The sequence below is a fragment of the Pleurodeles waltl genome, chromosome 3_1, assembly GCF_031143425.1.
Source record: "Pleurodeles waltl isolate 20211129_DDA chromosome 3_1, aPleWal1.hap1.20221129, whole genome shotgun sequence".
NCBI lineage: Eukaryota > Metazoa > Chordata > Amphibia > Caudata > Salamandridae > Pleurodeles > Pleurodeles waltl.
The window spans coordinates 187,237,561-187,309,649 of record NC_090440.1 but is presented as its reverse complement, the minus strand read 5'-3'; the positions used below and the strand labels follow the sequence as shown (position 1 = coordinate 187,309,649).

Sequence of the window (72,089 nt, the reverse complement as noted above, 5' to 3'; positions counted from 1 at the left end):
TTACAGGCCCGCTACTGGTGGCCTGGTCTTTATAAAGAGACGAAGCAGTATGTCCTTTGTTGTGACATCTGTCAACAAATAAAAGTTTCCACGGCTAGACGCCCGCAGCAGACGCCCCTTCTAATATCAAATAAACCATTACAGTGTGTGTACTTGGATCATTGTGGTCCGCTGACACTAGATAGTGCATACAAATATATTCTGGTAGCTGTAGATTCGTGCTCCAGATTTGTGTGGGTGTGGCCACAGCGCTCGGCTGACGCTCGAACTGTTATTAAAGATTTGTGCATCTTTGTCGATACATATGCAGTTGTGGCTTTCCATTCGGACCAGGGCCCTGCTTTTGCCTCTAAGGCATTCAGGGACACCATGGCTTCGTTAGGGGTCCATCTCCAGGTCTCATCTCCATTTCATCCCGAGGGAAAGTCTGTTGTGTAGCGTTTAAATCACGATTTAAAGCAATCCTTAATGGCCAGAGTTATAGGTAAGGGTCGTAGTTGGCTAACCCACCTGTATGGAGTACAGAGAGCACTGAATAACTTGCCTAGAAGGTCCTTGGGGGGTCGTACTTCATATGAGTGCCTGTTTGGAACACAAATGTTTTTTCCAGGTCTAGATGGTCCTGGTGTGGAGGCGGCAGAAACACCGTTTGACATAAATGATCGTGTCACTGTTTTGCAGGATTTACAACAATTCCGTGAAGATAACTCTTCTGCCAGTGCTGCCTCCACAGGAATTAAGGATGAGCCAGTAACACCTACTGGTTGGATTCCCAGAGTTGGGTATCTTGTGCGTGAAAAGGTCGCAGTGAAAAAATGATTTGGCCCTTCGTATCGAGCGCCAGTCCCTGTACTGGGGATCCACAGCACAAGAACCGTGATTTTGCCGCCGTTGCCAGGTGCCAAAGAAAATCGCTTTGTATCCATCGACAATGTCAAGTTACAACATGTGGCCGAATCTGCACAGCAGACCAAGAGTAACGCCCAGTAGTTCCGGAATCCCTCTCACTACTGGGGAAGATGTTCCGCTGCAGGTGATATGCACCGACGCTGTTTCCTCTCCGAGCTTGGGGAGGGTGGAGGCTGATCTTACGATTGTTCCACTGACGGCAAATAATTTGGAATCTTTTGATCAAGTTGCTGTGACTACTGATGTTGCTGAAGGTGTTATCTACAGTGTACCACGGTGAGAAACACGAACTGCTCCTTTGTTTACGGTGGCACCTTTTGCGAGAACTGCCTCCGGCTGCTTTAATAACAATAATGATAACATGTCGGACTCTTCGTCCTCTTTGGCACCAGTCGTGGGACCACGTAAGCTGATGTATTGGCTTAAAGATAGCTATTTTGTTTTTCCTTGGAACTATCTGTGGCTTTTCATGACTGTGATGGCTTTTTTCCTGTGGCTAGGGTTTGTTGTTACGTTTTTTCTGGTAATACATGGTAATTTTCTTCCTGAACGGTCTGAGATTGAACAGGTGGAGAAGGTGTTGAAGCCACATTTTTCATCACATATGGTTCGAAGAGACTTGTCCTTTGTGAACATTTCTGCTGTACCTATTCCGGATGGGATTGTGTGGGACAGAGTAATGTTTGATATATATGGTCCCACTGAAATAATTCAAATACTGTATGTTCTAAAATTATCAATGAATGATATAGTTATACCGGGCATTGTATCTGATGATTGGGATGTGAAGACAGTTGATTCTATGTTGACAGAATTGCAGTATTATACTGTCTATGAAAATGAAGATGCTTACCAGTTTAGAGATAATTATGGTGATATGTTTTGTTATAATTATTATGGACACCACTTTATTCATAAAGTCAGTAGCCCCAAATCGATTTTTGAGTATATGCAATGGGAACATTGCCCGACTCCTCCACAGGGGAGTTCTAATATTTATTCAGACAAATTTGCATATTTTTCTGGGCATCATCAACAAAGTGCTAGGTCATATTATTTTAAAGTTACTCTGCATGCTAATAAGCAAATGTTGTTGACTGATACTAAATTACTGTATTCAAATTTGTTTGTTTCCCAACTCTCTGTTGAAGGGTATGAATACTGGTCCAAAACTGTTGATTTGAAAAGTGTTTGGGGAACAAAAAATTGGCAAACGCAGGGTAGGAAAACATTGTTTAGGGCATGTATCATTCCTGTCCAGATGATTTTCTTAAATGACACTGTACAACAGACTAGCTGTTTGGGCTTAGCAACCATTAGAGAATTGAATATGCCTGGCATACCTTTCCCTTCTAAATTGAAAAATTGGCAGCAATATATTAATGCCACGTTTAGTGAGCTTACAGACTGGGTCCAGAATGGTACGCTTAACACTTCATTGACACTTCCAGGTGGGTGGTTATTGTGGCCCATAGACACTAATAGGTGTCATCAACGTTTTGTCACCTCCTCTGTGGGTTTCAGGACCAGTAGGGCAGACCCTCGCTACATATCTCCGGAACATGCTGATATCATTACTACATATAGTGTGGGGAAACTTTGTCAACAATGGTTAAAGTCATCCACGATAGATGCAGTTAAGACACATCTCACGTTGCTGTCTAATTATACTGAATTGCAAGATTTTTTGTCAGGTCCAAGAGTGCCCCGAAGGAAACGTTTTTTGTATGAGGTGTACAATGAGATATGGAAACTTTCACAACAGGAGGCAGTGGCCCGGTTGAGGCAGATAGATCAGGAAAATTTGAAACCAGCATTGTCTGTTGTGGATAATGGAATACATACCCTGTCCGACCGTGTATATACGATTGACAACATTGTTTCCTCTGCTATAGACATTATTAGATCAGATATGTCTTCTTTATATCATGGACAGAGTTAGACGCGGTCCATTATGCAGTTGGGTTGGACACTTCAGACATTGAAGGCGGGTCGCGTTCCGTGGCAGCACATCAGAGCCAGGGAAATATTTTTTTCCTTTAATTTGACACGTCAACAACAGCTGATGGTGAAAAAGGAGGCGACATATGTTATGTTGTCTATTGAAAAGTTGGAGAAGTTGCCTTTTACTGTGGCTGAGATTCCGTCAGCTGAATGGTTGATATACAGGGTTATTAATTTGCCTATTTCCACTCTGCAATTCACTTCTTGTTTGAAGCATATTCCGGTGGACAGATATGAGAAATTGGGAGACAGTTACATACATGAGGTGTGGGAGCTTCCATTTCTATACAGATGTCTTAATAGTATGAAGGAGGTTTTTCTTAGCGGCAGCGAATGCGAAACTTCTGTCAGCCATTCGATGGTTTGTAAGCAGCTGTCCTTGCATGGGGCGTTTAATGCCTCGGTTGCGAATTTGGCTTGCTATCTAAAGGGAGTTCCAGTCCCTGTGATTACAAACACATTCCAGGTGCTTTCAAACTGCAGCTACGTCCTTCTTAACAGTGAAGACTGTTGTGGCATGCGTGGCAGAATAGTTTACGTGGTTGTGGTCGTGGTCACCAAGGCCGTTACGTGCTGCGGAAATGTGTTGTTTCCCCCCACTAAATTAAGGGAGGTAGCAGACATGTAGCCTCACATTGCTACTTCCAAGGTGAATTTCGACAAGTTGAGTCGACTAAAGGCTCTATTGTTTCAAAAGCATGTGGCCCTTACATCTGCATGCAAGACCTACGCACTTCAGGTGGCGAGGTCATCAGCCGAAATACAGTCCTTTTTAAATACTAACTTCCCGAGCCACTTTGGTGAACTCGTGGGACGTATATTTAATGCGTCCAGCACTGCTGGAATTGCACATTTTTTCAAAGCCGTTGGTGCTGGTTTTGCTCATGCCTTCTCTTCCATTTTCGGTTTGATACCTTTGGCTATTCATTCGATTTTCGGAAGCATTTTTGGAGGAATACCGATAACTTTGGCTTTATTGGCTGGTGTTTTGCTGTTGCTGTTGTTCTTCGGCAATGGCTGTCCCGCCGCAACAAGATCCAATGTGGGCGCTCCCGTCGGCGCAGCTGTGTCGTGAGCGCATGATGCAGCATTTTGGAGCAACACTCCTGGGTCATTCCGACCAGGTTTGGATTGTGTGCAACCCGTGTTTCGGTGCCTTTGGTGCTCGTTTGAACATGCAATGGCTCTCTGTCTCTCACTGCAGCGCCCCACAGTGGTTAATGCTCATCTGTTGATGTTTCCGATTAGGGCTCATTCCCAGGCATGTGCCCTGCGGCTGCGTTTGTTTTGGAGGCAGTTTATGAGATTCCCTTCCTGGAGGAAGATGGTATTGTCTCGTTCATAGGCCCTACACGGGATGCTGCCTTGGATGGTTCTGGGGCTTTGGAACACACCTGCTCCATGATATTGTTTGGCGTGGATTTTCCGGTGTTGACATGGTGTGTGGTGGGTACCTATGGTACTTACACCTTATAACAGGTCCAGGTATCCCCTCTGAGTGAAGTGTAGGCAGTGTCCAGAAGCTAGGCTCTCTAGAGGTAGCTGTGTATGGGCAGCCAAGGCTTATCTAGGAGACATGCAAAGCTCATGCAATACCACTGTAGTCACACATGACTTACACACACGCAAGAAAACACTCAGTTGTACAAACAAACAGTTACTTTACTTTTGGACCAAATCACCACCACAATACTAGCTGGGTAACCCACTCTTAGTAGGTAAGTAATACACTAAATATATACACTTGTAATGAGAAACAGGCATAGAAAAGATTAGAAAACAGTGCAAATAGCAATAACCAATAATGACTAGGTGGAGCACAAACCATGTACTAAAAAATGGAATGCGAACAAGGTACCCCCACTTAGGTAAGTAAAATGTGTAGAGGGGAGCTAGGAGTACTAGAAAACCACAGAGGTAAGTAACACAGTACCCCCCAGCGACCAGGAATGCAGGAGTAAAACACTGGATTTTCCCCCAAACCACCCAAAAGGAGGCAAAGAAGAAAAAGAAGACATCCAGACAAGCCTGCAAGAAAACCAGTGGTAACTTCCTGAGGAAAGAAGACCTGTGGAGAGAGGGGACCAAGTCCAAGGGTCACAGTTGAGTCCAGGAGGAGTAGGAGCTATTACCCACCCAGCTGTGGACGCAGGAGTTGGTCGACAGTGATGAAGAACAGGTCAGCACTGCAGCCCTGAAGCCGAAGAAGAGTTCCTGATGGATGCAGAGGAAGCCCCACGCTGTAAGGAAGATTGCAGATGGGTGTTGGTGCAGGAATTCCACCAACAAGCCTTGGCAAAGGCAAACTCACGGTTACTGGAAAAGAGGTTCTGACGGGGACCATCAAGGCCCAGGAGGACTCAACCCAGCAAGGGGAGTCACAGGGGACCCTCAGCGTTGCAGAGAGTCCACAGGAGCAGAGGCAGCACCCACAGGAATCCCACAGCACGGGGACACAGGACTCGCAGAAGAAACCCACGCAGCACTACGAAAGAGGATCCCGCGTCGCAGGAGAACCGCGCAGGAGGCTGTGCTTTGCAGGATGGAGTGCTGGGGGCTGGAGCTACATGTTGCCTGAAGCATTGTCAGCTGCAAGAGATGCGGTGCACAGGGGTACTGTCCTGCGTGGGAAGGCAAAGTCTTACCTCCACCAAAGTTGGACAGCTGGCAGAGAGGACCAGGAGGACTACTCCAGACCACCACCTGTGATGCAGGATCCAGGCAGCTCAGCCGAAAAGGAGATCCACGCAGCCAATGGTTGCTTGTTGTAGGTGCCTGCAATTGCAGGGAAGTGACTCCTTCACTCCAAGGGAGATTCCTTCTTCTTCTTGTGCATGCTTAAGATTTGCAGTCTTCTGAGGATGCACGGCGAGGGAAATGTTGCAAAGCTGGCAGCAGCCCTAGGAACAATGTTGCTGAAGAGTCCTTTCTTCTTGGAAGCAGCTTGTCGGGTCCTGGAGGTTCCAGTCACAGTTCCGGAAGCAGAGATTGCAGAGGAGTCCTGCTGGAATCTTGCAAGCCGAATCTGAGGACCGACCCAAGAGAGAGACCCTAAATAACCCTGAAAGGGGGATTGGTCACCTAACCAGGTAAGCACCTATCATGAGGGGGCTGTGACATCACCTGCCTTGCCTAGCCACTCAGACGCTCCCAGAGTTCCCTGCCAACTTTGGAAACAAGATGGCAGAACCGGGTATCCTCTGGAGGAGCTCTGGGCACCACCCCTGGGGTGGTGCTGGACAGGAGAGTGGTCACTCCCCTTTCCATTGTCCAGTTTCGCACCAGAGCAGGAACTGGGAGTCCCTGAACCGGTGTGGACTGGTTTATGCATGGAGGGCACCAAATGTGCCCTTCAAAGCAAATCAGTGACTTGGGGAGGCTACCCCTCCCAAGCCAGTCACACCTATTTCCAAAGGAAAGGGTGTTACCTCCCTCTCCCAAAGGAAATCCTTTGTTCTGCCTTCCTGGGCTTGATCAGATCAAGCAGCAGGAGGGCAGAAACCTGTCTGAGAGGTGGCAGGAGCTGGGCTGACCAGAAATCCCTGTAAGGCTAGTGGTAGCAATCCTGGGGGTCCTCTAAGAAGCCCCCAGAGTGCATGGATTCATACTTCCAATACGTGCAACAGTATTGGGTATGGTTCTGACATGTTTGATACCAAACATGCCCAGGTTTGGAATTACCATTATGTAGCTGGACATAGGTAGTGACCTATGTCCTGTACACGTATAAAATGACGTCCCCACACTCACAAAGTCCAGGAAAATGGATCTGGAGTTTGTGGAGGCACCTCTGCTAGTACAGGGGTGCCTTCACACACAGGTACCTGCACCCTGCCCTCTGGGCTGAGAGGGCCTACCATAGGGGTGACACATAGGGGGTCATTTTAACTCTGGCGGGCGGCAGAGGCCGCCCGCCAGAGTTCCCCCGACAGAACACCGCTCCGCAGTCTAAAGACCGCTGCAGTGATTATGTGTTTCCCGCTGGGCTGGCGGGCGACCGCCAGAAGGCCGCCCGCCAGCCCAGCGGGAAACCCCTTCCCACGAGGAAGCCGGCTCCGAATGGAGCCGGCGGAGTGGGAAGGTGCGACGGGTGCACTTGCACCCGTCGCGAATTTCAGTGTCTGCTAGGCAGACACTGAAATTCTTTGTGGGGCCCTCTTATGGGGGCCCCTGCAGTGCCCATGCCATTGGCATGGGCACTGCAGGGGCCCCCAGGGGCCCCACAACACCCCATACCGCCATCCTGTTCCTGGCGGGCGAACCGCCAGGAACAGGATGGCGGTATGGGGTGTCAGAATCCCCATGGCGGTGCAGCAAGCTGCGCCACCATGGAGGATTCCTTAGGGCAGCGGAAAACCGGCGGGAGACCGCCGGTTTTCCTGTTCTGACCGCGGCCAAACCGCTGCGGTCAGAATGCCCTGCGGGGCACCGCCAGCCTGTTGGCGGTGCTCCTGCCGACCCTGGCCCCGGAGGTCCTTGACCGCCGGGGTCAGAATCACCCCCATAGTGACCTGTAGTGAAAACGGGTGCATGTACCCGTTTCACGCAGGCTGCCCTGGCAGGCCTGCAGAACCCTTTGCATAAGCTCCCTATGGGTGGCAGAATAACTGCTGCAGCCCTTAGGGATCCCCTGAAACCCCAATGCCCTGAGTACCTAGGTACCATATACTAGGGACTTACACGGGGAACCAGTATGCCAATTGTGGTAAGAAAAAGGTATAATTTAGAGGAGAGATCAAAGCTACTGGGGTCCTGGTTAGCAGGAACCCAGTAAACACAGTCAAACATACTGATAACAAGCAGAAAATGGGGGTAACCATGGCGAGAAAGAGGGTACTTTTCTACACCGCTTCAGCAGATTATAGTCTGGTCCTGAATTTCTTGTCCTCTTTGGCGTCTTTGGGTTTGGCCTGCAGATCGATAAATAACCGTAGCCTCCGGTCCTGACATAGAATAAAACATTTTCTAGCATTCACGTCAATAATTTTTCAATTCTATTAAGAACTCTGAGGTAAGGATTATCCCGCCCGCACATTGATTCAGGTTTTTATATCTATGATATTTACCATCATTGTTTGTTTCATGTTCATGTCCTAATAAAGCTATATTTTGCTTCTCTCCTCTGATGTTGTCTAAAGCTTATGATATGAACTATGTGTTGGTAACAGATTTTATGGCTGGGACTTGTTTGCTTCCTCAGGCAACAAGGCCAAATGAACCAATTCTTGGAGTGAATGGGGACGTCCAGGTGCTCTTTCCTGTTTCAAGTCTATCAAGCTTCTGCTGTTCATGGAAGCTGTGATGTCCGTGTAGAGGCCTTATGCTGGAATTGCAGTTCTTGGGACTTGCAAGTTCTTTTGTTGATGGCTATTTCACTCTTGTGGGGATGGTGGTTAACTTTGTTGACTTTATGCAAAGAAGAGGAGGTGTGAGTGTGTTTAACTGAATATATAGGACATTGGCTCTGTAGTTGGTCACATGATGTATTGATTCAAGGGATTTGTAGTGTTTGTTTTCTCTTGTTTTTAATTGGCTTCTGAGTAAATGAGATATTTCCTAGCTATCCTGAAGGAAAGTTTCAATTCTAATAATCATGAGGCGATGCAAGGATTATGCAGTCCTTTTTGCACTTTTTTTATATACAGCAAGTACAAAGTTCAAACAAAAAACATCGTAAAATATTACAACTCCCATGAGGCCAACAACATAGTCATAAAAACCATTAAACAATCATAACAGTATCCGAATGTCCATATAAATGTCCGTCGGGTCCAGTCCTTCCTCTTCTTCATTGTAGGAAGTTAAGTTCAAGCAGCCTCAATCCGTTTTTGAATCGCCTCCTAAAACATAAGAAAAATATTAATCCTCTAGCCTCAAACCAAATGAGTCCACACAAATCAGTATTGCATCCATATTTGCCATGAACCAATGCTCATGAGTAATACAATTGTCATGAAAACAATTGATAACTGGATAGAATAATTTCCATATCAACATCTTAAGAGTCAATATATATACACCATAAATATGGAAAAAAATACATATAATACCTGTGAGTTACTGAGCTCCAGTATACTTGTATGCCATTAGCATAACCAATCCACTACCCGGAGATCGGGGGGAAAATCTGTCAAATTATAGGGAGGGATAATCCCCACCTCCATTGCCTTAATAGAATTGAAACTTTCCTTCCCGATAACTAGGAAATTTCTCATTCTATGTCAGGACCGGAAGTGAGGATTATGCAGGTTCAAAGCTTACTTACCACCAGGGATGCTGCCTCATGTATAGGCTTGAAATATAATTTCTTATAGGTAGATTCTGTTGACCAGTCAGCTGCATTCATAATATCTTCCACCTACCTGAATGGCTACCACCTACCTGCTTGGCTTTATAAGCCATCGCTCCTCTGGTAGAATGAGTAGAATGAGCACCAAAAAGATGGATATTGATGCCCGCTTCCATCATGATCCATCAAGCCCACCTGGCAATAATCGGTGAAGCAATTGCCCTGTGTGGTTTCTTAATAGTGATCAACAACTGTCTCTCTCCTGGATGTCTTATCTCATCAGTCATTTCCTCATACACTTTAAGGCATCTCACCACACAAAGCTTAGGATGAGAATCAAAACTAGGGTATGATACTGACCAGGTATTTGTCTTGGTCTGTCTGGGAATTGTAAATGTAACTTCTTCAGGGGTAAAAACCCTTGCCGTAATGTCCACGGCCCGGACATCTGAAGCCCTTTTGCAAGAAGTAAGTCACAACAACATGGCCAGCTTTGCTGAAATCTCTTTCCTATCAAGGAATTGATTATCCTGCCAGTCTGAAAGAAGATTAAGTACCCTATTAATATCCCATAACCCTGAATACCAGGGTTCCGGAGGTCTAGATGATCTGACCCCTTTCACAAGCTTACTCACCCAGGGATGCTCACCTACTGGTGAATTAGTAATGGGCAGGTGCCCTGCTGAAATGGCTGAACGGAAGGAATTGATTGTGTTATACGCCAATTCAGAATTGTAAAGTTCCACCAAGAAATTGATTTTGAGAGGAACGAGCGCCCCCATGGGATCCACGTTCCTCGCCATACACCAGCAGGCCCATCGGTTCCAGGCTGATTAATATCCCTTAATCGTGCCCCATGCCCAACACTGTCTGATGAGGTTGCCAGCCTCCTCTGAAAGCTTGATGTATTGCCATCATCTCCTGAAATCCTCCATGTCATGAGGTTGAGATGTCCCTGTGACACCAATGGATGTGGGAGACCTGCCGGATCCCGAAGGATCCCCAACGAGGCGTGTAACTTCAATGGTTCCATCCAGGAAAGTTCCAGCTGAGTAGGGAACCACGCTTGTGACTTCCAAATCGGGGTGACTAGTACTAGAGAAGCTCTCTGTCTCTGGACCTGAACTGCCACCCTGGGGATCAGAAGGAAGGGAGGGAAAGCATATCCCTGTCCTTATGTCCAGTCCTGCAGGAAGGCGTCCACTGCTTCCGCTCCCAGATCCGGCTTTCAACTGAAGTACCTGAGGAGCTGAGTGTTCAGTCTGGACGCAAATAGATCCATGCTGCAGGGTCCCCATCGATCCATTAGAGACTGGAAAATTGAAGGATCCAATTGTCAGTCGCTGGAATCCTTGAGGTAGCGGTAATTCCAACCCTCCACCATGTTCTGTGATCCTGGGAGATATTCCGTGGGAGGAAAGCCCAGGAAGCTCGCCTGAATCGACGAGGATAGGAGCCCCACTATCCTGGCTACCTGTCGAAGGGATATCTTACTCCCTCCTGATCACCCTTGAAAGTTCCTTTTTGATCTTGAAGATCTTGTTCTCTGGGAACTTCAAGGCAACTAATACCGTGTCTATTAGGAATCACAGGAAGACCGTGGATTGGGACGGGAGAAGCATTGACTTCTCTTTGTTGATAATGAACCCAAGAACCTGCAGTAATGCAATAATCATGTTCATGTAGTTCAGCAATTGTGTACTCGACTGGTCCATCAAGAGGATATCATCGAGATGAACTACAAACCTGATGCCCTGAGTCCTTAGAATCTCCACGACTGGTCTCAGCAGCTTCGTGAAGCACCACGATGCTGACGACAGGCCGAATGGCAGGCATTGGAACTTGTACACTTGGGCCTATCACTGAAACAGCAAAAAACAGTGATGTGGTGGGAAGATACAAACTGTTAGGTATGCATCCTTGAGGTCCAATCGGACCAGCCATTCTCTGTGAATTAACATATCCCTGAGGAGATGGATACCCTCCATCTTGAAGTGACGGTAGACTATCCACTTGTTAAACTCTTTGAGATTTATCACAGGCTGGAAATCCTTGTCCTTCTTTTCAACCAAAAAATATTGCTCAAGAAACCTGTTGGATGAATGAATGTTTGTACAATGGCCCCTTTGCAAAGGAGTTGCTGTATCTCTGTCTCTATCAGTCGGAAGCCTGCAAATTGAATTGAATGGGGTGAGGTAGCACATGCTGGGTCGGGGAACCATAAAACTCTATGTGGAAACCTCTGACTGTCTCCAGTACCCAATGATCGGATGTAACCTGCTCCCAATTCTTTGCAAATAGTTTCAGTCTCCCTCTTAGATTTGGAAAGGAAAAAAGGGGATTGCTTACCACTTCCTCCTCCTGAAGCGACGATGCCGCCTCTTGCAGATCGGAAGGGTCTGTCCTTATTGGTACATCTACTGGGGAAGAAGGCTCCCGTCTGCTATCATTCCAACCATTGTTGCGGCGGGCCTGAACTCTGGAGGGACCTGACTGGAAAGAGCGGCCCCTGCCTATTCCGGCCCCATGGAAAACCTTTGTAGGGAAGATCTTTTTCATGGACGATTGCGCCTTGTCCAATGCTGAGAAGGTCACCACAAATGTCCCGAGCTCCTTTACAAAAGAGTCTCCGAAAAGATTGCCTTGTGCAACCGCACTCGCTTCAGAATTCGATAATTCCCCCAGTTTGGGATCTATCTTTATTAGTAAGGATCTACGCCTCTCTGCAGAGATGGCGCAATTAACATTACCAAGCAGGCAAACTGCCTGTTGTGCCCAGCCTGCGACAATGTCCGTTTGCATGGGAACCGCAGATTGCCTGGAGGCTTCTGTCAATTCAATAATTTTTGTGATTGGACCCAGGAAGTCCAGGAGTTTATCCTGGGCAAGCTCGCCAAGAGTGATCCATCCCCTTCTTAGGGTCTTGTCAATGGAGGGGGCTAGCTGCCTTATCCTCCAGAGCAGGTTTGGGACACTCCTCCTTTTCTAAGGAAGGCGAATTGCTTTGGCAACATAAGTCGCCACATTGGGGTCTGGTACCCATTCAGAAGACCTGGGATGATAAATGTCCTTGGGGTCAAACATGTCGGAATCCTCTGGCCCTTCCTCCTCGAAACTTGAGGTTGTCGTCGATGGGTGCCAAGATTTGCCCAAATCGCGATCCTCCTCCGATGACCCCTCTTCATCTGAGTCACCCCCCAGATCAGGGAGATCCCTGGAAGGGATCCATATCCAAGGCGGCTGTGCTGCCACACTCTCTGGGTATCACATCCTCCCGGCAGGGTGAGTTTTTTAGCATTTGCGCACTCTTATGGAAGGCCTCTCTACGTTTGCCAAAGCCTTCCAGGTGCTTCACATCACACTTCATTGGCCTCGCGGAGGAAGAATTGGTATAGGTACTGGGGCCGACTCTAAGTCCCCAGAATACCCGGGGAATTAGACACCTGGTCCATCAGTTTGTCAACCCTATCCTGCAGGGGTGCGAGATCCTTCGCAATAGCTTGCAAGAGGAGTCTGTCAACCCCTGTTGGTAGGTGATTTTGGGAGGGCCATATCTCCTCAGCTGCCAGGAAAGGGGCATATGCATGGTCCTCAAATGATTCCAAGGAAACAAGACCACCAAGAGGAGCAGGTTAGAGCCAGGTATAATTATTCCCAAAAGGAATGTAGAAATGGGGTGGGAGCATTAATTCTCACCCTGGAATTGTCAAAGGGCAGCCCCCTCGCTGTGCTCCAAGATTAATGTCTTCTATTCCCCAAAAAAGGATTTTTGTGTGCTTTAATATACACTATTGCCCCCTACAGGGATAATAAGGTCAGCAGGCCAAGCCTGTTCTTACCACAATCGCATTGTCAGTGAGGTTTGGGACGGCTAGACTGATCTAGGACCCCACTTGCACCGGCAATCGAAGGAAACACGCTAGAATAAGCATTACCAATGTGATCTCCAAGTGCCAAACCAAGCGCGATGACGATGCGAAAGTGTGCCCTTAGCAGCACTGTGTATCGCAGAGTGCGAGTGTGCCGAAGCCTACCGCGTGTTTACAGTCACCCTGCAAGGAGAGAATAGAAGGTCAGCAAGCACAAAGGAAGCAAAGCGATAAGCGTTGAGCGATAAGCACAAGGCAACCCCGATCTCAAAGAAAGTTAAGGAAGTGAGAACTTAACTGACGGTCAGCAGTAAAGAAAGAGGAAGGACTGCTCCTGCTGGACATTTATATGGACGTTTGGACGTGGACATGATTGGTTCACTGGTTTCTATGACCACGTTTGGGCATCATGGAAGTTGGAGTATTAGTAATGTTTTTTCTGTGTTAAACTTTGAATTTGCTGTAATTAATAAAAGTGAAGAAAGGACTGCATAATCCTTGCCTCCTGTCCTGACATAGAATTCTTAACACCAATGCTAGAATTTTTTTTTTATTGGTGGTAATGGAGCAGAGTAAAACATTTTCTAGCATTCGCAACAAAGAATTTTCAATTCTATTAAGAACACGGAGGCGAGGTTTATGATTTTCTTTCTATGCTTTAATATTTTGGCAGCCAATAGTAAAAGTAAACAAACAGTCACAAGATAACCATAGAGATGGGCCCTATAAATACTCTTGCCCACATAACACTTCCTCTTTTTTGCAATCCAAAGCAATAACATTCAACAAAACCTTTCAATTAGAGTCATATTCAACACAGGAACGAAAAATAATTTCCCTAGGGACCTGAAGATGCAAACCGTAAGAACTGTCCTGCAACTGATCCTGTTGAAACAATTCAAGTGGCAAGCACTCCAGTGGTGTCCATACATCCTGGAAGTATCCTAGATCACTTATCTTCTAGTCCTAAAAGGAATGAGAAAAAACAATTTCAAATTATTCACAGTCTATCCACAGTGAAACGCCACAATGCACAATAATATACTTCTGCACAAGGGAGGTAACAGTTAATAGCATCAAAATGTATGAGCATCACAAAATAACAGTGCAATATCAATCATAATAAACAAACAGATATGCTGTCCTGTGTAACTGATTAGGTGGGATAATCCTCGCCTCCGTGTCCTTAATAGTATTGAACATTCTTTGTTGTGAATGCTAAAACAAAATGTATTCTATGCCATGACCAGAGGCTCTCATTATGCTAGTTTAAAGCTGATTACAATTGAGACCACATCTAGTATTGGTTTATAGTAAAAACTCTTAAACGTAGACTCAAAGGACCAAATCTGCCGCCTTAAAAATGTCCTCTAAATTAGATCCTAAAGCAAATGATTTGGAAGCCACAGTTACCCTTGCAGAATGCGCTCCAAAAATTGGAGTATCAATATCTGCTTCATTAAGAAGCCATTTCACCCTTCTAACCAATGTAGCTGTGGTCACTGGGCGAAACGGTCTCTGCAATGCAATCAATAATTGACCCTGCTTATCAGATCGAATTTCTGCTGTACTGGCCTCATCGGCTTTCAAACACTGAACAACACATAACGTAGAATTATCTGTAAAAGCTGGAGATTACACCATTCTGGAATTGCTCTTAGTCCTCCTAGATATTAGAAAAGAAAATTGCCTACCTGCTAAGTCCAAAGCCTTAAAATCAGAAACTCTCTTGCAAGAGATAAGACAGAGCAACATGGTCAATTCGGCTGACAACTGTTTCCGCAATAGATATTTATTACCTGGCCAAGAATCCAAGGACTATGTTGACATCCCATAAACAAGAGGAGGATACCCCTCAGCAACTTGCAAACAATGAGCAATTGACCTACAGAAGTTCCCTCTATAAAGGAATGACCGGCTGAAATGGCTGATCGGAAGTTGTTCCGAGACCGGTAAGCCATTCTGTCCGCCGCTAATGAGGAAAGAAAATTCACAATCAAATGGCAATCTGCTCTAAAGGGATCCGCACTCTGTGAATTACACCAATCACACCAACGTCTCCATGCAGAGGCGTATCTCTTATGAGTACCTGTTGACCAAGCGAGACTAATGAACTGCTGAGTGTCTTTTGAAAGGCCTGGGATATTCCATCTTTCCCCGAAACCAGCCAGGCCACTAGAGAGAGTTGACCTGTCCGTATCAAAGGTTGGGGAAGACCCCACGGGTCAAATAAAAGGTTCTAAAGCCATGGAAGCAGACCCGGGGGCACACGCAAGCTCCAACACGTCTGGGAACCAAGGTTGGGCCCTCCACAGAGGGGTCGCAAATGATTTCCGCTTTCTGACGTCTCAAGTGAGCTATTGATCTGGGAATCATCGCAAATGGCAGAAATGCATAGTTCCGAGAGGGGCTCCAAACCTGGAAAAAAGCATCCGTCGCCAGAGCCTCTGGGTCTGGACGCCAACTGAAAAACACTGGATGTTGACAGTTCAAGCGAAAGGCGAAGAGGTCTACAGTGCATGGACCCCATCTGTGAATCAGCGCGCGGAAGGCTCGTGGGTAAAGCCTCCAATCGCTGAAGTCTCAGAAGTGACGAGAGTGCCAGTCGGCTATCACATTGCTCTGACCTGGAAAATATTCTGCTGTCACAGAAATGTGATTCTGCAGACAAAAGTGCCAAAAATCCTTGGCTATTTCCAAGAGCATCTTGGACCTGGTCCCTCCCAGCTTGTTCACATAACGTACCGCTGAGATGTTGTCCATGCGGAGTCAAATGCAGCAATTCGCTTTCCCTGACGAGAAACTCAGAATTGCAAACGATCCTGCAAATAGTTCCAGTCAGTTGATGTGGAGATCTAGTTCCTTCAAGGACCATCGACCTCCTGTGGAGATCTAACTGCAATGGGCTCCCCAGCCCCATTGGCTGGCATCTGCCTCTATAATCATCTCTGGGGCTGCACCAAAAATGCCTCTGCCATTCCAAGCCTCCATGTGATCCAGCCACCAGGAGATCTCCAACTTGGCCTCCTTCAACAGGGAGATCCCTGGGAATAAGAAAGACTCCTGTTCAGATGCTGAATTTTTAGGCGTTGAAGGGCCCGATAATGAAGGGGTCCCGGGAATATCGCCTGAATAGAGGATGCTAGAAGGCCTACTACCGAGGCAATGGACCTCAAGGAAGTGTTTGTTGAAGACAACACTGACCCCAATCCTTTCTTGATATTTCACGCCTTGTGTGAAGGAAGCCTCAGCTGGGAAGAGAGGGAGTCTGTCTGAAACCAAAGAAATTCTCGGTTCTGGGTCGGGTCAGGACTGATTTCTGGTCATTGACAATAAAACCCAGGTCCTGGAGGAGGACAATAGTTCACTCTAGATGAGCTAGAGTTGTCTGCGGGCACTGGGACATTATGATAATGTCGCCCATGAAAATGATTAGACAAACCCCTCTGAACCTCAGATACTCTACTCTTCGTGATGCACCAAGGTTCGGAAGAAAGACCGAAGGGAAGGACTTTGAACTCGTAACACACGTCGTCCCATAGAAACTGAAGGAAACGACCTTGAAGGGGAAAAATGGGGATGGTTAAATAAGCATCCTTCAAGTCCAGGCGTACCATCCAGTCTCTTTCTTGGAGAATGTCCCTTAAAAGATGGATACGTTCCATCTTGAAATGACGATAGCATATCCAATAACTGAAATTGTTGTAGATTGAGAACCAATCTGGATCCTCCTCCTTTCTTTTCGACTAGGAAAAAGGAACTGAGAAAACCTCTCAGGTGAATAAATGACTGCTGAATGGCCTCTTTCTCTAAAAGAGGCAGAATTTCTGCATTTATGAATCTTTGTTCGAGTTGGGAAAAATACATTGTGTGGGGGCAAAAGGTCTGGACTGGCGACTTGTTAAATTCCAGTTTGAAACCCTGTATGTCTCTAGAACCCATGGGGCCTGTGAAGTTTTGTGCCAGTTGTGAATAAACAATTGTGTTCTTCCCCCCGAGAAACCTCTGATAAATGTAAAATCCTTACCTGTGGAACTAGCCTGTTGGAGGGAGTTCTGGTTGCCTCTAACTTGCCCTTTCCTGAAGCGGGCTCTATTATAGCAGGTTACGGAAGGATAGAAGGTGGCGGATTGTTCCTGATAGCCACCTCTGCCTCTGTAATAGTATTCTCTCTTCGTGCCTTGTTGATATCGGCGGGCGAACGCCCACCCCCTGAAGCATCTGGCCTTGTTTAAAAGTGGGCAAAGAACTTTTTTGATCGAGCCTTGTGCTTTGTCCAGATTAGAATACATCACTACAAACTTAGAAAGTTCCTTCAAAAAGGGATCACCAAAAAGATGGCCTTGTACTGAAGGGCCAGGCTCCGAGGAGGCTAAATCCGCTAACTTCAGATCCAATTTAATCAAAATAGATCTACAGCGTTCGCTAGAGATAGCACAGTTCACATTGCCCAGCTGGCATATGGCATGCTGGACCCACCCCACCAAAATTTTCATATCAATAGGTACCTGAGACTTCTTGGAGTGGAAAGCCATCTCCAAAATCTTTGTTAGTGGCCCTGACATGTCCAGTAATTTGTCCTGGCATGCTTTCCATGCCCGGTCTAAACCCTTCTTAGGGTCCTTGGAGAATTTTTTAAGGTATGTACCAATGGCGGTGTCCAGCTCCAGGGTGTCTGTGACCTTATCCAGCAGGTACGGACTGGGACATTCAGACCATAGTCGAGCACGTACATCCTTATCAAAGTCTTGGCAGATATGGGAAGTGACGTAATCTGCAACTTCTGATGGGGAAACCAGGAAGTAGATCTGGGATATCCCTCAGGTTCCAAAGTCAGAACCTTGGGCTGCTTACGTAGTTCTGCCTGTCGCAATTTTTTCTTCTGGTTTGCCAGATTCTAGGTTTACCTCATGATCCGAATTCTGAGAATTCCCAATGTCATCACGGGGGTAGAGGGTACACTATAAGCGTGGGTGGAGGACAGAGACACTGCCAGCCTCTCAAAAGCTTCTGTGTGAGGCCCCTTGGGCTGAAGAGCCTTCTTACCCATATCTTGTGGTGGGTAATGGCTTTCACTAACACTACAGGATAGGACATTACCAGTGTAAATGCCCCAAAGAGGGTAATCACCAGTATGAAAAAACTGCCCTCACCCACAAATTGTGGCATGCTTCATCATCGGGCTACTGCTAACACACTCCTTCATAATCCCAAATCAGAGTGGAGCAGAAAGGGCGGGGAAACATAAAGGCACACAACACACAAACAACATGAAAAACGGGGACCAAGGAAAAACAACAGAATCATAAAACTGTCTCAGAACGGTCACTATCTAAATTTTATTACAGTGCTGCCTGGGCAGGATTAAAAATTCACCACTGGTGGTGATCTCAGGGTATAATTACCTGTTCACCCCAGTTTCTGTAATAAGTCAACATGTTTCAGCCATTCTTTGACTGCCCCTTGGGGTCACTCAGCCTTCATCAGGACCTACGTACTGCCCCGGGAGCCCACTGGAGCCAGAAAAGGCACTGCGAGTCGTCAGAGGCAAAATGCGAGATAATGTGCGCCTCTCAGACGAACTGAGGTGTATGGGCACCTGCAAAGTGAATGCATGCGTCGCTCAAGCTCAAAGCAATAAAAAGGGGATGATGCGATCGATGATCGCGTCGTCCTGGCTCCCTAATCCCTCTTCATACGCTAAAGCGTAGCAGGCAAAGCGCCACGCTATCGAGGGGTCAAACCGCCTCAAAAGGAACAGAATATCACTCGTAACCGAGGCGGGCCAGAAATGAGTAACACGCTACAATAAACAATCACAATAACAAGTAAAAAGGAGAATGCACTTAACTAGCTGCGGAGCAACAGAGAAAGAGGAAGTGTTATGTGGGCAAGAATGTTTATAGGGCCCATGTCTATGGTTATCATGTCACTGTTTGTTTACTTTAACTATTGGCTGCTAAAATATTAAAGCATAGAAAGAGAAGCATAATCAGAGCCTACAGTCCTGACATAGAATCTCATGGGATATGTAGTTCATGTTGTACTTAGAAATGTTTTCATTGGCTCCTGTTTTTGATTAGCTAAGAGAGAGAAGCATAATATAAGCCTTCGGCCCTGACATAGAATTAAACCGTTCCAAGGGGCGTGGCTACCTAAGATGGCTGCCTGACTGTGGAGCTGCGTGCCACCTCAGATTTTTTTCCCGAATTTTGCCAATTAGATGGTTCGCCCCAAGACATGAACATTGGATGGAATGATACCTGCAATTACTTTTATTGTTTTTAAATTGCGTTCAAGGTATTTCTGACCTTAAAAATCGCAGTTTTGTTGCCTGAGTGACTCCTGACGCCATTTTCTTTTCCTTACTGCGTTGCTTTTATTTTTCTGTCACTACATGAATGCCTTTTTCATTATTTAGCACTCTGACATTCATGGTCCTTCATTATTTCTTTATGTTTTTTACGTTTATAATGGATATTTAAAGGATGGATACTTATTTCTCAGATTTTTCTTGAATTTACACTATGCATTTTTGAATGAATGATTATTTTGATGTGAACTTTGGGCTTTTCTCTTAGAACTGAGTTGGGGGTCTTGTTGGTTTGTTTTTTACGTCATTTGCTTCAGATTTTTCTTCAATATTTGACATTTATGGGAAAAAGCAAAAAACTGTTTCAACATACTAATGCTCCCTCGAATTTTGCCTTGGGTTTGGATCACCCTTATATGATTCCTTTGATGGAGGCTTCAATTTCTCCTGCTGACATGACTCAAGCGAATTCTTCTCATCCAACGACTTCTAAGCTTCTACCCTCGAAGTCGTCTTTGGCAAATAAAAGACATAAACATGATCCCCCGTCCCCCCTGAAGTCTACATCTATGGTTTCTCTTGACAATATACTGGAGGAAATCAGGGCCTTACGACCATTTATTGTGGAAACTAATGCTCAAATTCAAAATTTGGACGATAAATGGTCCTCTATGGAGTCTAGGATGAGTTTGGTGGAACAAAATGTCATCTCTTTGCAGGAATCTTCTTCTCAAATTGCATCTCTAGAGAAAGATGTCTCAGAGTTGAAGAAACATGCTGAAGATCTTGAGAATAGAAATAGATGCAATAATTAACGTTTGTATGGTCTTCCAGAGAACATTGAAGGTGGAGATCCAGTTTCTTTCTTCACTTTTTTTCTACCAAAACTGTTGGATCTACCTTCAACTCCTACTTTGAATATTCAGCGAGCCCATTGGTTGGGCCCCCGATTCACTTCTTCCTCAGCCCCGACAAAACCTTGGGGTGTGATCATTATATTTTTGAAGTTCATGGATCTTTTACAAGTTTTAAATGCTGGCAAAATGAAAAAGCAACTTATTTGGTCTGGAGCTAAACTGTTTTTGACCCAAGATGTGTCTTCTGCCACTACTAAACGTAGAAAAGGAATTTCTTGATCTTTATCCTGCATTGCGGTCTTTAGGTGTAAGATATGGTTTGTTTCAACCTTGCACTTTCAAAGTTACTTTCCAAAATAACACATCCTCTTTTGAAGATCCTGCAGATCTCAGAAAATGTATTCATTCTCATTCAACAGACTTGATGGACATTGCGGCGCCTCAACTTCAAGATGATGTGATTGTTGATTCTAATTGTCTTTATTCTTGATCCATATGTTTTAGATTAATAGGTATTAATGTTTATTACTGATTCAACCATATTTCTTTATTCTCTTTACAGAACATCGTGGTCTCCCATGTCTTCGTGCCCCGTATGCTCCCATGTGAAGTTTCGATGTGGCCCGTTCTTCGTATTGGTCGTGCTGTCTCCTGTGTGTTACCACTCCCCATTTCCTTCTTGTTTCCTATAAGGTACGTTATTCAGTCGACGTTGACATGTACTGTCTCATTGTATTCGATTCCCTTTTCTTCCCTTCTTCTCTTGTCTTTTTCGTATTTTTTGTATTCTTCTCTTTTTCTTTTCCTCTTTTCCTATTCCTGAAAGTTTTTTTGTCTTAATTTACAATTTTTGCATTTTTGAAGGTCGTGTAGTTTTATCTTTATTCCCTGTCGGTTACATTCAGAGTAATATCCTGGAATGTGAAAGGATTTGTTAATCCTGTGAAAAACAGTGAATCTTATCTCACCTTGCCTCTTATAATCTAGATTTAGTTATTTTGCAAGAGACTCATCTTACAGAAAAGGAGGCATTAAAACGTAAGCAAAATTTGGTGGGATCAGTTTTTGTTTCTCCCACCTCTACTAAGAAAAAAGAAGTAGTTGTTCTATGTCACAAAAAGTTGAATTGTATTGTCCTGTCTCAAGAAAATGATTCTGAAGGTAGATGGTTGTGTGTAAAATTACTTTTAAATGATATTCTGTTAACTGTTCTCAATGTATATGGCCCAACTCAACCAGATCTTTTGTTCTGGCCTAATATGGCTAAGAAATGTCTTCAACATAAAGATGAGTTTTTTATTTTAGGTGTTGATTGTAATCAGATTAAGGACCCTTTTATGGACCGAAGGTCTCAAATTTTTTATCTTCCAAATAAATCTCATAAGCAATTCTGCTCCACCATTTCCCAGAATTCTTTAGCTGATGCGTGGAGATTATTTAATCCCACTGTTCAAGAGTATTCATTTTATGCCCCCCCCCCCCAACATGGTTCTATTTCTCGCCTAGATTATATTTTCCTTAGCAACTCACTAACACAGAACCTTATCTCCACTTCTATTGAACATATAGTCATATCTGACCATGCCCCTGTTGTTGCCGATTTAGATCTGTTCGATCACATCCCAAGTCTCCTAGATGGAGATTCAATAATTCTCTTTTGTTGGATCCAAACTTTTCCTCTTCTTTTTCTCTCTTTCACTAATGAGTTATTTGTATTTAATGCCACTTCTGACATGTCTCCCCAATGGATTTGGGACTCTTTTAAAGCCTCAGCTCGTGGTTTTATCATAGATTTTATCTCAAAGAAAAATATTTTATTTGCTCACCAGCAGAAACTCTTATTATCTAATATTAAACGTTTGAAACATAAATGTTATTCCTCAGCTTCAGATTCTTTGTTACATGAACTAGCTCAGGCCAAATTAGCTTTTAATAAAAAAATCAACTGATCAAGCTTCCTCTGTATTTTTACTTAGTATTGCCCATTATTATGGTGGTCGTAATAGATCAGGAAAACGTTTAGTCAATTATTTAAAAATACGTAAGGAGCGCTCTTTTGTTTAATCTATTCAATCATCAGATGGGAGACTTTTATTTAAGAGGGTGACATTTTAACTGAATTTACAAAATTCTACAAAAATGTATATACTTCAGAACATCCCATTCATTCTACTTCTATTGATTCCTATATTAACTCTGTTTCTCCTCCTTCCCAGCCTTTATTGAATTTTGATCTTCTTGAAGCTGATTTATCAATTACAGAATTACTCAAAGCCCTTAAATTTATGAAAAAAGGGAAGACACCTGGCCCAGATGGGTTTACTGTAGAATTTTATCTACATTTTTCCAATCTTTTGATGCCTAAACTTTTACAACTCTTTCAATTATTTTTCCTTACTGGCAAGGCTGGTGGTACTTTTCAAGAAGCTACCATCTGCCTAGTACGTAAAGATAGACGACATCCCACACAATGTAAGAACTATCGCCCTATATCTCTTGTTAATGTCGATTATACATTTTTTGACAAATTACTAGCCTTTCGTATTGAATCCTTTTTGCCCAAATTAATTGGTACAGAACAATGTGGTTTTGTTTAAGGTAGATTAACTTCAGATAATTCTCTTTTTTTTATGTATTAAATAAAGCACGTTCATTCTCTTGCAGCTATTTCTATAGATGCTGAAAAAGCCTTCGACAGGGTAAGCTGGTCTTTTTTACTCAAAGTTTTGAAATGGTATGGCTTTGGACTCAAAATTATGGGGGTTATTCTAACTTTGGAGGAGGTGTTAATCCGTCCCAAAAGTGACGGAAAAGTGACGGATTTACCACCAGCCGTATTACGAGTCCATTATATCCTATGGAACTCGTAATACGGCTGGTGGTATATCCGTCACTTTACCGTCACTTTTGGGACGGATTAACACTCCTCCAAAGTTAGAATAACCCCCTATATCTCTTATTTCCTTGCTTTACACAGATCCTCAGGCTGCAGTATTAAGTAACGGTCGTGTATCTCACTATTTTTCCTTGCAATGAGGGGTTCGTCAAGGGTGTCCTTTATCGCCTTTTTTATTTGTGTTAGCCCTTGAACCTGTCCTCTCTCATATCCATGAAAAAGCCTCTATATCAGGTTTTTAGCATGGTGATAAACATTTAAAAATATCTGCTTATGCAGATGATATTCTTCTTTTTTATTTCTAAACCTGATATTTCTATACCTGCTTTACTTAAAGAACTTTAAAGTTTTTCGTCTGTCTCAGCTTATAAAATTAATTCAGAGAAGGCCGAAATGATGCCCCTTACAAATGTTTGTACTAAGCATTCCTTTGACTCCACTGGATTTCATTGGAATAATTCTAAAATTAAATATTTGGGCATTTGGTTTACTAACATCGTTGTAGAATCTGTTGAAGTAAATTTGAAGGATTGTATCAATAGAACTGACAAACTATTGTACTCCTGGAATCCTCTTTATTTATTGTGGTGGGGTCGTATGGATTCCATTAAAATGATGATTATTCCCATTGTTTTATACATTTTATCTGAACTCCAGTTCATATGCCAGATATTTACTTTTAAAAAATGTACTCCCTTCTCTCCAAATTCCTCTGGAATAAGAAGAAATCTTGAATTTCTCGTTTACTTCTTAAGAAAGCTAAGGATAATGGAGGGGTAAACTTTCCAGATTTTCTGACTTATCATGAAGCTTTTTGTTTGAGGTCACCTCGGATCCAGCGCGATCCCGGAAGAGAAATGCTTTTGCATTTCTCTTCTTACTGGGAGGTGGGGCGGGAGAGACAAGAAAGGAAAGACCTTTCCTTGCTTGTCTCTCACAGCATTTCTGCTGCCCAATCGCAATGCGATCGGGCAGCAGAAATGCCCACTAGACACCGGGTATTTTTTGGGGGGGAAATTTCAATAAGGGGAGCAAATGATTTTTAGGCCATTTCTGCCCCCCCCCGTGGGCAGATCGGCCTAATATAACCCAGGCAGAAAACCATTAGACATCACGGATACATTTTTTTTTTTTTTTTTTTATGTGTGGGGGGTGACCCCTTAAGCAAGGGTCACTCCTGGGGGGCCAAATTATTTTTAGGCCATTTCTGCCCCCCAGGGGTAGATCTGCCTAATATAATTAGGCTGAAACCACTAGACACCAGGGATTATTTATTTGTATTCATACTTGCGTATAAGGGGCGCGGACCCTTGGGCAAGGGCCTCTCCCCAGGGGGCCAAATTATTTTTAGGCCATTTCTGCCCCCAGGGGGGATAAAAACCACTAGACACCAGGGAATATTTTTTTTTATTCATATTTGCGCACAGGGGAGTGGCTCCTTGGGCAAGGGCCGCTCCCCAGGGGAGCAAATGATTTTTAGGCCATTTCTGCCCCCCCGGGGGCAGATCGGCCTAATATAACCCAGGCAGAAAACCATTAGACACCAGGGATACATTTTTTTTGTTTATTTTTATTTTTTTATGTGTGGGGGTGACCCCTTAAGCAAGGGTCACTCCTGGGGGGGCAAATTATTTTTAGGCCATTTCTGCCCCCCGGGGGTAGATCTGCCTAATATAATTAGGCTGAAACCACTAGACACCAGGGATTATTTATTTTTATTCATACTTGCGTATAAGGGGCGCGGCCCCTTGGGCAAGGGCCTCTCCCCAGGGGGCCAAATTATTTTTAGGTCATTTCTGCCCCCAGGGGGGATAAAAACCACTAGACACCAGGGAATATTTATTTTTATTCATATTTGCACACAGGGGAGTGGCTCCTTGGGCAAGGGCTCTCCCCAGGGGGGGAAATGATTTTTAGGCCATTTCTAGCCTAATATAATTAGGCCGATCTGCCCCCGGGGGGGCAGAAAACCACTAGACACCAGGGATAATTTTTTTTATTTTATTTTTACTTTTTATGTGTGGGGAGCGACCCCTTAGGCAAGGGTCGCTCCCATGGGGCCAAATTATTATTAGGCCATTTCTGGCCCCTCCTGGGGGTAGATCGGCCTAATATAATTATGCCGATCTGCCCCCAGGGGGGACAGAAACCACTAGACACCAGGAATTATCATATTATTCATACTTGCGCATAAGGAGAGCAGCTTCTTGGGCAAGGGTCGCTCCCCAGGGGGCCAAATTATTTTTAGGCCAATCTGCCCCCAAGGGGGGAAGAAACCTCTAGACACCATGGGTTGGTGTGTGTGTGTTTTGTTTGGGGGGGCAGCCCCTTGGGCAAGGGTCGCTCCCCATGGGGGAGCATTTCTGTTGGCCATAACTGCCCCCACCCCTTTGGGGGGCAGATTGGCCTATTTTTGGAAGGCCCACTTGGGGGCAGAAAGCCCACCAGAGACCAGGGAAGATTTTCTTTTCTAAATAAGAGGTTGGGGTATGGCCATCCCGCATCCCAAATAAATGGGGCCAAAGCTGTTCTGCCCGCCAGTGGGCAGATTGGGCAATTACCCCCAATCCACACCCCGGGGGGACAGAAAGTCTACTAGATGCCAGGGAATAAAAAAAAATAAAAAAATAGTGGGGTGGTGGCTACTAACCATTATGGGCCTGGTTATGCCCCTACCCGAACTGAAGGGGCTAACAGTCTTTCAGCTCTCCCCCGCACACTAAAACATCTTATCCCATGGCAAGCAAGAGGACATTTGATTATTTTTAGTTTTTGTTTTACATTTGGGCCATGAGAGCTTGGTAACTCTCAAAATCGTCCCACTTGGAATGGTGAGGGCTGCACTTTTTTTTACTTTGGGACGCTGCCATGTAGAAAAATCCACAAGACCTAGACACATCTGGAAACTAAACATCTGGTTGATTCCAGGGTGGTGTGCTTCACATGCGCCCGCACCATTTCCTTACCCACAATGCCCTGCAAACCTGCAACTTTGCTGGAAATCACACATTTTTCCCACATTTTTGTGATGGAACCTTCCGGAATCTGCAGGAATCCACAAAATTCCTACCACCCAGCATTGTCTCATCTATACCGATACAAATTCTGCTGCACTTGTCCGCCTAAATATGTATTTTTTTCAAACTGCCCCTTTGGACCCACTTTGGTTCCTCCGCAATTTCGACATGTTTTTGTCTCTTCCCTGTCGCAAGCACTTAGCCCACCTACACGAGTGAGGTATCATTTTTACCAGGAGACTGAGGGGAACGTTGGGTGGTAGGAAATTTGTCCCGGTGCGGTGATCCCACACAGAAATGTGGGAAAAAATAGTTTTTTTAGCTAAATTTGAGGTTTGCTGAGGACTCTGGGTAAGAAAACATTGGAGGATCCACGCAAGTCACACCTCTAGATGGCTGCTGAGCCCAGGACCAAAAATGCAGGTGCCTCCCCCGCAAAAACAGGTAGTTTTGTATTTGATCATTTTTATGTGTCCAGATAGTGTTTTGGGGCATTTCGTGTTGCGGGCGCTAGGCCTACCCGCACAAGTGAGGTACCATTTTTATCTGAAGACTTAGGGGAACGCTGGGTGGAAGGAAATTTGTGGCTCCTTTCAGACTCCAGAACTTTCTGTCACCAAAATGAGAGGAAAAATTATTTTTTTGGCCAAATTTTGAGGTTTGCAAAGGATTCTGGGTAACAGAACCTGGTCAGAGCCCCACAAGTTACCCCATCTTGGATTCCCCTAGGTGTCTAGTTTTCAAAAATGTGCAGGTTTGGTAGGTTTCCCTAGGTGCCGGCTGAGCTAGAGGCCAAAATCCACCGGTAGGTACTTTGCAAAAAACACCTGTTTTCTTTGGGAAAATTTGATGTGTCCATGTTGTGTTTTGGGGCATTTCCTGTCGCCGGCACTAGGCCTACCCACACAAGTGAGGTATCATTTTTATCTGGGAAACTTGGGGAAACGCTGGGTGGAAGGAAATTTGTGGCTCCTCTCAGATTCCAGAACTTTCTATCAACGAAAAGTGAGGAGAAAGTGTTTTTTAGCCAAATTTTTAGGTTTGCAAAGGATTCTGGGTAACAAAACCTGGTGAGAGCCCCACAAGTCACTCGATCTTGGATTTTCCCTAGGTGTCTAGTTTTCAAAACTGAACAGGTTTGCTAGGTTTCCCTAGGTGCCGGCTGAGCTAGAGGCCAAAATCCACAGCTAGGCACTTTGCAAAAAACAGCTCTGTTTTCTTTGGGAAAATGTGATGTGTCCACGTTGTGTTTTGGGGCATCTCCTGCTGCTGGCGCTAGGCCTACCCACTCAAGTGAGGTACTATTTTTATCGGGAGACTTGGGGGAACGCTGGGTGGAAGGAACTTTGTGGCTCCTCTCAGATTCCAGAACTTTCTGTCACCAAAATGAGGGGAAAAGGGTATTTGTATTGCCAAATTTTGAGATTTGCAAAGGATTCTGGGTAACAGAACCTGATCAGAGCCCCACAAGTCATCCCATTTAGGATTCCCCTAGGTATCTAGTTTTCAAAAATGCGCAGGTTTGCTAGGTTTCCCTAGGTGCCGGCTGAGCTAGCAGCCAAAATCTACAGCTAGGCGCTTTGCAAAAAACACATCAGATTTCAATGTAAAAATGTGATGTGTCCATGTTGCGTATCCTGTCGCGAGCATCAGGCCTACCCACGCAAGTGAGGTACCATTTTTAATTGGAAGACTTGGGAGAACACAGAATAGCAAAACAAGTGTTATTGCCCCTTGTCTTTCTCTTCATTTGTTCCTTCCAAATGTAAGACAGTGTGTAAAAAAGACGTGTAATTGAGAAATGCCCTATAAATCACATGCTAATATGGGCACCCCGGAATTCAGAGATGTGCAAATAACCACTGCTTCTCAACACCTTATCTTGTGCCCAGTTTGGAAATACAAAGGTTTTCTTGATACCTATTTTTCACTCTTTATATTTCAGCAAATGAATTGCTGTATACCCGGTATAGAATGAAAACCCACTGCAAGGTGCAGCTCATTTATTGGCTCTGGGTGCCTAGGGTTCTTGATGAACCTACAAGCCCTATATATCCCCACAACCAGAAGAGTCCAGCAGACGTAACGGTATATTGCTTTCAAAAATCTGACATCGCAGGAAAAAGTTAGAGTAAAACATTGAGTAAAATGGCTGTTTTTTTCACCTCAATTTCAATATTTTTTTATTTTAGCTGTTATTTTCTGTAGGAAACCTTTGTAGGATCTATACAAATGACCCCTTGTTGAATTCAGAATTTTGCCTACTTTTCAGAAGTGTTTGCTTTCTGGGATCCAGCATTGGTTTCACACCCATTTCTGTCACTGAGTGGAAGGAGGCTAAAAGCACAAAAAATAGTAAAAATGGAGTATGTCCCAGTAAAATGCCAAAATTGTGTTGAAAAAATTGGGTTTTCTGATTCAAGTCTGCCTGTTTCAGTAAGCTGGGAAGATGGTGATTTTAGCAACGCAAACCCTTTGTTCATGCCATTTTCAGGGGGAAAAAACACAAGCCTTCTTCTGCAGCCCATGTTTTTAAAAAAAACGAAATTTTCGCTGTATTTTGGCTAATTTTCTGGTCTCCTTCAGGGGAACCCACAACATCTGGGTACCTCTAGAATCCCTAGGATGTTGGAAAAAAAGGACGCAAATTTGGTGTAGGTAGCTTATGTGACCAAAAAGTTATGAGGGCCTAAGCGCGATCTGCCCCAAATAGCCAAAAAAAGGCTTGGCACCTAAGAGGGAAAAGGCCTGGCACCGAAGGGGTTATATAGAATTAAACCGTTCTTTCACGATACCTAAGAAGTTTTTCGTTTTCTGTCCATACTAAAAGGGCACCTAATGACCTTACAGTACTAGTCCTTTGGCTCTCTTGAAAAATATCCTCCTTCCCCTTGAGTATACTCCTGGGTAGTCCTTCTTCCACTTTTATGTACTGGAGTGCAGGGACGTTCGCAGCGCGATGACGAAACTGGACGCAAAACGTCCTTTCGCCCTCTAGCACAGCGCGCTGCCCTTTCTGTGTCTCTGTCATTGCAGCCGGCGTGAACGTCTCCACTTCCGGTTAGCGTGTGGTGCAACCGCTGAGCAGGAACGTGCGTGGGACATCTTTGAGGCGCGTGCCTGTGTATTGTGACCTCGGAGCCAGACACCATTTGCCTTCCGTCCGTACACAGCCATGCTCGCAGCCTCCCTGGTCCGCCGCTGCGCTTCGAGCGGGGCAGTACGGGGCCTGTTCCGGGGTCGCCTGCTGGCTCAGCCGAGTTTAACCCCAGGTAAGAGCCGGTGCCTCATATGCCCTTGAACGTTATGGCATTGGAGGACACCCTGCGGCCTACCCTTTGGAAGAGTGGGTACCTCTAAGACGAGTTCTTAGGGAGGAATCGGAGAGTCCAATGTGTTAGCGGAATCCCGTGTGTTTCTTTAATTAAGTGGTGAGCTGGGGACATTAGGGTGACAGCAGGATGTTTGATGGTGATGTTCATCATTGAGGTCTACAAGTTGTGAGCTATTGCAGGCGATGCAGGTGGATGCCTACAGTAGTATCACTTCAGGTGGAGGTCCTTAGGTGCTTATGATCCTCTGCGGTCTTCATGCGCAATACTTGTTGGAGAGGCATTGAAGTCCTGCTAGCGCGGGATGGAAACTCACTGTTTGCTGGGCAGTAGGTTAGTGGGTGTCCGTTGTCTGGTGAGGGATCACAGGTGTGGGATGAGTACATCTGGTATGAATGTTAGTCTGTTGGGTCACTGTTACGGTGTTGAACGTTGCTTGGAAGCAGGGTGGCGATGACGGTGAGTAGGTCATTGGGGGTGTTGTTGAAAGTGGTGAATTTGTTCTTGGGGGTAGGTTAGTCGGGCGTGTTTGGGGGCGTCGGTGCTCGTGGCGTGTTGGCCCTGGTTCATTATGGTCAAGGGAAGGGTAAATGAGGGACCTTTGTCCCAGGTGCATCACTGAAGGTCTGGGCTCTTTCCCTCCCTGGGGTAGTCGGAGGGAGGGGGGTGTCTTTGTAGAAGGATTGGCGAAGGTGGGTCTTTTAGAGATCCGGTACTTATGGTGGTTGAAGGGGCCAGTGGGTGTTACCTCTGCTCGGTGGGTCAACGAACAATGTTTGTCACTGAGCAGAGCAACTACTGGGGTTCTAGCGCGGATCAGCAGTTCCTTGCTATAAGGTGTAAATACCTTGGATGTAGGTCAGCGAGATCCAGGTATGGTGTCACTGCTCGGCGCTAGTGCGGATCATAGGGTCGCACTTACGGGTCCCTAGATCTTTGGTGTGTTTGCACCTTAGTATAATCGTAGGTAGAATGGGTGTCGATTACAGCATACTTTAGCTATATGGTAATAAATTATAAACAGTTATGTTGCTTCAGCTTTTTTAAAGTGGCATAGGAATTGTTTAGATAACTCATGGGGGGTCGGAGGGCGGTTGGATGTGCCTAGCTTTGGCTTAAGCACTCATACAATTTTTTTAAGGTAGTAAGAATGAATGGGAGCAGTAAACGCCCACGCCCATTGTAGCTATGTTCATTGATCTAATCGCACTAAGTATATTATGACCGTATCAGGTGGTATTTGAAAGTCTTCCTTGTGAAACAGGAAGACCGAGGCACAGTGAGCAGTCAGCAGACCCGGAAGGAAGGTGACATTGAACATAGAGCACACACTTCAAAGGCAAATAGAGAAGAAGTTCACTTATGACCAGGCCTCTGCTTCTCTTCGACAAAATGGTAGATGTGATGTTTATGTTGCGTCGAATAAGATTGCTGGACCAAGAAAATGTATCACACTCTGATGTTTTGTATAGCATTGCACCTAAGCACTACGCAATATCTACACGCCAGAGTTGTGCTCTAGAGTTGCAGTTTCTATACTTTGTACTACAAATGCAGATATTTTGCTACCATATAAAACAACTTTGCCAGTGTGGGCTGTTTACTGCTCTAGACGAAGTATACCATTTTACAAACGACCCTGCACTCAGTCCCAGCATCTTTAGCCAACCTGAAAAATTAACATTACCTACCAGCCAGTAATAAATAGCAGAGTGGTAGTCAATCGCTACTTGCATTAAATTGGCCATACACCTTTTATTGTCAATAATTTAAGTTCAAAGTGGCTTGCCGTATGCAAGGGCCTGAAAATGTAGATCATTTGCATTATTTGTGCAGGTATTTTTTTTTTTTTTCCTTCCCTTTTTTGTTATATTTTTTCTTAATGCTGGTAATGAATATTTAGTTAATTTATGGTTTGCGATTCAGACCTTAGTTAGGGATTACTCCCAGGTACAGAGTAGACGCAAACTTTTGTTATTAACATTTGGAAAATGTACACCTGCTACTTTGAAGTTAACTTGCATAATTTTTTTTTTTGACTAGTCATTTTTTTAGCGTGCTGGCGGTGCCTAATGTCCTGAAGAATTACACTTTTTTTTTTCTCCATTTGCTGACTTTTATTTAATGCAGTGTGCTGGTAAGAATCACTCTTCTCTTCAATGAGAAAAGAGTGCAAGACCCATTTAATGCAGATTTTGCCGACTAGATTATTTAGCAATCGGCTGTGAGCCCACAACAAATCACAAATAGTTATGCTGCTCATCTAGAAACGCATGGCGGGTTTGTCTTTTAAGGCTTTTTTTGTACATTCAGTGCCTAGCCTTTTTTTTTTTTTTTTGGGCTACATGGTTGTTAGAGAAGCCATGGCAATTATTGTTATTATATACATGTTTTTAGCAGATTGGTCTTTTTCCTTTATGAATATTTTGCTCATGCTTTTCACACAGCAATTGCCTAAGTGAAATAGATTGAATTTTCACCTATTTGGTTTTCCAGCCCATTTGTCGTTAAGTTGCTTTTGTAGTGACTTCGCATGTTACCAATCACTCATATATTGCATTCCACACGAAATGAATTGGCTATGTTCTTGCAGGTGAACAGGACAAGTGGTGTACTGTGGCATACACAGTATTTTGAAACTGAATGTTAACAAGCAATCCGATAGGCCATCAATTACCCATCATTTCGTTATTGATACTCAGTATCCGCAAATAACCTGTCCTCATGCTGTCAGTTTGGCTTGTGAGCTTGTAAGTGCACTCAGTTAACTGAATGTTTTCTGGCTCTATATTCTAAGCTGAACCTTGGTCGGGCGTTATATAACACTAAACTAGACTTCGTTTTTTCTGGAAATAAGAATAATAGTACACAGTTCACTCAATCGAAAGGTGCTTCTATCTAGACTAGCAATCTTAATGTGAAGAGCTTGACACAGGTCAAATAAGATGCATGAAGTTGACAAGCACGAGCAGAGGAGGTAAATGTATCCAGCTGCTTTGATGGCTGTATGAGCCATGCGCTATATATGGAACATATTTCTTTTGGCAGAAGTAGCCAATGAAGTCTGGCCAGATGCAGATAAATGTGTTCACTTTTTATGCCTGGGTAGTAGCAGACGTTGAGCAAAGACTAATGTAAAAACCTGCAGTGTTGGCCACTTGAATCGGTGGATTAAGCTCTAGGTGGCTTTCCAGATGGATGGCGGGCTGCAAAAAACGCAATATAGTCACATGTAAATTTTAGTGCATTGTCTGTTATCAAGTGTACAACCAATATCAGTCAAGATTGGAATGTGCTCTCACCATTGGCAGTGGTACGATATGTATGGGGAGGTCTATTGCCATGTATGTTCTGGTGATAGTGGCAAGAGGAGCCACACATACGTAGAAGAGTTGGGCTTTTAGATTGGCCTGGGCACTTAACAAGAAAGAAGTTTTGACGTGCAAAGATGAGCACCATTGAGTTGGGTAACAATAAACATCTGTTATCTTTCTATAGTGTCAGTAGCCCTCTGGGGTGAACTGTACACATATCAGCTGATCTAAATCCAGGCAGTCAAGTGTCAAGAGCATCAGAATTCCATTTGAAACAGGATACATGTGTGTATGTGTGCTGAAGGGCAAAGAGGTAGTAGTTTGTGTGTGTGTGTTTTTTTTGTTTTTTGTTGTATTTTTGAAATTCATACATTTTATTTCAAAGAGCGATGTTGAGAGATTGCCTCTTCCATATGCCCCACTCTCCATCCCCAGCAAGTTTTGTGGAATTAGAACATCAGCTTGCCATAGCTGAGTAGCACGAGTTGTGAGAAAGTCACAGAGGAACCCTCTATTTATGCAATGGTGTATTGTGGGCTCACTGGATATGAGTTGGATTATGTTGATGGTGTGCACATTTATGAAACTACATTAAATGATGCACATTATATTAACCCCTTCGCTGCCAGGCCTTTTCCCCCTCCTGTGCCAGGCCTTTTTTTTTGGCTATTTGGGGCAGTTCGCGCTTAGCCCATCATAACTTTTTGTCCACATAAGCTAGCCAAGCCAATTTTGCGTCCTTTTTCCCCAACATCCTAGGGATTCTAGAGGTACCCAGACCTTGTGGGTTACCCTGAAGGAGGCCAAGAAATTAGCCAAAATACAGTGAAAATTTGTTTAAAAAAAAAAAACTGGAAAACGTGGCTGCAGAAGAAGGCTTGTGGTTTTTTCCCCCTGAAAATGGCATCAGCAAAGGGTTTGCGGTGCGAAGATCACCAGCTTTCAGGAACAGGCAGACTTGAATCAGAAAATCCAATTTTTCAACGCAAATTTGGCATTTTACTGGGACATACCCCATTTTTTGTGCTTTTACCCTCCTCCAGTCATTGACAGAAATGGGCGTGAAACCAATGCTGGATCCCAGAAACCTGAACATTTCCGAAAAGGAGACAAGATTCTGAATTCAGCAAGGGTTAATTTGTGTAGATCCTACAAGGGTTTCCTACAGAAAATAACAACTGAAAAAAAAAAATATATTGAGGTGAAAACAAACAGCAATTTTTCTCTACATTTTACTCTGTAACTTTTTCCTGCAATGTCAGATTTTTGAAAGCAATATACCGTTACGTCTGCTGCACTCTTCTGGTTGCGGGGATATATAGGGCTTGTAGGTTTGTCAAGAACCCTAGGTACCCAGAGCCAATAAATGATCTGCACCCTGCAGTAAGTTTTCATTCCAGGTATACAGCAATTCATTTGCTGAAATATAAAGAGTTAAAAATAGCTATCAAGAAAACCATTGTATTTCCAAAATGGGCACAAGATAAGGTGTTGAGGAGCAGTGGTTATCTGCACATTTCTGAATTCCGGGGTGCCCATACTAGCATGTGAATTACAGGGCATTTCTCAAATAGACATCTTTTTTTACACACTCTCTTATATTTGGAAGGAAAAAATGTAGAGAAAGACAAGGGGCAATAACACTTGTTTTGCTATTCTATGTTCCCCCAAGTCTCCCTATTAAAAATTATACCTCACTTGTGTGGGTAGGCCTAGCGCCCGCGACAGTCAATGCCCCAAAACACAACGTGGACACATCCCTTTTTTTGACAGAAAACAGAGGTGTTTTTTGCAAAGTGCCTACCTGGAGATTTTGGCCTCTAGTTCAGCCGGCATCTAGGGAAACCTACCAAATCTGTGCATTTATGAAAACTAGAGACCTAGGGGAATCCAAGATGGGGTGACTTGTGGGGTTCTGACCAGGTTCTGTTACCCAGAATCCTTTGAAAACCTCAATTTGGCTTAAAAAAAAAACACATTTTCCTCACATTTTGGTGACAGAAAGTTCTGGAATCTGAGAGGAGCCACAAATTTCCTCCCACCCAGCGTCCCCCCACGTCTCCCGGTAAAAATGATACCTCACTTGTGTGGGTGGGCCAGGTGCCTGCAACAGAATAAGGCCAAAAGAGATAGAGGGGATAGCACAGCGAGTTGATAAGGACATATTCTTCTTTTACACATCTTTAGGCTGACTCTGCCTCTGCTTTGGGGACCCACACAAGTGAGGTGTCATTTTACTTGCGATACTGAGGAGAACGCTGGGGAGTAGTAATTTTGTGCTGGAGCGGTGATCGTACAAACGAAAGTCAGGAAAATATGCTTTTTTAAGCAAATTTTGAGGTTTGCAGAGGAGTTTGGGTAAGAAAATGTTGGGGGATCCACGCAAGCCACACCTCCCTGGACTCCTTGGTGTGTCTAGTTTTAAAAAATGTCTGGGTTTGGTAGATTTCCCTAGATGAAGGCCACACCCAGGACCAAAAACATAGGTGCCCCTTCCCCCTCAAACACAGGTAGTTTTGTAATATATCGTTTTGATGTGTCCACATACGTCTGATGTGCCCAACACTAAAATTGTGGAAAGAAACGCCCTTAGACTATGTGAAAAAGACCCCTCACCCACCAACCAAGTTGGTGGCATGCTTCATCATCGGGGTCCCACCTGACACACCTAGCGTGTCTCAAGTGTGCTGCGACGCCTGATTACAGCGGAGCAGGTTTTGTCATTTGTACCACACATACTGGTTGGATTTGGCACGAGGGTGAGTGATGGTTCAGTAGATCAAATTTTATTAACAAGAGATTTCACAAAAATGAAATGCACTGGTAATAACTGAAAGGCCAGAAAACGGAACCAATGACTAACAGCTTGTGAGCTGTAAAGCTACGGCAAGGCACCGACCGCTTTACAGTCCAGTCGCACACCTTTCATACATGACATGCACAAGACCGTTCACGCTGCCAGCCACGGGCCCAGCACATTACAACACTCGCATCAACATCACCAGTCAACGGCCTATCAATTTCATAAGCCCACATGCCTGATACAGCAATCACACCAGCTGATGAGTGTGTGGACTGGCGCAAGCGCCACCCCGCCCATACTGCCAGCCAAGCGCCACCCCACCCATACCGCCAGCCAAGCGCCACCCCACGCACACTGCCATCACTTTCTTTTTGTTTATAAACAACAAAGAAACCACTAACTACTTATAAAATAAGTACAAAACTACAAACACAAAAGCTCTAACTAAATACATGACGGTAATGCCAACCGTGAAACCGAACATATGAAAATATAAAATAGGCAGTTTAAGCTCACAGTATTTCCCCAAAGTTTTTCCTTGTGTGGTAACTTCTAAAACAGCTGGGCACACACAGCCCAGGCTTTGAAGGGCATTCGGGGCAGTACATCCGGATTGATCTCCGGGCACATACTCAACATTTCTTTGTGGGCAAGTCTTTTTTGGGAGTGGGAGGAATGCGATCTGGAAAGTGGCGATCTTTCAATCTAGCCACATCCTCCACCACTTCTACTCTAGGAACTGTTGCCCGTTCCACCACAATAAGGCTCTCTATCACTGACTCCTGAAATTTAACAAATGTCATCCTTGACTCAGGTGAACAATAAAAGCATTAAAAGTTGCCAAATTAAATAAATGTAGGGCCAACATTTTATACCACACGTAAGACTTATGAAGAGCAGTGTAAGGTTCCAACCTCTGATCTACTCTATCAACACCACCCATGTGCCTGTTGTAGTCCAAAATGCATGCATGTTTGCGCACTTCCGCAACCTGACCCCAAACAGTCACAGAGGAAGTACTCTCATCATGGATGGTAGATAGCATGTACACATCCCTCCTGTCTGAAAATTTCTGAGCTAGCAGCTCATTATTCCACAAGGCACTGCACTGTCCCCTCAAGTTTTTTACAGACCAGCTCCCTTGGATAGCCTTTTCGGTTAGAACGGATTGTGCCATAAGCAACAGTGTTCACTCTAAACAAGTCCTTGAACAACTGCACTCCAGTGTAGAAATTATCTACGTACAAATGGTGACCTTTGTTAAACAGTCGTCTACCCCCAGTTCCCGGGTGCAGGACGAGGTGATCTCATCCAAGGCACCTGGGAACCGGTGCCTTGGACGAGATCACTTCGTCCAAGGCACCGTAGGGGTTAAAGGTCCTTGGCAACTTCCTCAGGGGAGAGGTCGTCAACATTAAGTTAAGATCCTGCAAAAACATGCACTTAATGGGCTGTCCGTAATGAATTTGTAGTAGGATGAAATTAGTTGTAGAGCATATATGAAAAGTTAAAGAAATTAGAAAAGCTCCTGCTAATTGTTGTTCTTGATACAGCAGAGTTGATCCTTTTGAGCTAAGGCAGCATTTTTAATGGAACTTGTCAGTTTTTAATTTTTACCATCAGTACAGGTAAATTACCAATTTTGTTTTAATTGAGCTATGAAAGATTGATTCACTTGCTTGAAATACATTTCCTCTATGGTAGTAAGAATGTGTGCTTACATTTTTTTTATTTTATATATATATATATATATAATTTTTTTTCCCAGGTGGTTCCACGTGTATTTGAGGGAATTGTTTGCTGACAAGCAGTAAAAATCTGTTAATTCAGTACAGTATTAATATCCTTATGCAGAAACGTCTGTAATTACACTTCTGCAAAAGGTGATAGATTTTGTTTTTGGCGGACTAAGCCATCATCCATCTATCGTTAGTAAAGTGTGCGAATCACGGGGGTATGAAGAGAATCCGGTCTCCTTTTAAAAATGTTGCAATCTGGATAATTGCAAATGAAATCCAAATTCACCTGATTTTTGTTTTTCTTTCTATCTTCCACAGCTGCAGGAGCTGCTCGCTGTTATTCCCATGCAAAACATGAATCAGATGAAGAGTTTGATGCTCGGTGGGTTACATACTTCAACAAACCAGACATCGATGCTTGGGAGCTTCGAAAAGGTAATCATGTGAGGCAGACTTGTACCATCTGGGTCTTAATTCTGAATATAGTGTAGGGCAATAAATCTGATTTAAAAAAAAAAAAAAAAAAAAAAAAAAAAGCTTGTATTGTCCCTGTAGGAGCTTTGCCATGCATCTAGAGAAAATAAGATGGATGTCTGTTCCATGAGCACTGGGCATGTCCTAGATGTTCATGTCCTGAGAACAGGTGAAACTCTGCAGCAGCAGTTTATTCATTTACAAATAAATGCGCTGTTTTTGTAATAAATCCGGCCCTCCCAGATGTATTACAAAAATAGAGTGCTTGTGTGTCACATTTAAGGTAAATGTTTGTGATAATCATAGTACCCATGTACTTTTTTCAGACTACTGTGTATACTTGTGCTGCACCACATTCCAAAGGGGGAAAAAAACTAAACAGGGGTGTGGAATTCCTATAGCCAGACACCCAAGACATATTGTTTGGGGTCAAGAACAACAAGTTGTCATGTTTATTTTGTCCTTGGGACAAGTAGGCCCAACCCCCTGCAACCCAAACCCCTTTGGCTGCCAGTTTACAGGAAACGGAACTGTCTGCAGTTGAGGTAATATTTGTGTCCATATGTTGTTGTTCAAACTTGTATTAATGCAAAGCCTTTATTATTAGTGTGAGCGCTCTAAATTAACGTTGTATGATCAAACCGCACTACTGACAGTGGTTTAAGTAAAAAAAAAAAAACGTTTTTGCATACATTTGAAAAGCTTACAATATGAGGCTATGTACAAGGTTTCCAGAATGCTCTCTGATTAGATGCAAATGTTTGCAGAAGCTTGTTAGCAAGATTGATGATTCTTTGCTTTCAAAAGTAAATGTTCAGAAAAAACATGCCATTAGGAAATGAGCATTTGCAATGCAATAGGTCTTGCATTTGCCTTAGTTAGTACTATAGGCATTGTAAATTCAGACCTGGACTTTTCTTGCCACATAAATTGGTCAGCCCTGCTTCATAATTTCTTTGTGGCCCTGCGTATATCTAAAGCGCTTCATTTACATTCTTCCTGTGCAGCAAAAAATGAAACTGCTGCAATTTAGCATCTTAATTTAATCTGCCATGTTTATTCAAATAGAATACTACTTTCACCACCCCACCAATGGAGTTGTTGGTTGACTAACATAGTTCCCCCAAAAAGACACAAAACAGCCACAGAGGAGTAACAGGAAATAAACTAAAAGGGTCACCCAAACATATCAAGAGTGAAATAGTCATAGTGTAATAAGGATGTTAATTTGACCAGAATCGTGGTCATAATTGCAATAAGGAGAGATTAAAAAAACATATACAATTATCATATAAACTCAATAAATACCTTTTTTCAGAAATACATTTTTTGCTTTGGGCTGTAATTCCAAATTAAGCACTGCAAGGTAACGAGGTTAAAAGTGGCTGTACATATATTAAAAATGCCCGAGATGGCTTTAGACTAACGCTGCCTTAGTATTCACATTGAACTGCAGCAACCGCACGTTCCAAAGGGAAAATTTAGGTACCAGCGTATGATTTATTTGTAAATAATTGCTGCTGCCACATATGACCACAGAGTAAGGTGTTTTTTTTTTTTTTTTTTTTTTTTTTAACGCGTCTCATTGGAAGAAAGTATATAATTGTCCATTGTGTAACAATCGTATGTAATGTGGACTACATAGTAATAAAAAGTAAATTTAAATTGTAGGAAATATATAGGCAAATATTATATGAATATTCATAATGAAAATTCAGTCTAACCATTTTCAACAGGATTATGGGAAATATGAAAATAAACATGCACTTGGGCAAAGCCAACATTGGTTGTCAGTCTTTTGGTTTTGTCAATGCGTGTCTTGTTATGACATGGCGTTTGTAACATTTTATTGTTGTGGGAGCCTGCCAGGCCCTCACCATTGTAACAAACCGTGGCAAAAAAGCACAAAAAGGTTTTTGGGTTCAAAAAGCACACATTGCCACAGTAGTTGAACAAAACTTTGTGTGCCAATATGCTCCTTGGAAGAGCAGACTTCAATCGCTCACAGTAAAGCCAGCCCATAGATAGAGAAATATAATTTTAATAAAAACATCATGTCTTGGTTAACGGCAGACCTAATTAGGGGCCCTATTAAAGAAAGTCGCAAAAGTGCACCCATGGTATTTATCTTCGCATTAGCGGCTTTCAGAAATTCACAAGAACTTACAGAAGTAGACTAGGAAATTGCCCTACTATAACATGTTTGTGAACTGTATTTTAGCACAGGCAAGTAGGCATGTGTAGATTTGCTCATGCGAAAATTTATTGAGCGTTCACAAGTTCACTTTCCCTCCAACCACTTTTTTACCATGTCCAGAAGAACTTCTACTTCAGCTCTTCTCAGGAGTAAATTTCCATCCTCTCAGTATGGGAAGAGATTACAGAAGAGCTGAGGAAAATCCTTAAGCATGCAAGTTAGTAGGTTTGCACAGACTCAAAGGCATTCCGGCCCCGGAACTATTGTTTACTGCTTCCTCCAGCCCCAGTATGCAGATCTGCAGAAAGGTGGCAAAATAAGGAAATTGCTCATATTTAAGCCCTGCTGTGGTATTAGCCCAGGCATAATCAGAGAGGCTGTTATCAGAGCTATGAGACAGCTGCCATAATTTGTTGACACACTACACAGCAAAAAGGCTGTTTTTTTGTTTTCTTTTTACAGGACAGGTAGGTTTAGGAATCAACTTGTCCCATGGATAAGTAGATATTTATTAAATTCCACACCTCTGTATAAGTAGGATTCTATTTTTGTTGTGTCTGAGCATACTTTGTCCGAGAAATATCAGGGCAGCTCTTATCTCCTTAGCAGCCTCACATGCAGTGTCAATTTGTTTATTCACCATTAGTTAAATCTGTCAGCTTTTTATGTAGGAAATGATGGTACCCATTTGTAACCCGACCCTCTGTATTATATTGACACTAGCACTAAGATGGTGATCTCACAGATATTGTTAAAAAAAGTTGGTATAGCACAAACAAAGCCATTGTAAAACCATTGTATCACGTTTGGAAATTCATGCATATGCTCAATTTTTATTATAGTATGCAGAGGCCTAGGCAATCTAAGACGGTGGTTGCAGAATAATGTTCTTGTCTCTTTTTTGCATAGAGCTGTATTCAACCTAATATGAGAGTAATCTGTAGCAGTTCTTTTCATGGACCTCTGGGAGCTTGCAAAGCCTACCCACGGGGTCTGCGACTGTTTAGAAAAATAGCAAGTTAATCGTGTATTTATGCATAAAAAAACAAAAGGCACAATTAAACATTTGAAAATACTCGAACGTTAAATAATTTAAAATTGGAGACTAAAAATTAAATTGGTAGCCACAGCCTGACTCTTGGGAGCAGCATCAATAGATCAATCAAAATCTAATATGGACGGTTGATGGCCACAATTGAAGCACGAGGGCAAAAAGAACCTACTTTACAAGGCAACAAATAAAATGCTCAGTCTATCATGTTCCTTTACGTTTTAGAAATAAAACTAGATTTATAAACAACCCGACCTTCCAATTAAAATTTCGATTTTTGTTAGTGGATTAAATATTTCATAATTTGTGGGTTTCCTTGAAGTAAATTCATTGCTGTATTTGTTTTGAGGTTAAAATAGTAGAAATTGCGTAGGTCGGGTGCCACTGTCTTCCAGTAGTGATTCAGGGGAAGGGGAACTATCAGAGAAAGGTTAAGAACTGTTGAACCAAAAGGCCTTACATCTTGCGGAAGGCAAATAAGATCCTGGGCTTTGAAAGCTGACAGAGAAAATGTCAGCATGGGACAGTGACCTGTTGAGAGAAGTGGGAAGGCTACCGGGTTTTACAAAGTGGGTCCATATTGGGATTGACTTCCTAGGGGACGTCTAGAGAGATGGGTTGTACGCCCCTTTTGAGACCTTACATGCTGAATATGTGATGGCAGAGACGTAACACTATTGACACCTACAGTTTGGACATGCTTTGAGGCAACATTTCGCATCAGGAGAGCAACTGCCTGAGTCCTTGCCCCTAGAAGATTGTGTCCTGCTAGACCATATGCCGCAGAAGGCAATCTCCCTTGCATACAAAAAGCTAATGAACAACTCCCCAGATCCATTGGGTGTGTTGAGAGAGGCCTGGGAGGGGGCTCTTAGGCTAATTGAAGATGAATGAGTAGAGGCAGTACAGAGCCCCTGGGAAGTGACGATTCGTACTAGATTGTGCCTCGTCCAGTTGTGAATACTGCATAGGTCATACTACTCCAAACACCTTCTGTTTCACCTGGGAAGATGTGCATCCGATCAGTGTGCTTGGGGATGGGGTAGGTGGGGACATTCTACCATATACTTTGGGAATGTCCTTCTATCTAGCAATATTGGCATGAGGTGACGCAAATAATGGCATGTGTTCGTCCTCACTCTCACCTTGAAAGCACGTTGGCTCCTACTTCATATAACTGGTGAGAAGGGGTGGTCAAGACACAAAAAAAATTGGCTTAGTCTAACAGGGGAGTGGCTAAACGAAATATAGCAAGAACTTGGGGGCTGACAGACCCCCTCAAGTAGAGGAATGGGAAGCTGACCTAGAGTGATGCAAGCAAGCCGAGCAGGTGTTATACTAAAGCAGGGAATGTCCCAAAAAATTGAAGAAAGTTTGGGCAATTTGCTGAAATACAGGGGTGGGAGCTAAAGGGCAAATTGACACCGCCATTGAGCATGGGATTAGAATTTAGAAGCTGCGCCGTGTATATATGTAATACTGTGTTCTCTTCTGTTGTATCGCTTAAGTTTGAGCCTACATTGCTGTTGATACTGTGGCTGAGATGACGTTCTTGAAGTTGCACTGAGCAGGTGATCGATTAAAAAGACTAAATATACAAAGCTGTTGTCCTAGAGAAGAGCATCGGTCATAAGAGCAGTACCCTGAGACATTTGGTGGCAGCTGGCAGGGGCCTTCTTTTTTGATAACTCATTGCAAGTCTAGGCCCTTGCAATTTCATCATTGATTAAAGCAAATATTCTGGGAAACTTGAGATACAGGTGCTCTACTACACATGCTGCAAAATTCATTATTGGAAGTGTTTGGTCATCCTACTGAAGGAATGGACAGTTGAAAGGTTTGTGTGTGACGGGTTGAGGTAAAGTTAAGTACTAACACGTGGTACTGTTTTTTTAAGTGGAATTTCATTTTTAAATACTGTACATTTCATTTTTTTCTGTGACTTGAGAAGAGTATGAGACAGGAGGGCTGTATAGGGAAGATAAGAAAACTTAAGAGTAGATGGGATAGAAGAGCTTTCCTGATGCTTAAACTTTATTTTGTGGAGTTAATATATAAGCTGGTTGCAGGCCCAGGAGTCCGTGACCACCCTCATAGCGTTTGATACAGCGGCAGAGAATAGAAGCAGTAAGAACCTAGATTTCTGCCAATGTGAAACCAGCAAATGTTCTTACAGCCTGGATTTCTCAAAGTAGGATACTTTGTCTGCGTGACAAAAAACGTTTTATTTATATTCAGTGTTTGGATCCCCGTTTGATAAGCAACCAGTATGGGTGAGTTCTGGCTTATGAGACATAATCAAATTTTTCTGGCTAGGTTAGTTTTCGTACAGTGAAGTTCTAACTGCTATGTAATTTTGCAGTTCTGATTTCGGGTAGGTTAAGGTGCAGGATATTGTAGTAGTCCATCTTCAACATGACACCAGTCGATTCTCCGTGAGCGTGAACTACTTGAAACTATGAGGACAGAATGTTTCATAGGAGCTATGAGCAGACGAAATTGCATTGAACTAAGGTTTGAAAGTGAGCTTCAAAGATTTGAATTTTCAGCATGTAGGGAAGCCTCTCCTAAGGGATATGGCCAGATGCGTCTCTATCTGCCCAAATAGTTTCCCCCTATCAAGTGGGCAGACTTCAATCTTACTGAGTGGAAGTGGGATAACGCAAGATGGGGAGTGTTCGGAAGTGAGTAGTTTATTTTTGATAACAGCAGATTTTTAAAAATGACATAATAACTGAGTGTTTTATTTGAGCATAATTCTTGAAATGGAGGAAGTAGTAATTAGAGCTTCAAGAGGATCTGTACAGTCTGAAATATATCATATGGGATGTCTGGCGATCCTTAGGCTTAATTACACAAATAAAGAATAGCATCATAGTCCAGATACGTGTTTTCCCTTTACCCTTTAGGTGTCTGAAAAACAGCTGTTTATTTTAATTTGTTGTTCTTTTTAATTGGTTTACTTCTTTACACCGTGTAGATTTTTACTGGAAAGCCTTTAACACCTGTTGATGTACTTCGTTGTAATTGGCGATAGCATCATTAACTTTATCAGACTTTGAGGCAGTGTCCAGCAGGAGCTTAACGGATGCAAAGGTTCTAGCTAGATTGGTTTTCTCCTTACTCCCTCACTCATCCAGGGTAAAAGGTTAAGTAGTTGTCTGTCCTCAACTAATAACATGTACTAGTAAATGACACTAAGAGGCGTGTTTATACTTTCTTTGCGCTGAATTAGCCATTGTTTCACGCTAATTCAGCGCAAACTTAACTCCATATTTATATTTTGATGCTAGACCTGTCTAGCATCAAAATATTGGAGTTAGTCACTTTTTAGATGTGTGAAACCACCTTGCGTCAGTGAGATGCAAGGTAGGCGTTTTCCATCCAAAAATTGACTCAAAGCACCTTATTTATCCTCCAGTGCTAAAATGGTGCATGGGAGGGAGGCGGGCCTAACTAATCTCGCTAACCCTGCTTAGCACCATTATTTAATGCTGGGGGCAGGACTGGAAAGAGCCCACAGGTGCCTAGTCCAAGCCACAGGAACACCTCCACCCACACCAGAGGATGGGCTGGTGAGGGGGGGTCCCATCCCAGGTAAGTATAGGTAAGTATTTAAAACAAAATTTAAAGTGCCATTGGGAACCCTGAAACGGCCCCCCCTACATGGCACTGGATGCAGTGGCCATGCCCAGGGGACCCTTGTCCCTGGTGCTGGCGATTGGGGTGGTGGGCACGACTCCTGTCTTTTATAAGACAGGGCTCATGTGGTATGGATGGCTTTGCTTCAGGAAATGACGCTAGGCTGGTTAAAGGCTTTTAAAAAAAATCTAACCGGCTTAGTGTAATTTTTTGGTGCAAAACCACCTCTCAACTCGTCCCACCCCCCAACCGCACCTCTTGTTGCGCAGTTTTGCAACAAAAAGTGTAAATATGGGCCACCTTCTTTTTGTGCCTAGAGATCGTGTAAGATGTAGCATTTAATATGGGTAGGTCACACAAAGTTTCATCTATTGGCTTCTAACGTGACCTCTGACTTTAGAAATGGCTTCTCAGGTGGACTTGCTGCTGCTTTGACCATATTGTGCTCGGCTTCCCCACCCCACTTACGTTTGGTGTTATTGCTGAGGGAGTTTGGTAGATTGAATGAGCAGAATTAAGAAATACGTGCCATCTTCGGCTGTTTTATTGATGTATACATTTTTGTCCTCAGATTAATCTTGCTACATCCTTGAAGTGTTTGGTTTAGGGTCATTGTTTCAGGTCACATGTTAGATCTAGCTCCTTTTTTTTTTTTTTTTTTTTTTTTTTTTTTTTTTAACCAAGCCTCTATGATGTGCAAATATTCTTTGAGCTCAGAGGTGTACATTTATGGACCAATTCATTATGCCTGGGATTTAACTAAGTATACCTTCACACTCAAAGCTGTTTTTGCGAGTTTGAAGGGACGAAAAATCTTCCAAGTCCAGTCTGAGATCGGGTATGGTGGATCTACGTTGAGTAAGAGTATCCATCAAAACTGGCTCATTTGGTCAGCAAATCAAGAGTTCTTTGTCATTCCTTGGGTGGGAAGGCAGTTTGAATCTGAAGAGATGGCTATCTATCCAAAGCCTATTTCACTAGGGCCCTTTACCAGGAAAGCAAGTGATGTACACTTTGTCTTTCTTTTTCAACATTTCTCAACTGCATTGCAACATGTCCGTTCAGAGACAGAAACTGCAGCTTTCTGGCTTTGTCATCGCAAAAAAAAAAAAAACTACATCTTGGAGTTTCAAAATAGCCTGCAAGTTATGAAAAAGAGCACACCTACCTTTAAACACTTGTATGCAGAAGGACAAACGAAGGTCAGTTTAGTGTAGTCAATGCACACCGCAATAAGGTCCTTTATTTTTTTTTTTTTTTTATTATTATTTTTTTTTTATTTTTTTTTTTTTTAAACCACTCCTGATCTGATTGCTTTTAATAATGACTTTTTGAACGTGGACTGGTGGGATTCACTGGTTTACTCCAGATGAAAATGACTAGGAGAGATGTGAAGATTGGGATATGGCAATCTGTGTTTTTGGAGTGTCTGGTGCAGTTGAGGATCTTTTGAAAACACCATTCAAGAAGTTTTGCAAGTGGAAAGAATGCGTTTTTTTACCTTTAATTAAAAAAAAAAAAAAAATTGCTTGGTGGGTTAACTAAAGCAGCTTCGACATCAGCTTTCTGAGGATTTAAGCCCTTCTCCCTGGGTTATTGTGCATACCTATTTGGGGGGAGGGGGAATATTAGTTTGTTTTGTAATGGTGACATTAGAGTTAGTCGCTGTAGATAAGGTAGTATTCAGATACCGTGCTTCATGGCAGGTTTGAAAAGGCTATCCTCTATAACGCTTCCTTGTATATTATTTTGAACCCCTTTAGCACAGACTGTTTGGTTTAATGGCTATATCGCCTCTAAACAACGAAGTGGTGTTCATAGACTAGCAAAAATCACCAGATACCTATGTCCGTGGGCTGGAAGCTGAACTGCTGCCTGGTTGGCTTCTTTCTGTTTTCTGATTGGAGTGCCAGTTAGTCATTGTGCCATACTTAGCTGTTTTGGAGCTTGTAAGCTGCCTTAAAACAACCTCACTATGTTTTGTGAAGCTAAACAAGCGCTTTGTGCGACGTAAGATTTTTTTTAACTGATGCTAAATGTATTGTTTTTTTTCATGTTTTCACAAAGATATGAAATAAATGTTGCATTGACATCAGAATTGCTTTATGGTTGGAGAGTTTTTTGGGGGGTCGGGGGGATTCTTCCTTTCAATTAGTGTTCTTAGATCCCAAGCATGTACCAGATGTTCATTGTTGAGAATAAAGCAGTAGTTTATAGATGAGTCATTTGTCCGTATCCCTACCTGAAAACGGAGCACGGCTCATCAAAAATTAGTGATTTGCATGAAATTCGTCAGAAAGAGGGCTTTTCTGATTGCAAAATCTTATTACTTTGTGTTTTTCAAACTTCTGCACTTAAATGTTGATCAGGCAGACTTTATCTATCCATAGGTATGAACACCTTAATAGGTTATGACCTTGTTCCAGAACCAAAAATCATTGATGCAGCATTAAGGGCGTGCCGACGGTTAAACGACTTGGCTAGTGCAATTCGCATCTTAGAAGCTGTAAAGGTGAGTTTTGCCATAAAATGTGAAATTCATTGGGATTCCTTCGTAGTCTGTCATAGAGCATAATAACATGAAGTATTAATAGTTCCAGCGTAACGTTCAGTGGCATCCTGCAGCATCAAAACCTTCCCAGAATCCCTGTACACTTTTGTGGCTAACAGTGTATAGATTCGGCTGGATAAGTGGAGTGTGTGTGTGTGTGTGTGTGTGTGTGTGTGTGTATATATTCACCTGTTATAGTTGGTTATCTCGTAACTATACCTCGTGCCCTCGCCGTGCAGTTTTTTTTCTCCCAATTTTTACTGCAGGTATTACATTGATATTATCAATGATGTTATCAAATGTCTGCCGTAATTTGTGGGGTAATTAGCAGTGCATGGCAATGGTGCAAGTTATGGTTACCTTAGGGCACAAGTTGTAGTTACTCAAGATACCGCCTAACTGTCACTGGTGAATTTCTATTGTTTTGTATATTTATTATAACTATAACGTCCCTGGAACTTTTTTTTTTTTTTTAATTTAAAGTAATTTTCATTACTATATACTAATCCAACCGCTTTTGGCCGTGCACAGCAGAGGCTGGCCATAAGTCCTGGCCTGTGGCCAGGCCCTGAGGCCTACCCCTTATAACCACCCAAGTACACACTGCGCACAGCCTTTGGCACCCACACAAAAATGCCCATTGAAAATAAATCTTTAAAGTCCCCAAGTGCTTCAGATGTACACCTTGCAGCAGAGCTGACCTTTGTTCAGAGAGTGCACTCGCCTAAACTAATTTTGGTGCCCCTCCTAATCTTTAATTGTCTATGCATTTAACGTTTATGGGGAATATGAAGAAATGGGAGGGGGCAAAGATTGAGTGTCAAAGAGAAAAACAAGTGTGCCAGCAGCTTTCAGAAGTGCTTCAGCGCACTTTTCTTGGCTTTTAAGTCCAACTACTGGAAGGGAGCCTCAGCGCACCTCTGGAAGTCAGTGCCCTGGGCGTGGGCCCTGCTCGCACATGGTAAAGGCTGGCCTTGCCTCTCACTCACTTGGCATGTATGAAGGAGACTGTACATTCTCCTCTAAGTAAATGAGCACTCCATATTGTTAGAAATGATATTAGTGAAGAAGAGGAAATGGTCAGACTAATGGAAACAAGGTTCCTTCCCTGTAACGATGCTATTCCAGCATGACTGTTCCAAATTTACCTACTGAGCATTATCCAGCCTTCTAGTGGTTGTACTTGGGGGGGGGGGGAGGGGGGGGGAAGGGAAGGGTAAGTGTTTTCTGGGAGTTGACAAGTCGCTTAGTACAGCTCATGGGAATATTGCTGTAAAGCCTGCAAAGTTCCTTACTAGATGCAGCATCCAGTTGCATCCCTAATAATGCTTGTTTAAGCTCATACGCATAAGTGTGTAATGTAGAGATAGTTATTAAGTAGGTTTGCAGCAGTTCCGTTACTTAATCTGATTTGGAATTTCTGCTAGTCTGAGGGTTCCTCACCTCTTGTAGGCACCCAATTGTGCATATAGCTTAATTATTTGGTGAAATATTGAATAGAAAATTCTAGCATTGGGTTGAGAGAGCGGAATCTGAACTAGCCGTGGGCTTAATGGTTTAATGCATCTGTCAGAAATTTAGGTGGATAGCAGATTGACGACTTGGATATGAGCACATTGTATTTACTTTTCAGATTGGAAATTCTTCAAATAGGGGTTCATATCTATGAAGCTGGAAAATGTAAATGGGCTCCTTCGAGTGTGTCTTCTAGCGAAGATATGAGGGAAACAACTGTACAGTTTTGATGTTTTGCCACAATTTGAAGGGTACAAGAAGTAAATGGCATATTTCACTATTCAGAGCGGGCTCTCTGATGCACTCAATGTAGGTCTTTCCACTAAATTTGCAATAGCAAAATAAATGTACTCTGCCTGTAATACATGTTCATGTCTTGACTTGAAGTACAAACAAATGGTAAATATATGCTTCCTGAAGGGCTTAGTTTTCACAAAGCAATGGGGAGGATAATAATGTCTTCATGTTTTGCCCTCAGAGACATACTCTAAATAAATCGGTGGCCAATAATTCACACTTACTATGCACGATTAAATAAAACTGGTTCAATGATTGTATTTATTCTGTTATACGGAAAATATACAGTATGTTTTTATGTATAAAATGGTAGTCCATTTACATATTATAATGTATTTTTCAACTTCATTTTTGTTGTTTGAGCTTGTTTTAAGAATCACATGGTGTGCAAACTGGTGGTCCCCCAGATTCGTGAAGGCAGTAGTAGAAAACCAGCTTTATAATACAGTTTGCCCCAATTCTTGCCTCGCTTGAACCTCCGGATGGTAATGTTTGACTAGTGTGGCTGGTGATAATGGTGCAGCATTAACTACTGCATGCATTGTTTCAACCTGCGTGCAGTAGTGAACTGTTGACCATGGATTATGAGATGTGACCCAAGCCACTTTTTTTTTTTTTTTTTTCTGCATTTAAATAAAGTCTTTTTCTTTTTGTGTGTTATGAGATTATAATGTGTAAGTGCTGGTGTAGTCTGGCCAGCATAGGTTCAGTTATGGTGAGTGTCTTATGGGGCACAGTTGACATTTATAATGAGCGAGACTAGGAAGAAGTGCATGACAAGATCCAAAGCCAGTAGAGCCACTGAGCATTGCTCTTTGATGGTGGCAGGTGGTAGTTGAAGGCACAGTTGGGACATTTCTTGTTGGTGGCAAACCAAAGTATCTGGTGAAGATAAATGTGAACATTTTCTGAACGTGGTTTGAGCTACCACTCAGGAAAGCCAAAAAAAACCACAAGAGTGCCCTTTGTGTTAGGTTGCAAGTGTAGGGCTATTGATTAATCCTCATTATTAATTGCCAGATTTCTTATGCACATAACCTTGAAAAGGTCGTGTTCATCCTTGTCAGCTGGGTGAAAACATTGTGGTGGTATCCATTTGGAACTGCACCACTTTGCCTCTTGAGTGCATCTACAGAGTCCTCAAAACCAGACCAGTCATTTACAGTAGAAGGAGACCAGTGTGTTGTGAGGAATATGGTTTGGGGGTGGATACAGTGCCATCTTGCTATCTGTCCATGCCATGCCCCCGCTCCACAGGTGAAGCTCCATTTTGTTAGTCACTGTGGGCACAGGTGTGTGCTACAAGCCTGTTGCGCACTGTGATACATTTAGGAACTCCTAATGCCCATGATCAGTAACTCGTAAGCCACTCCTGAAGTGGTCTAATGGGTTTGAGCATGGAGCAACAGATGAATGAGTCATTCCAAACAATGTCATTACAGTCCTTGCTGCCTAACTCTGATGACTGGTGAAGGGGAATAGTGTTTTGAAACACCAGAAGTGTCTTCACCTGTCAGTTTCCCCCACACTGTAAATATCCACCCATAAAAATATCTGTTGGTGTTGCAGGATCAGTGAACTACTATTGATGATGGAGATTGTAAAGGCCAACGGGCGCAGTAGTTTAATGACTGTTTGTGCTACTCTGGCATTGCTTACGTAAGTGCAGAAATAAGTGTCTTTCAGTACATGCTTTTCCAGGAAGTTTCTGGAGCATAGGTATGGCATCTTTAAATGGTGTCCTTTTGAACCTTTAATGTGTATACAAGCTAATTTTTAACTGGTACAAATATAGAATTACTTTCTGGAATGAAAGTACGAAACCTTCCCCTATGCTGTAAAGGAACCTTCTCAGTTGGCCTGTTTTGCAGGAGTCCTTCCACTACCACCTCCAGGAAGTTAGTGGATGGGATATGCTGACTGTCAACAGTGCATGCAGTAAACCTTCTGAAGCATCCGTTGATCTAAGGTTCTCCACTTTGGAGTAGGGTTTAGAGAGGAAGTAACTTCTCTTACTAGTGGGGCCTAACCCTTTCATCTGTGTTCACCTCTACAGAAAATTCCCCACAAGCTAACGAATAAGGTGACAATAGGCAAGAAAACACTTGTCCTGTCTGATAGGTGAGTCTATAATGGGGCGTTTACCAAAGTACTTTCATGTCCTTTATCATGTCTGCAATTTTAAGGAGCTATACAGCATCTTGTAAGTCTTTGACTAGGAGTGCTGCTTGTGAAATAGCATCTAAATGAAGTTAATGCGGGCCTCTGATGGACCCCAGAAATGCACAGTTTGCTGTAATGCATCTGCAAAACGAGAAAATAAAGGCTCAGTGATGTGTGGCTGCGTCATTTCATAGGCCAGCGCTTCTGTCACTGTGCAAGTGCATGCATGCATCCTCATACATGCCCACCCCTGCAAAATGACAATAGCAAGTTGGAGTATCCCACCACCAATTCCCATGAAATTGAACACTTTTTAAGGCAGAGGGGTAGTTTGCTCCCTGGATCTTAAAAAAATGAAAATAAAAAATGAATATGGTAAAGTGCTGCAGTGGTAACTGAGGAGGAGGGAGAGGTGTTCCTTAAAAGTAAGCCCTGGAGGCATGCTAGTCAATCAATAAAAAGAATGGTAAAGAACTCATGCTTCAGGGGACGCTAAACAAGGAAGAGGAGGATAAGCCAGCAAATATTGAGCAAACAAAACAAATGGTTGATAAAGCTAATCAGTGGTGAGCAATTGGATTTCTGTAAGCCCACGAAGTTATTGCAGTAATTGAAATGAGAACTGTAGGAGAGAGAGCAATGAAAACTGAAACAGCGTGCATTTGTTCTCACTGCGTCTTTAAATTACAGAACACATAGCGCTGGTATTCTGTATAGGTCCTTAAAGAGATATGCAGCGCGGAGACTGTTATTTTGCCACAGGTTTCTTCATTTTGAGGAGTTTTTAAAGTCTCTCACAGAGTGGAAAATGTGCGCTGACGCACTTAAACCATACTAAACCCAAGTGTTTGGGTTCCGCTGTTTGTCCCAGATTGTTTTGAAACATTAGAAGGCAGAAAGGTCAGGGTGAAGGAGGGTGTCAGTAGGCCTAATGTAATGTTAACTGCAATTAAACCGGGAATACCAATCAAAAATATAATGCTGACTAATGACAAACATTTTCTGTTTGTTTTGTTCCGGATTCTCCTCCCAGTCTATTGTTCTTGCATCATTTTGTAAATTAAAAATATTTTTTATTAAGTCTGATAATCTAGAAAAGCCTGTATACTCGTTTACACAGCCAAATGTGTTGTCATTTATGGTTAATCAATATGAAAATTTTGCGTGTCCCCTGAGGACTGATCGACTGCCCTTCCCACACAGGAAATTGATCCCTCCTGAAAGGACATAAGAATATGCTTACTTAACACACTCACCCCTTGAGAACAGGGACAGAGCGGACAAGCTGGCTGAATCATTCTTTAATCCATCCCAGTTTCTAGAGGGAGTGTAAGCATCAATGACGTTCAGGTCCTTTTTTTTTTTCTTTTTTTTTTTTCCTTAATGTTCTTTTGAATCTAATTCTTATCTGTTTTCTCTCCTGAACAGGATAAAGCTGGACCTCATAAGGAAATATACCCTTATGTTATCCAAGAGCTTAGACCAACTTTAGATGAGCTGGGAGTTGCCACTCCAGAGGAACTTGGCTTGGATAAAGCATGAACATTGTAAGGATTGGCTTAAATTATTAATATTTATAATTGGTGCTACAAAAAGCTGTTTTAACTCTTATTTGTGTTGTTAGAAACAAAGTACTAGATTAATTGATTCTTATACTTTTTATTTTTTGGGGGGGGAAACTACAAAAGTCAATTTTTTTTTTTAAATCCAAAGAATTGAGACATTCATAGTTTAACATTTATATTTATCTTGGTAAATAACACCCATTTCATTACAAGCATTTTTATCTCATTGCTGCATCAGAATCTTTAGTTTAATTTAATGTAGCTTTTAATGAGTCTTTTGCCGAATGGTGATGTCCGTCTTGGGATACTATAACCTTTATTTATTTTAATCTAATCAGGAGGCACAACAGACGTCTGGCTCTCTAATGTGTTGCAGCAACTAATTGGTTAAAACAAACTCAATTTGCTTGCTTTTCTAATGAAGTGTCTGAGTTGAACAAGAGTTGATTCGAAAACATGATTTCACTATTTCAAACCCACTGCTATGATAGGCCCTGGTTTTGATCTGTACCCCAACAGGATCTGATGTGCTTGTGCTGAAAATGCGTTTGGTAGCAGCAAAATGATCCTGAGAACTGTTGAAAAGTATTGACATGGCATTTTCTTAACCAATATGTTTTGCATATGTGGCTGTAGATACACATGCCTTTCATATTTCTGCCATCTAGTGTTGGTTCCGGAAGGTTGAAAGTTGCTTTTCTTCGAAAAGTATTTTGAGTCACCGAGGTATAGTGGCTCCTCCTCTTGTTGGTAATGAACTTGGGCATTGGCTCCATTGTTAGATTGTTTTCTTCCGTTGTAGTTTCTGATGTGTTTTCACAGAGCTCTGGGTCGAGGCCGTCTTTTTGGACTCCTTTGCCTTCGGGATACCTCCCACACTGCCGGTATTTGTTTGGAACGCATATATTCCATTCCTTGCGTTTTGGTCTAAGAAGAAACCAACTGTCGGACTGATGCATTCCGATAGAGGAATCCCTCAAACCCTCACTTCCCCCAGGCCGCCACTTTCTCGATTACACCAATTAGAAAATTAACTCTTGATGGATCGGACACTCTTCTGTTTCTGTCTTTCCTAAGTGCCACGCAAAGTTCCTGTGAACTTACCAGCACTCGGTCTGAAACCTCTTTGTCCCTGGACCATAAAGAAAAGGACTGCGAGGCTTGTCAGTCTTTTCGATACAAGAAAACTTTACAGGATCGAAGGGCCCACCACTGTGGGATGCAGCAACAGGAGATTGAAGAGAGACTGGACATTTTTGGGGGAAATGATGTTGAGTCACAGACAGAACCAGTCGCCCCAGCACAGAATACTAGCACCTGCCACAGCACTGACCGTTTCGACTTCAAAACAAATGCCTCTGTACTGAAAAAATCTCAGATTTCAGTCTTTCGAGCTGAGCACCTCCATAGAGCCCATCCTCTTTAAAATGAAGCAAAATCTCAACACCAAGCAGACACAACTTTGTATACAACCACAGACTGGCCGTGTCTTTGTCAAAGCTGTTATTTCTACACCTTCAAAAAAACAGCTTAAGTTTGGTGAAGCTATTGATGTCCCCCTTCTTCCAAACTTAAGAGAATGGATAAAGGCTTTGCTGATATACACACTCCACCTCCTCATTCACCGGTTGCCACTCGCCATCTCCCCAACTCTTTTGCAGGGGACTACACTCCCTTTCTCACATGACATTCACTTGGCCACATTATGGTGTAGATCCCTACATTGACTGATCCAGATGTTTACCCTGCCAGACAATCTCCCCCAGATAATACTACCTCCTTTCAGGAGCTTATTGGTAGGACGGCTGGTTACCACCAAGTGCCCTTAGATAAGGAGCCCATTGAGGATGATTTCCTCTTTGAAACCTTCTCCACCCCTCACTGGGCAACACAGTACCTTCAATGCTAAATGATGAAGCACTCGGAAGAGGTTTTAAAGATCCTGCTAGGGCACGCATCATTACACAGTATGTAGCAAAGAAATACAAAGCTTTACCCCTGGACCCCATTTTTACTAGAGGTCCGATTTCCCCCAGCTTATTTGGTGGTTTTCAGTGCTAGGAAAATGGCAAACTCTCATGCTGCTACTGATGCTCTGCCTTCTGAAAAGGAGAGCAAGCTTATTAATGCCCCCGGAAAGCAGGTTGCAGCCCAAGCTGCTAACAATTGGCGTATAGCAAACACCTAAGGTCTGTTAGCCAGATATGACCGTGCCCACTAGGACGAGATGGAGGAACTCCCAATACCACCCAGAGGAGTACAAGAAGAGGGCCCAAGAAATTGTTTGAGGGACAGCCCCTCTCTGATTACTCCATCGCTGTGCTTTAGATTCTTCTGACACGACTGCCAAAAGAATAAACACCAGCATCCTTTTGCGCCGGCATGCGTGACTTGCATTTCTGGGTTCAAATCTGAGGTACAAAAAAACCATTCCTAATGTATTATTTGCTAAAGAACACCTCTTTGGCCCACAGGTTGACCAGGCCCTCAAAAAAATGAGAAAGGAAAATTAGGTGGCTAAATCCGCAGGTGTCTCACTGACCCCTGCTACACGTGGGGCATTTTGCAAGCTGTTATATAAACCACCCTGGGCACCCTGTCCTCTTATCACAAAGGCTAAACACAAACATCATCCCATACAGGATCCTATAGAGGTTCCTACAGGGGAAGGCATTATAAGGAAAAGACAAAACCCCCTCCATGTGGCACCTCAACTGCCACAAAGCAGTGATTCCCTTCTCCCTCCACCCCCAACTGTTCAACACATGTCCGAACATCTACAACAATTCTTCCCAGCCTGACAAAACATAACATCAGATCGATAGGTGTTGAATATTATCCAACATGGTTACTGTCTGGAGCTCATTTCCACACCTCCAAACATTCCCACTCACAAACGTACTCCAGAACACATCACTCTGCTCAAACAGGAAGTTAAGGCTCTCCTAAAGGAGCCGAATAACCTGTTCTCCACAAGGGACGGAGAGTATACTCTGTGTACATTCTGATCCCAAAAAAGGACTGGTCCATAAGGTCTGTTCTAGATCTCGGACCTTTGAATTATTACATCCTATCAGAGCATTTTCACATAATACTCCAGGACGTTATCCCACTCCTTCAGCAAGGTGATTTTCTCTCTTCACTAGATCTGAAGGATGTCTACTTTCACATCCCTATACACCCAGTGCACCGCAAATACCTCAGATTTGTCATAGCAGGAAACCACTACCAGTTCAAAGTGCTCCCGTTCGGAGTAACAGCTCCACCACGGGTGTTCACAGAATGTCCCACAGTGATAGCAACTCAGGATACAAAACTTTCAAACACATCTTTTATGTTTCCACCACAATCAAGTCAGTCAGATTTCATGAGTCTTCTATGCATGATAGCCACTTGCATTGCCAAAATGCCAAATTCCCTCCTGCACATGCGTCCATTGCAGGAATGTCTAGCACCACAATGGTCTCAGTCCCAGGGTCATCTGGAAGATCTAGTGTTGGTATACAGCTGCACCAATCGCTCTCTGCAGTGGTGGAACGAAAACAACCTATTAAAGGGGCTGCCTTTCCGAGACACTGTTCTCAGATTATTCTGGCAAACGACGCCTCACAGACAGGGTTGGGTGCTCACCTTCAGGATCTCACAGTTCAGAGTCTCTGGGATCCCAAACATCTCCGTATCCCCATCAATAACCTAAAACGTCTTGTTATTCAACTAGTGCTGAAAGTGTGCACACATCACATAATCAACAAAGCTGTTCTTATCCGCACTGACACCTGACAACTATGTATTATGTGCAGAAACTGAGGGGAGAGGGGGTGACACATTCAGTACAGCTGTCTTGCCTATCAAGGATGATCTGGTTCTGAGCCATTCACCATAATATCCACCTAGTAGCAGAACATCTCCCAGGGTCACACAACAACTTTGTCAACCTCCTCAGTAGGATAAGGCAACTAGTCCATGAGTGGGAACTCTGTCCACAAGTCCCGCTTTCCTACTTTCAAAAGTGAGGGTTCCCAGACATAGACCTATTAGCAACATAAGAAAATGCCTATACTTCGCCTTCAGGTTCCTGCACCCTCAGTCCAGGGGCAATGCTCTATGGATGAATTGGTTCAGGGTTATTTGCCTATGCTCTTCCCCTCCCCACCCCCCCCCCCCCCCCCTTTCTTCATCTCTTTCTGTTTCTGGTTTGGAAGCTCAGGCAAACATCCCTCACGTTGATGCTGGTGGCCCCCACATGGCCCCAACAACTGTAATTCACCGCTCTTCTGGAACTGTCCATAGTTCTACACGAGAAGCTTCCCCACAACCCGGACCGTCTCACTCAGAACCATGGACAAATCGGGCACCAAATCCCAAGGAATTAAACCCTATGAAATTACCAAAGGTGGTATCTCAATTCCACCTCAGTCTATGAAATTGCCAGTCGTCTTTCTACAACCAGTCTGTTGCTGAAAGATCGCTTCACACTTTAGACTTAAAGAGGGCGCTTATGTTCTACATTGTTAGAACTTAAACCTTTAGTGAAGACCAAACATCTTTTTGTTGCTTTCTCACCACCACACAAAGGCAACCCTATATCTAAATCATTCATTGCCAGGTGGATTGTTGAATGTATGTGGACCTGCTATACTAAAGCCAAAAGACCATTACTTATTCCTCCTAGAGGTACACCACTAAAAAAAAAAAAAAATGTACCATGGCCTTTATAGGAAACATTCCAATAGCTGATATATGTAAGGCAACTACATGGTCCTCGACACACACCTTCACTAAGCATTATCGTGGGGATGTCTTAGCACGCCAGAAAGCTAATGTAGGACAGGCAGTGCTATGTACACTTTTCCAGACCACTGCATCCCCCACAGGTTAGCCACCACTTATGGGAGGCACTGCTTTACAGTCAATGCAGAACATGTGTATCTACGGCCAGAGATGCCATCAAACAGAAAATGTTACTTACCCAGTAAGCATCTGTAGTGCTGTACATTCATGTGAGCCTATGTGAGCTCTTTCTGGGCCAAGATCTAAATTGTTGCCAAATTTGGTGTATAGGCGTGTCTAAAATCCCTATAGGAAATTGTATGGAGGAAAACACTTTTGGACCTCAAACCCACCCCCCTCCCCACACTGCTCCCAACCCCCCATCCATCCCTCTATCATCTGCCTCCGCTTCACAAATCGCCCAAAAGCTTTCCAGACCACCTCTGAAGTGACTGGCACACTAGTTTTGACAATCTCATGAAGATGTTTTAAACAGCACCAGTGTTATTAGCGAAACAAATGTTTTTCATATGAAAAAACTAAGGTTACAGTGACGTTACTTAGGTTCTGAATTTACGTGCACGGAACCATAGAAATTCAGCAGTTACAGTTGGTTATTTCAAGTAACTTAACCCCGCACCCTAAGGGGACTGTAACTCGGCCCTTCACCAGTCACAGTTTTCTTATTGATAGCAAAGATGCCATAGAAGATCTCATCAATGACATAATATGTGGAGTAATTAGCTGTGCATGGTGAAGACGCTAGTTATAGTTACCTCACGGTGCAAGTTGTAGTTACTTGAAATAACTCTAACTGCAGAATTTCTATGGTTTTGTACGAGTAAATTCAGAACCTAACTCTCTCTGTAACCTTTGTTTTTTTTTTAAGGAATCAGGTGTATTTTTTTTTTTTTTTTTAATTTTTTTTTTTTTAATATCAAGTAATTTTAATTACTACATATTAATCCAACCACTGCCGCGCACGGCCTTTGGCCAGGTGCATCAGGGGTTGGCCACAGGGGCCTCTCTGTGAATGAGTGTCTGAGTGGGTCTAAAAGTGGCCGCATGAGACAGTGCATGCGTGAGTGAAAGAACTAGTGTATGAATGAGTCCTGAACATCCTCTGATATTTGTGAATATCGTGCATGGTGAACATTTTAAACCCATAATTTCACCGTAAAACACTCCTGTATCACACCTGGAGTCAGGGTACCTTCGCCATGACCCCTTATAGCAGTCTCCGATGACCCAAAATGGCAGCTGCAACTTTCTTGTCAGGTTGTGGCCAACTAATTACAGTACTTCTATTCGTGCATGCACTCTCAAATATTCACAATTTATTCGGGCCCAGAGATATAAAATGTAATTTCCCTCTAATATCTCCAAAACTACTGGACGGATTTACACCAAATAAGCCAAAGCACAATCTGCTTACTGAAAGCTAGCTTTCTACCAAATTTGGTGTAATTCAGTTGAGTGGTTCAGTCTGTAGTCTGGTCTGAAGGTTCTTTTGGAATTAACATGGCAAATGCAACTTTATGCCCTCCCCCACCCCCCTTTTTCTTTGCCCCCTCACCCCCTATGGCAGATCACCAAGAAACTTTGTGTCCAACAAGAATCACCAGGGCATGTTTTTTGGAAAATTTCATGAAGATTTGTCAAATGTTGGCAAAGATCTAGGCAAGTCAAAAATAGATTTTTTATGGAAACCTGGTCCTAACCATAACTACCTCCTGGTGACCCAAGGTATTTAGGGCCATGTTTTCATAGAAAGTGTTTTTGACTTGCCCAGATCTTTGGCACTGTTTGCCGCATGTTAATGAAATTTCCCCCAAAAAGTAGGCTAGTGATTCTTGTTGCACACTGGAAGTTTCGGGGTGATCGTCAAGCGGGGGCCGGGAAAAATGGGGCTAAAAAAATGTGCGTTTCCCTGTCACCACGTCTACAGCCCAAACCAGTGAACGGAATAACACCATATTTGTCAGAAAGCTAGCTGCCAGTACGCAAATTGTACTTTTTGTTATTTTGTGTAAATCTGCAAGTATTTTAAGAGATTTTTAAGGGCAAATACATTTTGGATATCTCTGGCTGTGCTTAATTACTAAATGTGCAAATTTTCACGAATAAGCGTGCAAAAAGATGCGTTGCAATAGGCTGACTGTAACTTGAATAGGAAGTTGTGCCTGCCAATTTATTTCACTGGCCACGATCCCTGGGGCTGAAAATTGAAAGGGGCATGAGGGGTCAGGGTGAAGGTACCCTGACCCAAGGGGTGTGACATAGGTGTGTGTTAGGGGCAAATTATAGGTTTAATATAATTTTGTATCTCAGCGTGCAATATATTTGCAAAACTTTGCATATTTTGCGAATTATTCACAAAATATTCACGATTATGGACAAATTTGAAGGAAAAACCACTCATTCATACACTAATTTATTGACTCATACATGCACTCAGAGGCTCATGCACCCACCCACTCACTTACTCATACGCCCACTTTCAGACACACTCACTGACGGAGACGGGCCCTGTGGCTAAGAACTCGAACTATAATTGCTGAATTTCTGTCGTTATGTATGAGTAAATTTAGCACCTAACTATAACGTCCCTGTAACCTTTGTTTTTTTCAGTGAGGGAACAAATAAATCTCTCTATATGTATATGTGTTTGGTGGCTGCAGATACACATGCTATGCATTATCCTGCCATCTAGTGTTGGGCTTGGAGTGTTACAAGTTGTTTTTCTCCGAAGAAGTATTTTCGAGTCACGAGACCGAGGGACTCCTCCCTTTTGGCTCCATTGCGCATGGGCGTCAACTCCATCTTAGATTGTTTTCTTTCCGCCATCGGGTTCGGACGTGTTCTTCCTCGCTCCGTATTTCAAATTGGGAAAGTTAGCTAAATATCGAAAATTCGACGGTATTGTTCTCGTTCGGTACCGGTTTAGTGTTATTATCGGCACCGATCGCAGAAGCCCGACCACATCCATCGTCGAAGACTAATGGACCGGACCCCCTTCCGCTTCTGTCCGAAGTGCCATTCGAAGTATCCTTATACAGACCAATACCTGGTCTGTAATCTGTGTTTATCACCAGAACACAGGGAGGGTACTTTTGAGGCTTTTCGACCGTTTCGATCTGAAAAGACCCTACGTGATCGAGCGAGAAGACAGCAAATGGCGTCGACACAGAGTACAACTCGACGTCGAAGAGGAGGAAAGACTTTCCATCCAGGGGACGGACTCAGATGAATCCGAAAGTGAACGACCATCGACGGTGCAGCGAACAGTGAGTAAACCGGCCCTGTCCAAAACTCACACAAAGACATTTAAGGCCATGGGGATGCCAACGCCAGCAGGCCATGGCTTAACCCACCGAAAAGAAGGTGATCGAACATCGGCACCGAAAATGCCAGAGAATTGGCAAAGACTTCCGACTCCGGTTGAGATTCTGGCACCGAACGATCTCGACACCAAGAGTTCAACATATCTTCGGAACCGAAAAAGACTATATCTGAAACCTCAGTACGGAAAAAAAGCTTCGGGACGAAAAGAAGCTCTTATACAGAAGAGCAAGGACTTTCCAGCCAAATGAAGGAAAGGCATAGATTGAGCAGGAATTAAGTATGGAAGAACCGGACCATACACAAAGGAGGTTACATATCCAGAAAGAGACTGGAAAAATAAAAACTTTTACCTCCACTCAAATCTAAAAGGAAACTTGCATTTCAGGAGACAGAAATGCAACCTAAGGCAAAGGTGGTTAGAGACAAATCCCCACCACCAAGGGTATCACCACAACCGTCCCCACCGCACTCACCACAACTGTCACCAGTGGGAACACCTACAATGCAGTCACCCACGCATACTGGGATGACACAGGATGATGCTGATGCATGGGACTTATATGATGCGCCAGTATCGGATAACATTCCGGATTGTTATCTAACAAAGCCATCACCTCCAGAAGACAGTACTGCATATACGCAGGTACTATCCAGAGCAGCTACGTTCCACAACGCAGCAATGCACACAGAGCCAGTGGAGGATGATTTCCTGTTTAACACCTTGGCATCCACCCACGCTTCCTAACAGAGTCTGCCAATGCTCCTGGGCATGCCCAAGCACGCAAAACAGGTCTTCCAGGAACCTGTAAAGGGAAGGGCTATCACGCCGAGAGTTGAGAAGAAATACAAACCTCCCCCAACAGATCCGCTGTTCATAACTGTAAGGAAATGCCTCCTTGGCATGGTTACCCCCTAACTTTTTGCCTTTGCTGATGCCAAGTTATGATTTGAAAGTGTGCTGAGGCCTGCTAACCAGGCCCCAGCACCAGTGTTCTTTCCCTAACCTGTACCTTTTGTTTACACAATTGGCACACTCTGGCATCCAGGTAAGTCCCTTGTAACTGGAATCCCGAGGCTCCCCCTGACCGCGACTGCCTGCTTCAAAGACCCGACACCTGGTAAAGACACTGCACCCTCAGCCCCCAGGACCTGAATGATCCGACCTCCAGTGCAGGAGCGACCCCCAGGGCCCTCTCCCTTGCCCAGGTGGTGGCTACCCAGAGGAGCGCCCCCCCTTGCCTGCCTGCATCGCTGAAGACACCCCTTGGTCTCCCATTGAATCCTATTGCGAACCCGACGCCTGTTTGCACACTGCACCCGGCCGCCCCAGTGCCGGTGAGGGTGTACTTTTTGTGTTGACTCATTTATTGCCTGTGTGTGTACAACAAATGCTTAACACTACCCTCTGATAAGCCTTCTGCTCGACCACAAAAATAGAGCATTGGAATTCTCTTTTTGCCACTATCTTACCTCTAAGGGGAACCCTTGGACTCTGTGCATGCTATTTCTTACTTTGAAATAGTACATACAGAGCCAACTTCCTACAATAACACACCAACTTACACCGGACTCAGTGGTTGTAGGAGCGGCAAGAAAGAAAACTCTCAATCGTCAGGAGACGCTCCACCTTTGACGCAGCAGGCAAACGAGTGGCAGCACAAGCAGCCAAGTAATGCGGATTGCAAATTTGCAAGCCCTACTTGCTCGCTACGACAGGGCACTCTGGGACGAGATGCAACACATCATACAGCACTTGCCCAAGGAACACCAGAAACGTGCCCAACAGGTTGTGGAAGAAGGACAGGCCATATCTAACAACCAGATAAGGTCCGCACTAGACTCGGCAAACACTGCAGCACGAACAGTCAACACAGCAGTTACCATTCGCAGGCGTGCATGGTTAAGAAGTTATGGATTCAAGCCAGAGATTCAACAAGCGGTGTTGAACATGCCATTTAATCAAGAACAGTTGTTTGGGCCGGAAGTTGACACTGCATATGAGAAGTTAAAGAAAAGACACAAACGGCCAAAGCCATGAGCGCGCACTATTCCCCACAAGTCAGAGGCACCTTTAGAAAACTACAGTTTAGGGGGTGTTTTCGGCAACAAACATCAGAGCCTTCCACCTCTCAAACCAGACCCACCTATCGGGCACAATACCAAAGGGGAGGGTTTCGTGGTTCCTATAGAGGACAATTCCTAAGAGGAAGGGGAAAGTTCCAAGCAACCAAACCAAGTCAGACCAAACAGTGACTTCAGTGTCACAAAACCCCAACACTTTTCACCGGGGGGGGGGGGGGGAGAGGTTAACCACATATTATCAGGACTGGACACATATTACCACAGACACATGGGTCCTATCAATTATTCAACATGGTTATTGCATAGAATTCACAACATTCCCACCAGATGTGCCACCAAGAACGCACAATCTGTCCCAACAACACTTACCTCTATTACAAATAGAGGTCCAAGCACTACTACAAAAACAAGCAATAGAGCTCGTACCCAAACATCAGAAAGGAACAGGCGTATACTCTCTATTTCCTAATTCAAAAAAAAGGACAAAACGTTAAGACCTATCTTAGATCTCAGAACACTGAATCTCTTCATCAAATCGGACCACTTCCACATGGTAACACTTCAAGACGTGGTTCCCTTATTAAAAAAGGAAGAATACATGACAACATTAGATCTCAAGGATGCGTATTGCCACATACCCATCCATCCTTCTCACAGAAAATACTTAAGGTTTGTAATGCACGGCGTACACTATCAATTCAAAGTGCTACCGTTCGGAATAACAGCACCAAGGGTATTCACACAATGCCTAGCAGTAGTAGCCGCTCACATAAGGAGACAGCACATGCACGTATTTCCATATTTAGACTGGCTAATAAAAACCAACACTCAACAGTCTTCTTCACACGCAATACGTCATAGAAACACTACACAAGCTGGGGTTCTATCAATTACCAGAAATCACATCTGCAACCATCCCAAATACAACAATAGTTGGGAGCAACACTCAACACACAAAGGGCAATTGCCACTCCAAGTCCACAAAGGGTCCAAGCGTTCCAAAATGTAACATCAAGCATACAGCCAAACCAACACTACCCAGTAAGGTTTGTAATGAAACTTCTAGGCATGATGTCTTCATGCATAGCAATTGTCCCAAATGCAAGATTACACATGCGGCCCTTACAACAGTGCCTAGCAAAACAATGGACACAAGCACAGGGTCAACTTCAAGATCTAGTGTTGATAGACCGCCAAACACACTCCCCGCTTCAATGGTGGAACCCAATAAATTTAAACAAAGGGCGGTCATTTCAAGACCCAGTGCCTCAAGCTGTTATCACAACAGATGCTTCTATGATGGATTGGGGAGCACACCCCAACAAGCACAGCATACAGGGTCAATGGGACAATCAACAAAAACAACATCACATAAATCATTTGGAACTACTAGCGGGTTTTATAGCATTAAAAGCATTTCAACCACTGGTAGCCTACAAACACATCCTTGTCAAAACCGGCAACACGACAACAATGTATTATCTCAACAAACAGGGGGGGGGGACACACTCGTCACAACTGTGTCTCTTAGCACAAAAGATTTGGCATTGGGCAATTCACAATCACATTCGCCTAATAACACAATACATACCAGGCATTCAGAATCAGTTAGCCGACAATCTGTCGGGATCACCAGCAAACTCACAAATGGGAAATACATCCCCAGATCCTACAGGATCACTTCCGCTGCTGGGGAACACCAAATTTTGACCTATTTGCAACAAAAGAAAACGCAAAATGCTAAAACTTCACATCCAGGTACCCACACCCTCAATCCGAGGGCAATGCACTATGGATCAGTTGGTCAGGGATATTTCCTTACGCTTTTCCCCCTCTCCCACTCATTCCTTATCTGGTCAACAAACTAAGTCAAAACAGACTCAAACTAATACTCAGCACCAACCAGGGCTCGCCAACTGTGGTACACAACACTGTTGGACTTATCAGTAGTACCCCACATCAAATTACCAAACATACCAGATCTGTTAACACAACACAAACAACAGATCAGACACCCAAATCCAGCATCGCTCAATCTAGCAATCTGGCTCCTGAAGTCTTAGAGTTCAGACAGTTAAATCTTACACAAGATTGTATGGAAGTCATTAAACAGGCGAGAGAACCTACAACAATACATTGTTACGCAAACAAATGGAAAAGATTTGTTTGCTACTGCCACACTAATCAAATTCAACCACTACATGCCTCCACAAAGGACATTGTAAGGTACTTATTACACTTAGAAAAGTCTAATCTAGCATTCTCTTCCATTAAAATTCATCTCTCTGCCTATCTGCAGATTACACATACATCACATTTTAGAATCCCAGTCATTAAAGCATTTATGGAGGGACTAAAAAGAATCATACCCCTAAGGACACCACCATTACCTTTGTAGAACCTTAATATTGTATTAACACGACTCACGGGCCCCCCAATTCGAACCCATGCATTTTTGTGAAATGCAGTATCTGACTTGGAAAGTAGCCTTTCTAATAGCTATCACATCACTTAGAAGAGTAGATGACATACAAGCATTTACTATTCCAGAACCCTTTGTACAAATACATAATCATAAAGTGGTTCTCTGTACATATCCAAAATTCTTACCAAAGGTCATATCACCATTCCACCTAAACCAAACTGTGGAACTCAGTCTTCTTTCCGCAACCAGACTCAGTAGCCGAAAGAGCCTTGCATACATCAGACATAAAAAGAGCACTAATGTATTACATTGACAGAACGAAACAATTTCGGAAAACAAAACAAATGTTCGTAGTCTTCCAAAAACCTCATGCAGGTAATCCTATATCCAAACAAAGCATCGCCAGATGGATAGTTAAATGTATTTAAACTACGTTTGGATTGCTCTTCATCATTTTCTTCGCTTTTTTGAAACTTTCTAGAGCATTTCCATCAATCTCAATGCAGCTATTGCAACTTAGGCGAAGGTAGTTACGAGAGTCTTTTGGTTTTCTGGGAGGGGAGCTGGTTTTACACGGCCAGTTAATTTCTATAGTTGAGTAAAGTCCAGGAATCTCGTCAGATATCTACATGTCCAAGTATGCATTACTCATATTGTGCATCCCCTGTTGCATTTCACTTTGTGTACCGCCTAATTAGCTGATCTTTCTCCACTTTGTTTTATATTTTATTTTAATGCCTACCTCTTTAAGTGTGTACTTCTTCCCTCCAATGCATCACCACTACTTAGTCTTCTTGCACTCCTTCTTTAAATGGGCTTCCTCCTCATTATGAAATATTCAGGACTTGGTCCCTGATCGTAAGTTGCCTGATCCTTGGGAAACAGTTGTACTACATGGTAGCTCTTAATTTTAGTATTCATCCACTCCCTGCCATACCTCTAGTAACTGGATCTGCTGTCAAGGCATTAAAGAAATGCTTGCCCCCCATTTTCCCACATCGCTGTCTTCCAGTCCTTATCCTCTGAGCTTGTGTAAGCGCCTGGTTTTAAGGTCCTTCCTGAATTGAGTCCGCGATGGTGACTGCCTGGGGTACAGGGGCAGAATGTTCCAGCTTGTAGCCACAAGTTAGGTGAAGGATCTTCCAACCACCGAGCCCTTCTGTATGCCAAGAATGGTGGCTAGTGCTTGTTGAGCAGAGAGGTCTGGTTGGGGAGTACAAGGTGATGTGGTGGTTGGGGTAGATGGGTGTTAGGTCATGGAAGGCCTCGTAAGCGTGAACGAGGCGCTTGAAGTAAATTCTTTTTTCAATGAGAAGCCAGTGGAGGTCTCTTAGGTGGTTGGAGATATGTTTGTGGCACAGAATTTCCAGGATGAGTGGCAGAGGGGTTTTGGATGTGTTGTAATTTCTTCAGGTTCTTCTGGGTGGTACAGGCGTAGAGGGCATTGCCATACAGGAGTCTGCCGGTAACCGGTGAATGTGTTACGGGTTTGCGGCAGTCCTTTGGGATCCATTTGTAGATCTTCCGGAGAGGTCAGAGTGTGTGAAAGTAAGAGGATGCGACTGAGTCGACATGGTGGGTCATGGTGAGTGAGTCCAGGATGAAGCTGAAGCTGCCTGTGTGGTTTGTTGGGGTGGCGAGGGTGCGGAGGGTCGATGGCCACCAGTCTTTGCCCCAGGCTGGCATGGTTGCTCCCAGGATTAGGATCTGTCTTGTCAGAGTTGAGCTTGAGGCAGCTGGCCTTCATCTAGGCGGCGATGGCTTCCATCCCATTGTGGAAATTCTTCTTGGCAGTAGTGGGGTTTTCAGTCAGTGAGATGATCACCAGGGTACCCTCTGCGTAGGAGCCAATGTTCAGCATGTGATCCCTGGTGATCAATGCGAGCAGAGCCATGTAGATGTTTGAGTGTGAGGCTCAGGGAGGAGCCCTATGGAAGTCTGCAGCTGATCTGTCGGTATTGACAAGTAAGGCGGGAGTCTGACGCGCTCTATTCTGCCAGAGAAGCACGTATCCATTGTAGGGCCTTTCCATGGATGCTGGCTGCGTGGAGCCAGGAACAGAGGGTGAGATGCAAGACCGTGTCGATGGTGGCCGATAGGTCCAGTAGGATTTGGAGCCACATGTTTGGATGCCAGCAAAGAGTATAAACAAAACGATTTTTAATGTAGTAAGCCCTCTACCGCGATACTTTGATGCTGGGTGGTGCTATCACTGTTTTATAAATGAGATTTGAGTTGCAATTGGCCGACATGCATGTGAGCTGAAGAAGGGCTGAGGGCATCCCATTTCAGGGGTGCTGGTAGCTGCAAGAGCATTCAAATTACAGATCTGAGAATTCTCCAGTCTTCCATGGGGAATGGAATAGCAAGTTTGCAATGCTACAGAGATACCAACTGAAGATTTCTCCCACCTGTGTTTTTTTATTTTTATGTAACTGTCAAAAACAAAAGGTAAAGGCTGCAGAAAGTAAGCTTATATCTGGAAAAACTGTCTGCACAGAACCATCTATGTGCAGAGTGACAAATAGGACTTATTTCTTTTACTTGCCATTGGTTATATGAATTATGTAGGTGAATAAAAGCTATTAAGCCCTGGCTGTCATTTTCTCTATTAAATCCCATCAATGTTTGTCTGCTGTATTTATGGGTCTATGTGTATTCTATGGCATTTGTCTCATGCTATGGATTTATATTTGTTTTTCAAAGCTGAAACCGCTTTCCTCAAGATGCAAATACCAAACTTCCTCTGCAAAGCCCCACATTTAGATGCTGGTTACACATTAAGATTCTAAATACTGAAGGAGCTATAAGTAGTACTTTGTCAATCTTGTGCCAGAGTATAGAACAGGAACGGGCCAGAAACTGTCCTGCTAAGGGAACAACTCTTAACTCCTTAGCTCTAACATCTGACCTTGAAACTTTCGCTTGTTTCTGTGTCCAGTTTATAAATGCGTCAAATATTAGCTTAAACCAGTGCTCAAGAGTAAGAAAATTGGTCATCTGAATATTGCCATATCAGTCTGCTGGTTCTGGTTAGAAACTGTGTTGCTGAAATATGGTGTTTTATGGATTATCGATTGTACAAGCTCAGCATTACTTGGGGAAACCCACCCTCTAGGTCCTAAACAGAATAAACATAGCCACTTCACAAATAAACTAGTCAAAAAGTATAGTTGTGATTTAAAAGTCGAAAATGGAGATCTAAGGAGCTGTCATTAGTCTTGAAATAAAACTCTGTTTGCTCTGTAATGGCTATTCTGACATAGGAATGAAGCTGGACCCCACTCTTTAATGATTGTAACTGTTAATTTAATTTGTATATAAATTGCAGCCTTGTAACGGAGAATCCGTTTGTTGCTGAAGGTCATGTGAAATTCAAATTTTCCAGTTGTGTGTATCTGCTGGACTTTGTCCATGGTCCAATGAAACTGCATGAATCTAGGGTGTATTTGTTGCTGCCTGGCTGGCCAGGAGAGACTATTTATCTTAGAATTCATTTGTTTAATAACCCTGCTGCTAATTTATATCATCAATATATTTATACTATTGGACACTTTATGAATTTGTAATTGTTTAGTAACTGGGTTGACAAAAGCTAACAGTAATTTGAAAGCTAATATTAAACCATGTTTCTTCTTTTCTAGATGGGCCTGCCTCTGAATTTTATTGTTGATGCTACTTGATTGTACACAGTCACCTCAAGATGCAAATATGTTAAGATATTACCTTATTTGAAATAAAACATTTCTTTTATTGAGTCCTGATGAAGCCATGTAATATTGAACTGGACCTAATAAATGGAAACTGTTGTACCTCCTAAAGTCTGTGGAAATGGTTTGATGGACTGCAGACTGGATGGAAGCACTCACCATAGTGTTTGTTTTGAGCCTAGCCGACAGATTGACAGCAGATAAATGTGTCAGATTTAAAATGGTATGTTCGGTGCTCTATCTCAGATGTTGACATAAGACAAAAAAATAAGTTTGGAGGCATATTCAGGTCTCGCCTAGACAGCACATGCACTGTTTCATCATTACCATTTATTTTCTAGCAGTGTGGTTTGAAGCCACCAATTGCTTACCATTAATTGGCTTCATGTTCATTCTCATGTCTGTGCTCATTGGTTAGCTGCCTGCCATAGGATTCATTCTTCTTTGTGTGTTTGTTCCTCTCCTGGAGCATAGGCGCATTCCATGTATCTTTCCACTGTTCGTTTTTAGGCTTTTTTTGAGTGTTTAAACGTTCTACTGAAGTTGATCTGCTTTAGCTATCTCTCTCATGTACTATTGGCCCTTCTGTGCTGCTTGCCCTCCGTGCTGCTTTCTTGTGCAGGCTGCTTGCCCCACCCTTCCTCGTGCGTGCGGCTTCCATTGTGCAGGTGGTTTGCCCCTCCCTCCCTTTGTGTGGGCTGCTTGCATTTGTGGGCTGCTGCCCCCTCCTGCCCTCCCGTCGTGCGGGCTGCTGCCCCCTCCTGCCCTCCCGCCGTGCGGGCTGCTGCCCCCCTCCTGTCTGCCCTTTGTGGTGGGAGCTGCTTGGCAACACCCCCTTCTGCCCTCCCCGTGTCTGCTGTTTGTATACCATCCTTCCACCCCCTCACCCTTCCTCCCTAATGCAGGTGTGTGTATGTGTGTGTGTGTAATATATGTACGTATAATATATGTATGTATCTGCTGTATATCTAGGCTAAAAACCATTGCCCAAGCCAATAGCTTTCTTATAGATGAGGCCTATTAGCTTCGTGAAATCTTGTTTTCAGACGAAAGGAAGGTTCAACCTACCAATCACTTTACCTTGAAATTATTTTTTTTATCACATTGCTTTTGAACTGTTTGTTAGAAAAAGGCGATGTTTACCCAAATGATCTCAAGAACTGAGTCAGTAAAAATAGGAAGCATTTAAAGAACCAGCAACTTGCTTGTCTACTGGTATTTCTGCTGAACATCTGTTGCTAGGGAGCAAAGGAAGAATATACCTGACGCTTTAGAGGTTAACCTCAAAATATTCCTGTGTACTAGAGGCTTGTCATGGTGTGTGCAAGCCAAATGGCAGGTTCATCAATGCCACAAAACGATCATACTTGTCATATATACTCATGTTTTCTATGTGTGGATTAAAGTTGAATACTTAGCTTGCATAACAAGTTTTTTTTTTTTTTTTTTAACATCATTATTTTGGTAATGCATTTATTAACATAGATGATAAAGATATGTTGTTTGTATGCAAGGGAAAGTCTTCCCACCAACATCTTCTTGACCAAATTTTGTCATGTATAAAGCTAGTTTGTTATACACCCTTGAATACTATAAACATATCATAAGGTTTATAGTGCGTTGCTTTACCACCTCCCACCCCCACCCACTTTCTCCACCCACGCCTCGCAGGCCTCCATACGGTTATTGAAAATGCTGGTCATGTTTACTAATATTTTCCTACGATTTCTTTTCTCTGACTTTGCAGGTCCTCGTATTATAACATCGGTATAAGACAAGCAGGCTAAAAATACATATCACGAAAGTATGGAATATTCAGTCTTATCCCTCTGCTTTTGTCTTAAAATTTGCCCTTCCCCCTTCCTGCAATCGCACACTTTGGGCATACTGGCAGGGAGCCTCAAGGGGTGCAGATAGAGGACAACTAGAAACTCATTCCTTGCATGTGCGCGTATTTTTTATTTTTTTGCAAATATAGAGCAGCTACAGACCCTGTACGAGATCTGGATTGCTAATTTAAAGAACAGAAACTCACATGTGATAAATGCGAATGCAGGGATGGAGGTCTGGTGCCCCAAGTGGCCTTCATCTTTGCGTTGACGGGCTTCTGCAGGGGATCACAAAAGGTTTTGTTTTTTTCCACTGTCGGAAAACAGTTTTAGCTATGCAACCGATTAGCACATCCTGGCATCACATAATGAACCACAGGTTGCAACCCATTTGGTTTGCCGAAGGCACTAAGTGGTTAGGCTCCTAGTGCAGTTTTAAATCTGTCTTTATGGACTCGTAGCTTTGGTGATGCAGCCTAAAGTAGGGTAGTCACTATGTGCATCTTTTCAAATCTTTCTGCAATTAATAAAAGTCCAGACCTTTTCCTGTCCGTGCGTTTTACTACTCTGCCTACCATTCACATTCAGCAGAGTGCTAAGTTTCATTTTAATGCATCACCTTGCAAGCTTCAAATTCTGAAATCTTGCATGTGTTCTTATTAATAAACTACTATACAATGTTGTGAAGTGTAAACCACTGCATGCTTCCTAGTAACTGTATTTTATAATAAAACAACATTTATTTATCCGACATGAGAGGTTGTTTTAGAGAGAACAACGATTCAAGATCAACTGATATTCATGTGAATCCCTGTCCTGTTTGTCAATAGAATAACTTGACCCAGTAGGGGAACCTTAATAATGAATCTAATGACATTAGAAACCCCCCCCCCCCCCCCCCCCCCAAAAAAAGCCCACTTGCCAAACCTAATCGGGTTTAAACCCTGCCCAATGATGTACGTTTTCTGGAAGGTCTCTGCCCATAATCCTTTGAACAACTTAAGCTGTGTCCAACACTCTTTCCAGAATATATTCCCACCCCTTAGATGCTATTTGTAGAGAATCAGCACCCCTGCTGATGCCATGTAGGGGGAGTTCTGAGAGGGATTGCACTTCCTGCCTTAACTACGT

The 72,089-nt window shown here is 43.3% G+C and overlaps 1 protein-coding gene across 1 annotated transcript; it reads left to right on the top strand.

Annotated features, from left to right (window-relative positions):
* The first annotated feature begins 29,184 nt into the window (after nucleotides 1-29,184).
* Nucleotides 29,185-69,240, top strand: COX5A (cytochrome c oxidase subunit 5A). Its single transcript, XM_069222148.1, has 5 exons — nucleotides 29,185-29,426; nucleotides 37,661-37,777; nucleotides 47,097-47,218; nucleotides 52,661-52,779; nucleotides 69,064-69,240. Exons 1-4 carry the CDS (start codon nucleotides 29,330-29,332, stop codon nucleotides 52,772-52,774), a joined length of 450 nt encoding a protein of 149 aa, XP_069078249.1. The 5' UTR covers nucleotides 29,185-29,329; the 3' UTR covers nucleotides 52,775-52,779; nucleotides 69,064-69,240.
* The last annotated feature ends 2,849 nt before the right edge of the window (nucleotides 69,241-72,089 follow it).

Excerpts from the sequence above, each read along its gene's own strand:
- COX5A (XM_069222148.1), top strand. The coding sequence starts at position 29,330 with ATGCTCGCAGCCTCCCTGGTCCGCCGCTGCGCTTCGAGCGGGGCAGTA. Across the intron at positions 37,778-47,096 it reads TGCTTGGGAGCTTCGAAAAG|GTATGAACACCTTAATAGGT; the intron begins GTAATCATGTGA and ends ATCTATCCATAG. Across the intron at positions 47,219-52,660 it reads GCATCTTAGAAGCTGTAAAG|GATAAAGCTGGACCTCATAA; the intron begins GTGAGTTTTGCC and ends TCTCCTGAACAG.